Genomic DNA, 72089 nt, shown 5'->3' on the forward strand with positions numbered 1-72089 from the left:
CAACTCCAGCAGGACCACTTGTCTTGATGTTTCTGACACCAGGACCATGTCTGGCCTGAGTGTTGTCACAGTGATGTTCTCTGGAAATTTGAGCTGCCTCCCTAGGTCGACCTTCAGCTGCCAATCACGTGCTGTTGCCAGGAGTCCTCCTGGTGGACTTGGACGCTGTTGTGTTTTCTCCCCTGCTTTAACAAAGGCGATGGATTGCCTTGCTGGATGTTGCTTCCGGCTGTGAGCTATCGCTGCTGTGATCACCTCAGCTATAACCCTCAACACCTGGTCGTGACGCCAGCGATAGCGCCCCTCTCCCAAGGCCTTCGGGCAGCAACTCAGGATATGCTCCAGAGATCCCCTTCTCTGGCACAAGGGACAAGCTGGAGTCTCTGCTAGGCCCCAGCAAAACAGGTTGGATGGGCTAGGGAGGGTGTCATAGACTGACTGGATCAGGAATCTAATCCGGTGTGGTTCAGCCTTCCACAGCTCTGCCCAGGTGATCTTACGGTCCAATGCCTGGTCCCAACGTGTCCAAGCCCCCTGTTGCCGCATGCCTACTGACCTGCAGGAGCGGCCTTCCTCCACGCCAGCCCGGACTTCATCTTGGACTAGCCGGCGCCTTTCTTTCCCTTGGGCCTTGCTGTAGACTGGCCTTGGAGAGCTTCCCAATCCTGCTCGCCCTGATGCCACCGTGCCCACCAGCTCGCCATGTTGCAGCCGCCGTTCAGCCAGCTTGACTGCCTCACATGCTTTCCACTTCCTTCCAGTTCGAACCTCGATGCCAGCTGAGGAGACCTTGGTGTCATTGGAGTCCCTGTACAGCAGCACCTCCCTGGCCCGGGTGACCATAAACTCCTCCGACAGACTGCTGAAAGGAAGTTGCAGCTTGTTCTTACAGCCATAGAGTGCTATGCTGCTGAGGCTTCGAGGCAGCCCCAACCACCTGCGCAGGTGTTGACTTATCCTCCTCTCAAACACCTCAACAGTAGTAAGCGGAACCTCATAGACCAGCAGTGGCCAGAGGAGTCGTGGCAGGATGCCATGCTGGTAAATCCAGGCTTTGAACTTGCCTGGCAGCCCAGACTTGTCCACCGCTGAAAGCCAGGTTCCCAGCTCACTGCTGGTTGCTTGCAGAGCTGCGGTGTCCTTCAGGGTACTGTCAAACATCTTGCCCAGGCTCTTGACAGGCTTCTCTGTAACTGATGGAATTGGGGTGCCTCCCACAGAGAAACGAAACCTGTCAGTCACCTTCCCTTTCCTCACTACCAGTGCCCTAGATTTAGCGGGCTTGAATTCCATCCTTGCCCAGCTGATGAGTTGTTCAAGGACTTTTAAGATCCACCTGCACCCTGGTACTGATGTTGTGGTCACCGTGAGGTCATCCATAAATGCCCTTATAGGGGGCTGACGGGTACCTGACTTTGTGAGGGGTCCTCTGCACTCCACTTCTGCTGACTTCACCAGCATATTCATGGCTAAGGAGAACAGAATCACCGACAATGTGCAACCAGTGATTATGCCCTTTTCCAAACAATGCCATGCAGATGTTAATGCTCCATTGGTGACTCTCAGACTAAAACAACTGTAATAGTCCAAGATGAGGTCCCTGATCTTAGTTGGAACATGATGCAGGTTGAGTGCAGTCTCCACCAGCTTGTGCGGGATAGAGCCATAGGCATTTGCTAGATCCAGCCACAGCACCGCAAGATCTCCTTTGCCCTCTCTTGCTTCTCTGATCAGCTGGGTAACTACACCTGTGTGCTCTATGCAACCAGGCACCCTTGGAACTCCACCCTTCTGCACCGATGTGTCTATGTAGGCATTTCTCAGGAGGAACTCCGTCATGCGTTGGGAGACAATGCTGAAAAAGACCTTGCCCTCCACGCTTAGAAGTGAGATGACCCTGAACTGCTCGATCGAGCGGGAATTCTCCTCCTTGGGGATCCAGATGCCCTCGGCATGTCTCCACTGCTGGGCCACCCTACCTCTTCTCCAGATGGCTTTGATGATCAACCAGAGCCGCTTCAACAGCCTTGGGCATCTCTTGTACACCACATATGGCACTCCGCTGGGACCTGGTGCTGAGCTGGTTCTTGCCGCTCTGATGACCTCTTCAACCTCCTTTAGGGTGGGCTCCTTGATGTTAAACCCTGTGATTGGATCTGGGGGGGTTAGCAGGGTGCTGCAAGGGTTGAGGTCCTTTTCCTTTGCAGCATCACTGTAGGTGGTGCTGAGGTAAGCATCTACCTCCTCCTGTGAGCAGGTAAGTTTGCCACCTCGTTTTTGCCCGAGGATCTTCCTGGTTACCCCAAAGGGGTTTGCGATGAAGGCAGCACGTCTCCTCGCTCTTTCCCTGCCCCTTTTCCTGTGCCACTCTGCCCGTCTGAGAGTGGTAAGTCTTTTCCTCAACATACTGCGAAGTTCTGCCAAGCCTGCCTTCTCCTCCTCCCTTGCCTGCTTGTACTGGCGTCCCAGGCATCTTAACTCCTGTCGTAACTGGCTGATCTTCCCCTCTCGTCGATTTGGACCTCCCTCGCTTCTGCCTGCCCGTGGTTCTTTCGTGCCAAACCTTTCTGCAGCAATGCTGATGATCAAAGTGCACATGAGCCGCAGCTTCTGGTCGGCATCCCCTCTGGCTGTAGCACTGAGGGCTAGGTCCACGTCCTCATCAAATTGGGACCACTGACTGACCTTGTTGGCAGCAGGCCATTTTATCCGGCGATGTTCTGAATGCCTGTTCTGGGGTGTGCGAGTTTGTGCATGGAGGGACTGGGCACTGTGGGGTGACTCCTGGCCTGGCTCCTCCTCCGTCTCACCAGGGACTAGCCCTGCGCGTTGCACCAACTGCTTCCCTGTCAGGCATTTCATTTTGGCCTGGTGGATCTTCAAGCCATGCTGGTTCTTACAGACCTTGCCACAACTGCAGATTGCGCTCGTAGTCATTATTCCGTTAGCCTGGGTCGTTGCCTGGATATCCGTCCTGTTGGGGTGCTCATCCTCCCCCCCTCTCGGGCACCCCTGGGGGTATAATTCTGTAAGGCTTTCCGTAGCGTGTTTTGGGTTCTCCCTCACGAGAGATGCAGATAGGGGTGCTAACCCGCACTGCCCCGGTTACTGTCTTTCCAGTTGTCTGCTGTCTCTCCAGCTGCCACCATACTATTCATGGTCGTCATCCGGCCTATTCCCGGCAGTCACTGGCAGAGCCAGATGATACTGGTTCTTACATACATCTTCTGATGCAACTTGGGCACATCATCAGTGATGTAACCTGGGGTCCTCGGGTGTTTCGGGTCTTTCAACATCAGACACCCTCACCCAGGCGACCCAGCTGGAGGTGATCAGTCCCCAGCTTGTGCCCAAGTAGCTTTGGTTTTCCACGGATCGCCCCGCTTGATCCACAGCCATCTGGATGCCTTTTCTGCGGCATCGGTGATGCTCCTGATGGCTCTCCGCATCTGCAGCCCTCTCACACCCAGGCGCTTCAATACCTGGTACAGGGACTGGCCTGCAAAGCCTCTGCAGCCAACCTCGATGGGGTCACATCGGGTCTTCCATCCGCTGCTTCGACAATCGCCTACCAGTCCCTCATACTTGGCTCTCTTCCTCTCAAAGGCCTCCTCCATACGGTCTTCCCAGGGGACAGTCAACTCCAGCAGGACCACTTGTCTTGATGTTTCTGACACCAGGACCATGTCTGGCCTGAGTGTTGTCACAGTGATGTTCTCTGGAAATTTGAGCTGCCTCCCTAGGTCGACCTTCAGCTGCCAATCACGTGCTGTTGCCAGGAGTCCTCCTGGTGGACTTGGACGCTGTTGTGTTTTCTCCCCTGCTTTAACAAAGGCGATGGATTGCCTTGCTGGATGTTGCTTCCGGCTGTGAGCTATCGCTGCTGTGATCACCTCAGCTATAACCCTCAACACCTGGTCGTGACGCCAGCGATAGCGCCCCTCTCCCAAGGCCTTCGGGCAGCAACTCAGGATATGCTCCAGAGATCCCCTTCTCTGGCACAAGGGACAAGCTGGAGTCTCTGCTAGGCCCCAGCAAAACAGGTTGGATGGGCTAGGGAGGGTGTCATAGACTGACTGGATCAGGAATCTAATCCGGTGTGGTTCAGCCTTCCACAGCTCTGCCCAGGTGATCTTACGGTCCAATGCCTGGTCCCAACGTGTCCAAGCCCCCTGTTGCCGCATGCCTACTGACCTGCAGGAGCAGCCTTCCTCCACGCCAGCCCGGACTTCATCTTGGACTAGCCGGCGCCTTTCTTTCCCTTGGGCCTTGCTGTAGACTGGCCTTGGAGAGCTTCCCAATCCTGCTCGCCCTGATGCCACCGTGCCCACCAGCTCGCCATGTTGCAGCCGCCGTTCAGCCAGCTTGACTGCTTGACTTTAGTTGAAACTGCTTATAAAAGAGAGAAAGCAAAACTGAAGTGAGATAAAAGGAAGCAGTGATTTATCAGAAGGGATCTGTGCAGTGTTTTAATAAATAAAGACAACCTCCCAGCACACTTGTTGTGGATGTTTTCTTCAATATTAATGCATGCTTTATAACAATAAGGTGTTGAAGTAGCAGAAGACAGTCAGTGTTTTCATTCATAAATAGATATATTTGCATCTCTGAGATAATAGCACATAACCTGTTTATATAAGTCTACTATTTCCATCTCATACTAAGAATGGCTACAGCTTAATTGGACATATTAATTTCCCTATATGAATAGGTTAAAAAATTCAATAGATATATAGCCCTCCACAAAGCTAGTGTCAGCTTGCAACAAAACAAACAAACAAACAAACAAACCTAATAGATGTTGAAGACATCCTGCATGTGGAGATAACTCTAACTACCCTCTTCCATGACCTGCTGCTTTTGCTGCCATGATTATGCAAACTCAGTGCTCGGTGTCCATCAGTACTTATGGGGAGCTGCACAACTGTGAGCTGCAGCTGAGTTCACATCAACACCCACAGGATGAAGGACACACTCTCACTGATGCTGCTACTCAGCACCATAGCCTGTGAGTGTCTCTGAATGGCAAACCACTATTTAGATTGGTACTAGAGATGTAGTCTGATAATTTGTCTTCTGTCTTTATTCAGCAGTGGTGAAAAGCCAAAGCATGGAGTCCATTCCCTCCAGTGCAGAGCTGAAGAAACCTGGTGACACTCTCAGCCTCTCCTGTAAAGGAGCTGGGTTTACTTTTGGGAGTTATGGCATGAACTGGATCAGACAGCCTGCTGGCAAAGCACTGGAGTGGATGGGTTACATATATACGGATGGTAGTGACACCAATTATGCCAGCAGTGTCCAGGGACGGATAGAAATCACCAGAGACAACCCCAACAGCATGGTGTATCTGAAACTGTCTGGTCTGAGGGCAGAGGACTCTGCTGTGTATTACTGTGCAAGATCCCACAGTGACAGAAAGGCTCTAGGTGCCGTACAAATACATCCCCTGTAATTCGCAATTCCAGCCTGCAGGTGGCAGTGTGAGGTCACAATATTGAAGTACTTTAGATACATGTTTACAGTAATTCGGAGAGGCTGAGGCCCAAGGACACACTCTCACTGATGCTGCTACTCAGCACTATAGCCTGTGAGTGCATGACACACTGCTGCATCAAATGAATTGTAATTAGAGGAACATTATTTAGATCTAAACTGCCAGAGTCTGGAGTCCATCCCCTCGGCTCCTGTCCAGAAAGTGCCTGGTGAAACTCTCAGCATCTCATGTAAAGCTATTGGCTATGATTTTGGTAGCTATTCTTTCCACTGGGTTCGCCAACCAGCTGGAGGACCTTTCATTTGGACGCATCTATACAAACACTGGGGGAACAGCATATGCAACAGGAATGAATGGACGTGCTACCATAACAAAGTACATTTCCAAAAGCATGTCATATCTGAAGATATCTGGTCTGAAAGAGGAGGACTCTGCTATGTATTACTGTGCAAGACGTGCACAGTGACCAAAGTGAAGGCGTACAAAGACACCAGATGGTTTCCCCTGTTGCTGTTGTTTTGATGTAGGACATGTTGTCTGGGGGCAGGCTCTACTCTGGTGGTGGACACAATATCACCATCACAGTTTTCTTGCCCAAATTGGAACCTGTACTTTTTGATTTTTGAGCAATGTATTTATTTTTTCTTACTGCACGTGATTGTACGATAAAATAGCTTGACGTTGTATGTGTGAATGAAACTGCTCATCTGAAATCTACATGAGATGAGACACGCATTTCCTTCAAACACAATCGGAGAGTTACATGCAGTAGCCTATATCAAAGCAATTCAATAAAGCTTGTTTTCACAAAAATCCAAAGAACAAAAGATATTCTATGTTATAAATCAGAAGCTGGATGATGTTATCTTCTCATTCACTCTGTTATTAAGAGGGATTTATTCCTTTCAGTCAGTCTCTCATCACTTGAGTCACTTTTAAATGGAAGGAAAGGAAACACAACTTGAGAAAGATGGTTGTTGAGGGTCAGAGTGTATGGGGATGGTTTGCTCTAATACTCCTTACTGATGTGAAATACCCAATGGGAAATTAATACCTTACTAAAGTGAATCGGATTCTTTTACATAAGACAGATAAAAAATGTATTAGTAACACACTTTGTATGCAGTCAAAATAATACGGTATCAAATTAAAATTTGTATTTGTATTGTTTTTTCATACTTTTATATATTATATTTATTTATGGTTATAATTATATATTTCCATGCTTGTGCTTTACCCATTCTATGCATATTTTGTGTTGTTAAATAAAAAACACAACTCTATTAGCCAGCAGGGGGAGGAATAACACAGCAGTAAGTGGTTTCCAGGACCCATGACAACGCTGGCCCTTTTTACAGACAACACAGATGTAACTATGCGGCACATCTGAATGCAAATACTTCCACCCTCCATAAATACTTTGAGTGACTTTCATCTCTTCGTCAGATGATGGAGCACAACCGAGCCATGTCACTCACATCAGCCTCCTCAACACAAACATGCCTCCTGATGCTGATACTGGTGGTGGCTTGTGAGTCTTTAGTAGCTTATTCAGAAGTACTTAGAATGTAACTTCTTGTATTTTTAATGGGTTTTACTTGTAAAATATTGGGTTCTGTTTGTTTTTCAGGGGTAGATTGTGCTATTGAACACACTCAGCCCAGCTCCATCATGGTAAAGCCAGGAGAGTCTCTGACAGTTACGTGCAAAGTGACTGGAGCTTCCATTACAGATCGCAGCTACTATGGAACAGCCTGGATTCGTCAGGCAGCAGGGAAACCTCTAGAGTGGATCAACAGGCTCCGCTACAATGGAGACAAATATGAAAACAATGCCCTGAAGAACAAGTTCAGTGTCTCCAGAGACACGTCCAGTAACACAGTGACTCTACAGGGCCAGAATCTACAGGCTGGAGACACAGCTGTGTATTACTGTGCCCGACGCACTGTGATACAAACAATCGCCGGGACTTACAAAAACTCATCTTAAGTCTGATAACTGGAAAAACAAAGCAGACAATACTGGGATATTCAAGGCAGACTTCTAATGATTTGACCCGTGACATTTCGGAATCTAACAAAGCAACTCTTACTTGTTGGTGGGCAAGTGCATGAGCAACACACATGCCCACCAAATTTGGTTAATTTTCATCAATGTGTCAACCACAACAGACAATAGGCTAGGAGGCGCTATAGAGTCCCTAAGCCACACCCTAGGCCAGAGCTATGTTTCTGTCTAGCGGCAGCAATAACACACAAGCCTATACCTAATTGTCGTGAATGTATGTGTCAACCATAATAGACAATGTGCTAGGTGGCGCTGTAGAGTCCCTAAGCCACACCCTAGGCCAGAGCTCTATCCCTGACTAGCGGTAGCAATAACAAACATGCCCACCAAATGTGATTAATTTTCGTGAATGTGTCAACCACAACAGACAATGCGCTAGGTGGCGTTATAGAGTCCCTAAGCCACACCCTAGGCCAGAGCTCTGTTTCTGACTAGCGGCAGTAATAACACACAAGCTCATCAAATTTGATTGATTTTCGTGAATGTATATGTCAACCACAACAGGTAACACACTATGTGGCGCTATAGAGTCCCTAAGCCACACCCTCGGCAAGAGCTCTGTCTCTAAATAGCTATAGCAAAACACTTGCCCTCCAAATTTGGTTCATTTTCGTGAATGTACGTGTCAGCCACAACAGACAATGTGCTAGGTGGCGCTATAGAGTCCCTAAGCCACACCCGAGGCCAGAGCTCTGTCTTTGACTAGCGATAGCAAAAACACACAAGTCCACCAAATTTGGTTCATTTTCGTGAATGTTTGTGTCAACCACAACAGATTACGTGCTGCCTGGTGGCGCTATAGAGTTCCGAAGCCACACCTTAGGCCAGAGCTCTGTCTCTCACTAGCAGAAGCAATTCCACATTTAGCTGCCAAATTTATTCATTGATTTTTCATCTGATTTACATGAACACATACAAATAGCGGTTTTGTACAGTAGATATGAGAATATAAATGAGTGAAAAAGTCGCCCATGATTTATGAGGAGGAAAAAGTCAAAATGGAAAATGTTGTAACTGGAGATAAGAAAAATAAAAAAAAATCATACTCTTACTAGCACAAACATAACTGCACTGACTGACTGTTTGTGACACATTGTGGGGTCTGTCAAATATGCAAATATCCCCTCCCTGTTCTCTATTTAAGGGTGGATGCATTTCATGGTGTGATGTGGGGGTTAAGAAGAGCGGTGTACCATGTTTCCTGTGTCACTGGTGTTGTATCTGCTCTCGTTTCTTTTCGGTGAGTTCTCAGAAATGGATATTTTTGCCATGGGTGAAGATCATTAAAGGGCAGTTTTGTTTCATATCTGATATTCTTTCATTTTCAGTGGTGGATGGCATTGAGCACACCCAGCCCAGCTCAATGGCAGTAAAGCCAGGAGAAAACATACGGATTACATGCCAAGTATCTGGGATGTCAATCACGACTCACAGCTACTTTAGAACAGGTTGGATTCGGCAGCCAGCAGGACAATCTCTGGAGTGGATCAATGCCATAGATTATGATGGCGAGGAGCACCATAGTGATAAGCTGAAAAACAAGTTCAGTGTCTCCAGAGACACGTCCAGTAACACAGTGACTCTACAGGGCCAGAATCTACAGGCTGGAGACACAGCTGTGTATTACTGTGCCCGAGACTCACTGTGAGATCAAACACACGCTGATGCATACAAAAACTAGAGCTTGATTGGCCATGTTGACTAGATACAGAACTGCAGTACTGCTCAGTTAAAAGTACATTGATACAGTTATGATCATTTCCACATCTACACTACTTCAACACATTTACAACATGCCCAACATTTTCCATGGACCTGCCCACACAAGGACATTCTATATGTCACAATTGTGATGTTAACGACTACAGATAATTGTCATCTCTGAGATGATGACATGCCATGTAGAGGGGCTCACTATTGAACATCATCCGACATTATTCTGTGTCAGGACTTATTGGGCCCAAATCCTTAGAACGTTGGTCCTTATTTGGCTCAAAGCCTACTGTTCTGCCAGTAGCTCATGCACTGTGGAGAGTTAGAGTTTTATTTTTCTTATCTCATTGGTGGGCAATCACTTTGACACAACACCACCTTTGGAAAATAAATGTATGCAGTTGTCATATTTGCCACATTTGAACAATTATGTGATTCCAGATACATGAGCTCCATTTATGGGAATGCAGGTGTCTGTTCTGTGGGTGACAGAGAAGATAACTTTCTGTTTTTGTCAGTTATTCAGTTGAGTTAAAGTAAGATTAGATGCTTTGTTCTTCTGCATACGCCCTTGTTGACTGCCTTACCCACAAATAATAATGTAGATACTGAGCAGACAATTAAAAACACTCCGATATCTCACATCATCAAATGTGGTTAAACGGCTGCACTTTCCTTCCAGTAAGTGGTGGCTTAGTGTCTCTTGCACATTAACCACATGTTCCTCTCACCGTGCCTGTAGAGCGCCAGCAGCTTCAAAAGCTCTGTGCTCATCTTTGTACCACAATAGAAAAATGCACTGTACAGTAGCCTACAATTTATGCACAATGCACAAGGGTAAGATAGTCTTTGAACCTTGTGCCTACAAGTTGTTAATTTATTTTTTTGGGGGACTGGGAGTTAAAATTTAGCAAAACTCTGCTCTGCAAAAAAATGAAGAGTCAAATACCAACAATACAAAGTAGAAATAATGGATTAAATGCCTGAAAATGCATTTTACAAATGTTAACTGTTTACAATTGATATATGCAGTAGTAATACTGTACATCTGAATGACCTATTATGATGTTTTACGTATAGTTCATACAATCTAGGCCTATAGCCTAGATTAGAGCACATTTTTTTTATTTTCTAATCAGACTTTAGTTGAGCTTCAAAAACATGATTTTATAACACAGGTTAGAGGTCTTGAGAGAACCCCTTGACTGAGAGAGACATGGCTGAGGGACCCGTATTCGCCTGTTGCTTAACCATGATGAACATATGTAGGGTACGATTATAAAAGTCATTACAATTGCAATTATTGAAAAATAATATTAATCATACATTATTTTAGACACTATGACATTCAATTAATTTCTCCTTTTGCCAGATTTCTTTACAAGAAAGTTAGTGATGTGAAGTCTTGGAAATATGCTGTTTATTCAAAAGTGTTGCATTTGATCATACAAGTTTACGTAGCCTACAAATTATGTAGTCTATGTTACAGTTAGTATTAGTTAAAACAAGGTGAAAAAATAATTGAGATAGAAAATATACATATGTTTTAAAGAGAATATAGTAATGAAATAACACAGGACGAAATCAACTTTAAGATGCTATATGTGTGCTCATCAAAACAAAGCAATTACGCAGAAACATATACATCAGGAAAATAAAGAGGATATAATGTGCACAGACACTGATGTTCAGAGAGTTCTATTAAAAATATTGTTTGTTGAAGGGGAAAATATGGCAAACAAAAATCAATAGTTTTTACACCAGCAACATAGAAAGACATTAAAAAGTATGCTGTTCATGAAGAATAAGCACATTTCTCGGCTCCACATGGCATCATGGAGCTTTCCTGGCGCAGGAGGGTTTCCTTCCCACATTTGTGCACAGGAAGTAGGAGATGGCGCAGAAGTACACCATGCTTTTAAAAATCATAAACGTGTACATCCATGTTGCCAGATACAGACTGCGTGCAGCTCCAAAGTACGCTGTCAAAGCACAAACACATGCGTTTGAATTTGCAAGGAGACATTAATGTCAGTAGATAAATTATAATTATAATCATTATTAATATTATTACCGTCTGGTATAACTGTGTCATCGACAGATGGGCAGGATATTGCCAGTGAGTTTGAAGTTAAAAGTTGAAGATGAAATGCAATGTACAATTAAAGAGTATAAAATTCAGTTATTTGAATAACATTATATACAACATGGATGGAGAGTTAGACTGGCTTTAAATTGTTGCTTATTCATCTTTTATAGAACATTATGTACACTATTTATAAAACATTACGTTTAATAAAGTTGGTAGTTGAGGAAATCAGGACAATTATAACATTCATTACAACACCCAGAGGAGCAAACAGCAGCGGTACCTCTCTCTATCTCCAGTGGCTCACTCTCTTTTCCTTCCCTGTTGGGCTCGACTGAGCAGGCATAGCGGTTGGTATTGGCTTTGTCAATAATCATCATACTGGTCCTTGTCTCATTGGAGAAGCTCGACTCCAGCACCTCACCATCACTCTTCTCCACATTGACCCAGTTATCGTCTTTAAACACCTTCCAGTGGAATCTGAACATGTCCGAGGACATATTACTGGCATGGCACAGAAAGGTGTACGTCCCTTGTTGAGGTTTGATGGTAGAATAGACAGACACTTCAGGTTCATTGATGGGTTGGTCTGAAATTGTACGAGAAATGATAAAACACATAATAAAAACATGCATCCTTCCAGCTCCACGTGGTCTCAGTCTCACATTATATGTAATAGACACATAATATTGCCACATGCTATTTCCACTGTCACTAATGTAATTTAACATTTAACTTATGACACAATCATTTGTCCATCAAAATAAATTATTTATATAATGTGAGCCATTCACACATGAGATTATTTACTCAGTATACACATGGTGATATGGTTGACGGACATAAAATCCATCCAAATTTATACACCTCTTGCTCACAGACTGCGTGCCACACAGATATCACATGCATATCACTTGAAAGTGCACAACATATCCTTTTCAATAGTGCATGAGAAAATGAATGTTGAATAAATAAAATTCAATCATTTTGATTTTCAATCATCAGTATGTCTTCACTACATAAACCAGACTTACCAAACACAAAGATGCAAAACACTCCTCTGTACAATTAGCTGTTCCAGGGTAATCCAGTTTCGAAATTTTAGAAAATGTCTATGGTCTCCAACTTTGAACTGAAATTCTAGTTTTTAATATATATAATATCATAAATTAAGAAATTTGCTTTCCATATCAAAGAATCAAAAGTTTGTCCTATCAGCCCAGATCAACTGTGCCTTGCTTGGACTTAAACAAATAAAACAATTCATAATGAGTGAAATATTTATGTCTAAATATGTTTGTAAATTACTAAACAATATTGGCTTGGCTATATTATTATTATTATTATTATTATTATATTATTTGGCTGTTATTACGTTATCGGCTGCTACAGTACACACCATCTTGGTTTTTGCATGGCCAGATTCCAGACAATCCCAACTAGGCTACACAAATATTCCTACTGAAATGCTTCATGGTGACATGAATGCAAAATATGATTTTTCATTGATAAAAAAGCTGACAAAAGACATATGCAAGTATTATCATATTGTATTTTCCCAGATATGGATAGGCCATAATGTGCTGAAAAGGTTTAGCATGCATACAATGGCCCTTACAATGACCAAGATAAGAGCTTAAAAGTAAAGATAGAAACAATACACAGAAAACAGCCTATCAAATGTTAAAATGATTACCAATGCCTAGAGGAAAGGAAAATCTCTTCTTTGTCCAATACACCGTATCTTAGACACAACTGAGTCAATTTCTTCAATGTAGAATTCTGACCTACGGTGTGTCTTGCATTCATTCATTTCAGACTTCAATTATTCAGTTCAATTTAAATCCTTTGGTGTACTTTCCCCCTTGAGCAGCAATGTTTTAACCTATATAGTTCCTCCTGGCTCAATATGTTCGATATGCACACTCTTTCAATCCAATACAATTTAGTTGTTTTCAACTCTCAAACTAAGCTAACAAACACTTTGTTATTTAACATTTTCAATGTAACACAAATTAAAAGACAATTGCGTGTAAGATTTTTCTTTTGTGTCAAAATGTCAAGGTACATTTTATGAGATGATTCTTACCTGTCACATAGACTCTTGTGCCTGATCCAAAAAGAGTCCACCACACAGTGAAGTACTCTAATACAATAACTCAACAATGCATCAGTCGCTTCATTAACAACCTCATTTTCACTTTTCCATTAAATAAATATATTGATGCCATAACCTAAAATGCTGTTTTATGATTATTCACATTTTTTCTGGAAAGATATAAATAATAATTAAAAGGCTCATTTGCCTCTACAGTAGCAAAGTAAAGTGTACTGCCATCACTACTATTTCCCTCTTGTATAGATTTATCGTCAAATTCAGCGATGGCAAAGTAAAAATAGCAATAATATAAATGGTTTATATGTTTCATACCTGTAACAGCCGAATGCCTGATCCAAACATATGCTTCCACCCACAGTGAAATCACAAGACCTAGGGAGTTGTTTGAATCATTATTAATAATGATTACTGAGTTAAGCAAAACATTTGGTGCATCGTCAGTTACTTACTGGATGTTATATTGTTGCTTTCAATTTTCAATTCATTTATGTGTTGAACATGATTCATTTTTTAAAACATTCAACCAACAGCTATAGGCTTAGCCATTTTCTCAGAAAAATCTTGAGGCTTGAACCAATTCAACCATATGTAATAAGCATTAAATCGGAATTTAAAATCTTGTTTCTGTTGATAAATCAGATTTGTTCTTTCCTCATTCATGATATTTCAGGTACAAGTTTCTGTCTTGATTCCTTTCAGTTTCGCCGATCACAGTTTAGGACACAACAGCAACAGATATATGGGGCTAACATATGGGGTCAGATACGTAGGACATTATATAATGTAACACTTTTATATTCTCTAGTTACTAGGAATGAGGCTCAGAAGTAGATGGAGATGGAGTTGAGGCTACAATAAACAACTGTTTGCATCTCTGAGACATTACTTTATATAGACCCCACAAAGGCAAGAGCAGTCTGAGTTTTCCCAGAGGTTACATGTCAGTGTCTTGCAGTACCTCTGACTGTACTGTACGTGACCTCCTGTTTGCTGCCATGATTATGCAAACTCAGTGCTGGGTGTCCATCAGTACTTATGGGGAGTTGCACAACTGTGAGCTGCAGCTGAGTTCACATCAACACCCACAGGATGAAGGACACACTCTCACTGATACTGCTACTCAGCACCATAGCATGTGAGTGTCTCTGAATGACAAACCACTAGGCTATAGATTGGTACTAGAAATGTGGTCTGACTAATTTGTCTCCTGTCTTTATTTAGCAGTGGTGAAAAGCCAAAGCATGGAGTCCATTCCCTCCAGTGCAGTGCTGAAGAAACCTGGTGACACTCTCAGTCTCTCCTGTAAAGGAGCTGGGTTTAACTTTGGAAGCTACAGTATGCACTGGATCAGACAGCCTGCTGGGAAAGCACTGGAGTGGATGGGTTTTATCTATACGGATGGTAGTAAGACTGTCTATTCCAGCAGCATCCAAGGCCACATAGAAATCACCAGAAACAACCCCAACAGCATGGTGTATCTGAAACTGTCTGGTATGAGGGCAGAGGACTCTGCTCTGTATTACTGTGCAGCAGCACACAGTTACAGAAAGGCTTCGTGTGCCGTACAAATACAGCCCCTGTATTTCTCAATTTTTAGACAACAGGGGGTAGTGTGAGGCCACCATATTGATATACTGTAGCAGCTGCATGTTTCATTTGGGGAGGCTGAGTTTTGTTGTGAACCACGCCAAAAGCATGCCCACTCCCAGTGATGTATAAAGTACTAGAGATCCAGACTTGAGTAGAAGTACAAGTGCTCTATCAAAAAAGTGACTTGAGTAGAAGTAGAAGTGCTCTTTAAAAACCGTACTTAAGTGGAAGTACTAAAGTATTAAACATGTTTTGTACTTAAGTATTGCAAGTAGTTTATTTTTTAAAATACTACTCAAGTACTGGAAGTAAAAGTAGAAGTATTGTGTAATTAGCTGATTTGCGAACGAGATGGGTGCAAAAGGTATCAGCACAATCGTTCAGTGCAGGCCCCTTGGCAGACACACGGGGGCCATAGCCTAGGCCAGACTAGGCTATAAACATGTGGTAGTTAAACAAGGTGAATAAATATAACTGTATGGGTTTCCCAATGTCATTTGTAGGGGTGTATGATACAACTCACTTTTAATACAATAATAGGTATACAGAATCATTGATCATCTGTAGCCATCTATCTATCTATCTATCTAATTATCTATCTAATGCATCAGTCAGTAGCCATAGCATGAAAAATACATGATAAGACTATAGTGTCACAATTGTTTTAACATAAGTTAAGAATTTTGATACTGATTTGATATGGGAGCCCCACCACACCAGTGGAGACCAGACATTACAAGGCATACTTCCCCACACTCAGTGAAAAGGTGGCTTCATATCATATGTTTGTATTTCAAACATTTTGAAATTCATATGAAGTTTACATTAGGCCTATTTATGATCTGCACAATTAGTTAAAATACATAGTATGTTGAGTATTTGATATTGATTTTTTATTTTGACTCACATTTTACACGATTGTCATATTGACTTACATTTATCTTTAATGTCAATTGTCTAATTGAGTGCCTGTCACTTTAAAAGAACATGAAAGTAATTAGGCCTCAGTCGTGGTAGGTTATCCAGCTAGTCTAGAATAGGCATAATGCATAGGAATATGTGGAGGTGATGCTTATGTTTTCTATGTAATCTATGTAGTTTAAATAAATGTTCTAAAACCAAACAAGTGGAAGAACACAATATTCAAGTAGTAGGCTAGTTATTGTGGGGTGCTACACAGACTGAAGTCGGAGACCAAGAAGAAATGTTGCAATTTAAAAACGGGATTACTCGAGAATGATTTATTGTACAAATGAATGCTTCTCATGTAGCCTAACTTCACCTTGATTTTCTCGCGAACCCTTAATTACAGCAACTATTTACTCCCATTGGAAAGCTAAGATCGTGCTGTCAACAAGTGACACACATCAGTGTGACTAGGACTTTGTGAGCAATCCGGAACGGATTTGTTCGTGACCGACACACCAGTAACGAGTAACGATGGAGCACATAAAAATGTATCGGAGTAAAAGTACTATACTCATCAAAAATATGTAGTGAAGTAAAAGTAGAAGTAGGAGAAAAAAATAATACTCCAGTAAAGTACAGATACTGCATTTCAGTACTTAAGTAGAGTACTTAAGTAGTTCTACTTCGTTACTATACATCTCTGCCCACTCCTGTACAACCGGCCTCTTGGCCCAGGTCCTTCTATCTCCAGCCAGAAGTTACAGGGTATGGTGGCTGTAGTAGCTCTATATGTATGTTTATAGACATGGCGTCACCGTGCCATGTGATGGTGCCTTCCCACTCAGTATGAAAGCTCTCGCTGTCTAGAGGAGCAGCAGCTTTTTTCATAGGGAGCACCACTAGGTAGCGTGTCATGTTGTGTGGCAGTGATAACTGTACCCATGCCATGGTGAGGGAGAAGCACAGGCCTCTGATCTGATTCCCCCAAGGCCCTCCACAGGGGCCTGTCTGTCTTTGAGTGATATGACTGAATGTCTGGGTTGCCACTGGTCTGGATTAGGATAGGTTTGGTCTCAAGGAACTACTGTAGTGTTACATTTGTAAGTCAGATCAGATGTGACATCACTGACTGAAGTCAAACATTAATAAATCTGAAAAGACCAAGTTTTGTTATACCTTGTCTTGTATGAGTAATCCAATTATTTAAATCATGTTGAAATAACTACAACTGACTTGTTGACCAGGCAATTGATGTATTACAGACATGACATGACGTAATGATTGAACTCATCCCTGCCTACCTACCTATCTACCATGCTTATGCAAACTCAGTGCTGGGTGTCCATCAGTACTTATGGGGAGCTGCACAACTGTGAGCTGCAGCTGAGTTCACATCAACACCCACAGGATGAAGGACACACTCTCACTGATGCTGCTACTCAGCACCATAGCATGTGAGTGTCTTTGAATGGCAAACCACTTTTTATATTGGTACTAATGATGTACTCTGATCATGACTCTTGTCTTTTTTAAGCAGTGGTGAAAGGTGAAAGCATGGAGTCCATTCCCTCCGGTGCTGTGTTGAAGAAACCTGGTGACACTCTCAGTCTCTCCTGTAAAGGATCTGGGTTTACTTTTGGAAGCTACCACATGCACTGGATCAGACAGCCTGCTGGGAAAGCACTGGAGTGGATGGGTGCTATTTGGAGCGATGCTAGTGGCACCAGCTATGCCAACAGTGTCCAAGGACGCATAGAAATAACCAGAAACAACCCTAACAGCATGGTGTATCTGAAACTGTCTGGTCTGAGGACAGAGGACTCTGCTGTGTATTACTGTGCAAGACAGGCACAGTGACACAAACACAGAGTGGAGATGTACAAAAACATTGTTACAATGACCCAGTTGCAATTAACCATCAGGGGACAGTGATGACACATAGTAACACAGCTGCTCGTTCAGAAACAGTAAGGACCTTATGGCCATATAGTGTCAAAACAGTCTCTGTTGCATTACAAACCACAGCGTTACTGCCTAACTAGTCTAACTCTGGAAGTAATCGCAGTGCCCATGTGTATGTGTTATGCAGTAGGGATTTCCATGGATGGTTCAGCATCCTGATGACTTGGGGGTAGAAACTATCCCTGTATCTGCTTGCACGGGTCCTTATGCTCTTGTATCGTCTGCCTCAAGGCAGGAGGGTGAAAAGACAGGGATTGGGATGACTGGGGTCAGAAACTATACGCTTGGCTTTTCTTCTGCAGCACTGACTGTAGAGGTCCTGGATGGATGGATGGATGGTAACTCAGTCCTTGTAATGCGCTGTGCTGATCTGATAACTATGATGAAAAGCAAATATGAAAACAATGCCCTGAAGAACAAGTTAAGTGTCTCCAGAGACACGTCCAGTAACACAGTGACTCTACAGGGCCAGAATCTACAGGCTGGAGACACAGCTGTGAATTACTGTGCCTGATACAGTCACTGTGACACAAACAACCACTGATGTAAAAACTAGCTTGTTTGTCTATCTTCACTATAGATACAGTTAAAACCACATTAATAGTCAGTTATGATGATTTTTGCATCTACACAAAGTCAACACATTCTATTTACAAAAATGGTTCATATCAACAATTGTGTGATTCCAGTTTGTGCTTTTGATACACACATTACAGAAGTTGTGTCTCCCATATATTATTTCAGTAGTAGAACATGGCATATGAATTCAACAGTTAAAAAATAAATGTTTTTTATTATTGTTTTGTATCAAGGCTATATGCCATGGAAGACCTGAGTCTATAAACATCTATTTACCCACATACAGTATAATAATATGGACTCCATTCATGCACAGGTGTTCTTTCTGTGGGTGACGGAGAGGAGAATAGCAGATATTAAAATGATAGATGTGTTTCCAACTTTCAGCTTTTATCAGTTATTCAGTTTGACTTCAAGTAAAATTAGGCGCTCATGTTTTGCTCTTAGGTGATACGCCCTTGTAGACCACTTTATCCATAAATAATTACGCAGATGCAAAGCAAACTGTGCTGTGCAAAGCAGACTGTTCTTGTGCTATCTCACGAGCATGCAAGCCATCAACCGTGGTTAATCTGATACTCTTATCTTCCAGTAAGTGCTGGCTTAGTGTCTCTTGCACATTAACCACATGTTCCTCTCACCGTGCCTGTAGAGCGCCAGCAGCTTCAAAAGCTCTGTGCTCATTTTTGTACCACATTAGAAAAAATGCACTGTACAATTTATGCACAATGCACAAGAGCATGGTCTTTGAAAAGTAAAATAACAAAGAAACAAGAACAGCAAAAAATATGGGTACTATGCTACTGTTTTTCCCAGGTCAAGCATTCGTGATTTAAGTGATTGACTAAATGCATACTTTATGAGTACTGTATGTGTCTAAATAGCTTATAAATAGCTTCAGATACAAGCATAATATTAACAGATTATTGTAAGAGCACTTAACTTTTTGATTGATTAAGCAAGCTTTAATTGAGCTTCACATTGAGATTCACATATAGATCATTTTCACTGCAGGTCAGAGGTCTTGAGGGACCCTTATTCACCTGTTGCTTATTAACTATTTAGATAAATAACGCAGGGGCATTTATAAAATTAATTGACAATTGACAATGAACAATTATTGACAAATAAAATTGATTATGTGTTATTTTAGGCTGTATGACAAATGCTGGGTATTTATTTATTTTTCCTTTTGACACGTTTACAACAAAGTCAGTGAAGTGAGGACTTTAGAATATACTGTTTATTCAAAAGTTTTTCATTTGACCATCTAAAACAATACATAAGAACGTTGGAATTTACATTACAATTACATTATTAGTTATATCAGATGATAAAATTATTTCATGTGGTAAAACAATTTGATAAGAGAATCATTTGCCTTTGTAATACAATGACATAACAGCAGAATGACTTTCTAAAACTGATGGTTATGATTGTGCAAATTGAAGAATAAAAGTTAAACACAGTACAGTCAATCATGTTTTAGAGGGGATATGGTGATAGAATGCAAAGGCAAGCGAAATCAGCTCTAAGGTGCTTTGGATGGACATCAAAACACAAAGTCATTTAGCAGAGAAAAAAACATGGGAGAAATTAAAGAAGAAATAATGTGCACAAACACTGAGTGTGCAGAGATACTGTAAGTGTCTATTGACTATACACTAGCAACACAAAAAAGACAATCAAAAGAACCAAATCTATCAGCTCCAAGCCTTGGTGTCATGGACTCATGGAGCTTTCCTGTTGCAGGAGGATTTCCTTCCCACATTCTTTGTGCACAGGAAGAAGGAGATGGCGCAGAAGTACACCATGCTTTTAAAAATCATAAACGTGTACATCCATGACGCCAGATATAGACTGCGTGCAGCCCCAGAGTACGCTGTCAAAGCACAAACACATGCGTTTTGAAGCAGAGCATGACATCACAAGCGTATACAGTGAATCTTTACATCACATTGATTTGCAAGGGGATATTAATGCCAGAAGATCTATTATTATTGTTATTGTTATTATTATTATTATTATTATTGTTATTATTTACCATCTGGTATGAGTGGCTGGGACATAGCTGTGGCAGGTGCGCAGGTTATTGCAAGTGAGCTTGTAGTTGGACCAGGTTCAGTGTACACTTCTGTTGCTTCATCCAAAAATGCTAGAATGAAATACAATTCAAATGCAACATACAGTTAAATAGTATACAATTCAGTGAATTGAAAAACACATATAAAACATGAATGGAAAGTTGGCTTGCTTTAAATGGCTGCTTTTCAATATTTTCTAGAACTCACGCCACATTTAAAGAGGCCAAAGAGGACATGTACAACATTTATTCCATTAGCCAGAGTAGCAAACACAGCCGTACCTTTCTCTATCTCCAGTGGCTCACTCTCTTTTCCTTCCCTGTTGGGCTCAACGGAACAGGCGTAGCGGTTAGCATCTGCCTTCTGCTTGTCAATAATCATCATACTGGTCCTTGTCTTATCTGAGAAGCTCGACTCCAGCACCTCACCATCGCTCTTCTTCACATCGACCCAGTTATCATCTTTAAACACCTTCCAGTGGAATCTGACCATATCCAGGAAAATATCACTGGCATGGCACAGAAAGGTGTTCTTCCCTTGTTGAGGTTTGGTGGTAGAATAAACAGACACTTTAGGTTCACTGATGGATTGGTCTGAAAGACAAATGGCATTTGATTAAATAAACTAGAGTGTGCATATGCAACAGAACATTCTGGATAGAATAATTTACTGAAATGTATAAAGAACTTGAAATGAAACAAAAAAATAAATAAAATAAATAAATAAAAAACATACGTCCTTCCAACTCCATGTTGTCTCAGTTACATAGACACATTATACACTATTGTCATATTTTCACTGTCACTGTCATCAATGTCATTTAACATTTAACTCTTGAGTCAATAATTTGTCCATCAAATTACATCAGGTTTCAAATGCGGAGGAGTTTATTCATCACCCAGTGGTTCAGTGACAATAATTCAGCGAACAATACAATTCATAAAATATTTATGTCTGCAAATAGCCTATGTGTTTGTAAAAGTGTTTTGCAATAGTATCCCACCATCATGATTCTTATATTGTCAGATTGCAGACAATCCCAACTACACAAATATTCATATTCCTATGGCATGCTTCATGTTGCCATGAATGCAAAAAATCAGATTAAACAATCATTCGTTCATATAAAGGCTGACAGAAGACATATGCAAGTATTATCATATCATATTTTCCCAGATATGGATAGTCCATATTGTCATGAAAAAGAAATGTATAGACACAAAATTACCCTTACAATGACCAAGACAAGAGCTTATAAAGTAAAGTTAATGATACTGACAATAGCCTATTGTTAAAACAATTGCCATTGAGGAAAGGAAACATCTCTTTGTCTAATATACTTTTCCTAGACACATCTGAGGTTAACATCAACAGAATTCTGACCTTCAGTAATGCTTGAATTTATTATTTCCAGCCTTCCTCTTCTCTCTATTCTTCAGTTCAACTTAAATCCTTATCCGTGCTCTTTGAATGAAACAGTTAGAGTTAATCTCTAAATAAGAGCTGATTTTTCCCTTTGAGTTTTTAACCTTGGTGGTTTCTCCTGGCTCAACATGTTTATGCACACTCTTTCAATCCAAACACAACTGAGTTTTTTTTTTTTTCAATTCTGATAATTGTCTTGACTATTCATTTTAGCCTTCATCTTGTCTCAATGCTTCAGTTCAATGTATTTATATATTTTACAGGAGAAACATTTAGAGTTATTGATCCTTAAATAACAGCTGATTTCTTTCCTTGAGCAAGGATACTTTTGCAATGGTTTCTGGCCCAAAATGTTTAATATTTTATTCGTATATATATTATTTGAATCCAATGCAATTATGTTTACTCTTTGTTTCTGCATACAATTCACATATGAAACTCAAATATCAGATATTTCTTGATTACCATAATTTCACAACTATTAGCCGTGGCTTATTTGTTGATTTTGCTAAATTTCTTCAGCTATGAGGTTAATACTTGGAGGCAGTTAATATGGTTCATATGTTTTTGTTTCTTTTAACTTTAACTGTATTTATCTCTTTATCATTTTCAGTGTTACATGAATTAATACAAATAATAATTGTCTATCAGATTTGCTCTATTAAAATAGAGCAGGTAATTGTTATGACGCAATTCTCACCTGTCACATAGAGTCTTGTTCCTGATCCAAAGAGATCCCAGGTATAATCCACAGTGGAATATTCTATTACAATAACTCACTCAACCTTCAGCAACTTCATTTAACTTTTCCACAAACTAAGTTGTACTGTAGCTGCTGTTGCCACAACCAGCAATGCTGTTTTATGATTATTCATATGTTTTCAGATGATATTTTGAACAGTGTAATAATTGAAGGCTAATTTGCGAAGCCTATAAGTAAAGCACACTGCCATCACTATCATTATACCCCCCTTGTCGATTTAATTTGTACAATTCAGCAATGGCAAACTGAAGATAATAATAGGCTAGTGGTTTTGTTTTATTCCTGTAACAGCTGAGTACCTGATCCAAATGGTTCCACCCACCGTGAATCATAAAAGCACCATACCTAAGGAGTTGTGTGCATAATTATTGAACTTATCAAAACATTTGGTGCATTCAGAGGATACTGCAATTGTGGGGATGGGCATTCTGGATCACAATTATCAATCTACAGTACATTCATGTGCATGTTTATCTTTAGCATATTTTACTGTTCTTTTCAAGATCTATCTACAGTATGTATCTGTCTAGGCCCTATCTATTTATCTATCTACTGTAAGTATCTATCCTTTCTACATGCACATTGTTACATTATTGCTTTCAAAATTCATCGATGTGTTGGACATGGTGGTTGGTTGCGGACATGATTTGTCTTTAGAACAGACAACCAACAAGACTTGTGGTCAGATAACACTTTTATTAACACTTTTATATTCCATATCTGTTAGGAATGAGGCTCAGAGGTACACTGGATGGAGATAATGGAGAGATAACACATAGACCTACACAAGATCAATAACAGTCTGGGTTTTCCCAGAGGTTACATGGCCAGTCTTCTACCTCTTACGTGACTTCCTGTTTGCTGCCATGATTATGCAAGCTCAGTGCTGGGTGTCCATCAGTACTTATGGGGAGCTGCACAACTGTGAGCTGCAGCTGAGTTCACATCAACACCCACAGGATGAAGGACACACTCTCACTGATGCTGCTACTCAGCACCATAGCCTGTGAGTGTATCTGAATGGCAAACCACTATTTAGATTGGTACTAGAAATGTAGTCTGATAATTTGACTCTTGACTTTATTCAGCAGTGGTGAAAGGTGAAAGCCTGGAGTCCATTCCCTCCAGTGCAGTGCTGAAGAAACCTGGTGACACTCTCAGTCTCTCCTGTAAAGGATCTGGGTTTGACTTGGAAGATTATGACATGCACTGGATCAGACAGCCTGCTGGGAAAGCACTGGAGTGGTTGGGTGCTATTTGGTACGATACAAGTAAAACTGTTTATGCCCAAATGGTTGAGGGGCACATAGAAATCACCATAGACAACCCCAACAGCATGATGTATCTGAAACTGTCTGGTATGAGGGCAGAGGACTCGGCTGTGTATTACTGTGCAAGATACCACAGTGACACAAACACTGAGTGGAGACGTACAAAAACATTCAGCCGTGCAATGAGCATTTATAAAGATTACCATCAGGGGGGCAGTGATGATCCATAGTAATGTTGCAGTAAAGTCAATACTACGTTCTCCACCCGTGATATCTGAATAGGGTGACCCAGCCCAACATCCTACCCAATTGCTGGCGTGATGGTAGGAGATATGGAGGATGTCGGTTGAAATTGGATCCAGTGGACATGTAGTAGGACAACTATGTTAGGCGCCTAGACAGTTAAGGCCAGTTCAAACACAAGATCCGTGACGAGACGAGCTGCAACATTCTAAAAACCAGCAACTTTCTGCAACAATGTGTTCTAAAACTGGGGCGTTCAGACCACTGCAACCATAGATATATATTGATTAATTTGGCTGGATATTTTCGAAATGAATCCACATGCACATTGTTTTTGTACAGCTGCTTCACCAGCTCCAGTCACTGTGGCTGTCGAGCGCAGTAGTAAACAGCAGTGTCCTCTGCTCTCAGACTCTTGGCCTCTAAGTACTGTGTGCTGCTGGAGACGTCCTCAGTCAGGGTGAACTGGCCTTTCAGAGACTCTGCATAAATAACAGCTCCTGATCCAGAGTTCAGTCTCCCAATCCACTCCAGGGGTCCTCCTGCTTTCTGTCTGATCCAGTGTATCAAGTAGTCTGTCATGTCAAACCCAAATATTCTACAGGAGATCTTGACTGTTTCTCCTAATTTCTTCACCTGAGCAGGAGACTGGTCCATTCTCTCTTTGCATTTCATTTCTAGAAGTTGACGAGATACAGAACAAGTATTTCTTCATGATGCCAGCAGATATACATAAAGTGCTAAAATACTATTACATACAATTAATGCTAATAGTATCACACACAGTAATATCAAATTCATCATTGTGTTACCAACATCAATTAAAAAAGTAAAATAGCTAAATATGCAACATGCATTGTTACCTTGTGCACACAACAGCATGAAAAGAAAATGACAAGTCCATGCTGCCATGGTGAAGTGGAAGTGTGTTAATGTAGTGATGATCAAGGTATTCAGCATCCGCATTCATAACGAGCAATAGAGAGTGTGTGATTAGATGAAGGCATGTACAATTCTGACTTTACCTAGACCGCCCCTTTAGATTGACTGTGTGTTTAACTTTGCTCATCATTCCATAATTCTATTGTAAGGATAATTTTTCATTAACTAGTTTTGTTTATTGAAGTGTTATTATTTTTTAAAGTGTTATATTTTACATGTATATTTATTTAGGTGTTATTGTAATAAGTACTGTGTCATGGCAAACTGAAGTGAAATGATTTGCCAAGCTGTGATGCAAGTATGAATGTACAGTAGTGTAGATATGATTGTGATAATGATGCTAACAAAACACAGATTTCTTCTTAATGAAGTGCTGGACTGCAGGAGGGCTTTACAGAACCTCACCTCTGACAGTCTTAAAACAGTGAAACAAATGCTTTCTGTTACAGTTCGTAACCTTGAGCTATCGGTTGCCGTCCCCTCCTTGTGCACCCATCCTTTCTAATCACTGGTGCCCCCTATAGGTAGCCAGATGAAGTCACAGCGATGCAGTACTATGGCTGTGTCCAGAAGTCAAGCGTGCACACTGGATAGTACCTTCTTTCCAGTAGCGTCTTAGTTAGCTTGCTCCTCAGTATGCGTCCCTACCTACATTTGGACAGCACTAACTAGTTGGCGTCACCTGACTCGGGGAGGGGGGTGTGTTGACGATTTGCATGACGTGTGGAGCTTGACCTGCGCTGCGCAATGGATTATGGGATACCTGAGGGCAAAAAAGATGCATCGATGCACGCTTGGAAATCACGCCAAACGAAGTACCCAACTAGTGAGCGCGCTTGACTTTCGGACAGTCTATTCTGACGTAACTTCCGGAAAATGCACACTGCCCAGCGTGCGTACTGATGTTTCAGACAAAGCCTATGTGTTATATGAATCAGGGGTGTCAAACATGCAGTAAGGCCCACCAAGAGGTTTCGTACCTGCTAGATGTAATACATACAGTACACAACTCTTATCGACGCTTTTTTCTTTCTTAATACAAGTAAAACCATCAAAAAAAGCAGTCACTACCCAAGTGTACTTATCCTGATCCTAGGAACAGGGGAAATATTTCATGGCATGCTGGACCGTGCCACCATGATGCTCCTGCCAATGACTGAAAAAAGAATGGATGCATGAATGAATGAATGAATGAATGAATATATTTGTCATATCTGCATGAAAATTATCTTTGGTTTCAGAGTAGTATAAAACACGTAGGAGATATAGTGCAGACCCATTCCTGCCATTACACATAGATATCCACAAGACACAGCACATCACATGTGCCCCCCTTAGTGCGCACACACACATGCATACACTACACATCAGATGCAACGGACGCAGGAGCTCCTTCTCCCAGCCTTCCCGGATTTTGCTTAGGAAATCTGACGCTCCTGGGAAGTGGGTGCCAGTGCAGGGCTACTTAGCTTTCTCTTCGCTGGAGTACTCATCCCTGCCCCGTGTTGAGGAGGCGATGGCTGCCTACCTCACCCCACTGGGGTCGTCGACCGGCAGGCAGAGCCTCGCTGCCCACAAAGCCCTGCTGCGTCACGGCTTCTCTGACAGTGCAGAGCTCTGAACACCACGACACTACTGCAAGTGTGCAAGTACACCGGTGGGATCCTCCACTACCCGGACGCCTCGGTGACCTCAGCCAAGCTCCATTGAGCTGCGGATTGAACTCTTCATGCTATGACTGATGAAGTGCTCTGAGATGCCCTGAGATGGCCATGTGGGCCCTGCTCTGGGTTTCCTATAGCCCATTCCTTGTGCCTGTGTGTCTCACGCTGTCCGACCTACCAGATAGAGAGCGGCATTTCCTCCTTGATGCCCTGATGTCACCTGAAGGCAGAGAGATCTCAGTGCTCCGGGAGTGATAAGAGGCCACCCAGAAGGATGCAGCGGCTCCAGACTCTGCTCCCATGCAGAACCTCCACCTGCATGTGCGGGACTGCTGGGGCCCCTGATGACTGCGCCTCCATTGTCCCATATATACGGTGTGCTGCATTGAGAGCTCCAACCCCTCCTGCCCACTCTCATCTGAAGTCACCACCTCCATCTCTTCTCCCCCAGGCAACAAGTGATGGTCCAGACGGAGTTGACCCGGGCTCTGTGCGAAGGGCTCCGCGGAATCTTGTCCCTGACTAGCATGAGAAGTCGCCCGCTCCAGCTTCCTGGAGCACGACACTCCTCTTCCCTCCACACAATGGTGGCCTTGGCCTGGCTCCACGTATTATTCACTGGTGCATGATGTGCCCCCCCCTCCCACTCTCTTGATAAAAAACACACACTTCCCCTTACTCATATAAACCCACACGTGGCCATGCTGGCCCCTGTGGATCCCCTTCTGCCTCTGGTGCCGACATGCATATCATTTCTGCCAGCATCTTGCTTTGCTGCTCACTTGTTGGTGCATGCTGTATCAGTTTTGTGCACGGTGTCAAAGGGATACAATTTGCACACCCTCCACCACACTTCACAGTAGTGCTGCTGACCATACTACACTAACTAAAACATACCCATACACTCACACACACCACCAATAGCACCAGAACCAGTACCAGTTTTTGTGTCTGAGCAATCGCCAGAAACTATAAACTCAGGCATTGTTTCATGCCTGAGTTTATTGTTTAATTGTTTCATTGTCATTGTTTCATTGTTTCACCAATTAGCATGTAGTTAACAACGCATCTACAGGGGCGCACCTTGCCGACAGGCATGGCAAGCAACTGCTTGGAGCCCCGAGCCGTTAGGGGGCCCCGAGACCTCAGAGCGTTTACTGGTGCGACAAGCGATAATTTCGTCAATAGAGATTGAATGGTGGGTTACGTGATTTTGTGTGCTCCTGTCCTGTCCTGTCTTACAAATAGTAGCCTACATGTATGCTATCGGCTTATAAACAGTGGATCTGTGTCCAAAAGAGTGCAAACAATCCACACATATTGAGCCCGACTAGCGCAAAGTGCATCAAAAAAACACACCCATTCTTCACTGTTACATTGCTCCGCAATTATTAGTCGTATATCGAGATGAGACCGGTATTGCACGAACGAGCAGAAGCGGGGCTTTCCAACGAGACTAGGCACTTGTCTGTAGCCTACGATCAAGTATGAAAGTCATGAAGTTAAATCAAAGTATATCATATTTACAGTCTATATTGCTCTGCATACACCCGCACATCCAGTCTCGCTTGAATTACTGGCAAACCCGGCATCGCACAGAGATGCTACGCATATCAGATGAAAGAGGGGAAACAGAGCTTTCCATTGATACCAAATACATCGATCCTTTTGTGTTATAAAAACAGACGAAGTACAAATAATAATGTGTCATATACTAGCTCTCGTTTGATTTACTCGTGAAATCGCGATCAGAAAGATGACACGCATGTCAGATGAAAGAGGAGAGCTAGAGCTATCCACACAGATACTAAATGCAACCTTTTAAGTTATAAAACAGACCAAGTGACAGCAAAATAATAACTTCATTTAGCTCCACTTACCCTATGTTTTTGTGTGCGATAATAGCTGTTCATAATCCAACGTTATCATGTGTTTCTCTATGGCAAGGCACGTTCATAATAGCATACGGTTTTGAGATCCTATAGGCTATAGCAAACTCCTGTATGGTATCCAAATCAAGACTCATATTGCATCCAAATTTGTTTGACAAATAAACACTTTTTTTGCCTTTACTTTGTTCATTGCAATGCAGTAAAATAAATATTATAGAGAATCATCATGTGTGCACGTCATGTGTGCTACAACGCAAACAAGTCAGGTCAGATCAGCTTATTTCTGGAAGGTAGGCCTACACACCACATATTTCTGTAAATTGCTCAGACCCGTATTCCTCCATCATGGTTCTTGCCATTTACAGAGCAGTCAGGCCTATACAACCAAGTCATGTCGAGCTGCTTGCTGTGGTGAGATACATGTCAAAATGTAAGAATTTGTATAGTAGCCTGCTTTTTGAATTTGTATTATTTAAAAATCTAAAATAAATCAATGCAAGTATTTATGCATGCCGGGGGTGGGGGGGGGGGGGTGGGGGGTTGTGTAAGTAGGGTCCCCTAGGATTTTTTGCTTAGGGCCCCCACAGACTCTAGAATCGCCTCTGCGCATCTACAAAAGAGACAGATCAGGGGCGGATCTATGCATCAGTGTAAGGACAGTCCTTGCAGCATAATCACGAGCTTACCTCTCACCCTCATCCTTCTGCTCTATGTGCCATGTAAGTGTAGCCAGCCCAGTGGGAGCCCTATAGGGCAACACCGAACTTACATGTCATCCTTCTGAGTGCAGTTCTGGCCCGTGCTTGACGCTTGACTGTGGTGGCTGGGCCATAATGAACGTTTTTGTTTTCTTCTTCAGATCTCCATGGTATTACCCTGACCTCGTCTCCAAATCAGGTCAAGGTTCCTGGTGACTCGGTGAGAATATCCTGCAAGGTGTCTGGCTATGCCCTCACAGCTCACGGCACAGACTGGATCCGGCATCCTCCAGCCAAAGCCATGCAGTGGATTGGAATCATGTGGGGTGGCGGCTCCACTGCCTATTCAGACTCCTTCAAGAGCCGCTTCACCATCAACAGAGACAGCGCCAACAACGTGCTCTACGTGGACATCAGCAGCCTGCAGACCCAGGACTCAGCTGTGTACTAATGCGCCCGCAGGGCACCGTGCTGCAGCTCAATGGGAGGCCTGCACAAAAACACCAGGTGGATACACTTACATTATGAGCAATACAGTATAAATATATATATTTAGTGTAAGTAATATACTTTTATATTTTGATAATATACATCAGGTCCATTTATTTTATTTTTAATGTCCGCTCTGTCAGTCAGCTGTTATATCCAAAAGTTTGCAGATAGGTCAAACAATATTCAAGTTCTTTAGAACTTGTTTGAAGGATCTGTGAATTTAGAATTGTTAGAATTTGTCTAGAATGTGCTGTTGCGCAGTTAGAATTAGCACAGGCTAAGTTAGAATAGCATGTTCCCCCAGAAAGGAGCAAGACTAGACAACAGTGTTTTCTATTCCCAGAGGGGGGCAGTATAACGTATAATAATGTTGATAATACTGTAAGTTGATTTAAAAAGTAAATATTTATCATACACTGTGTAATGTAGATGCAATGCATACTTTATAGAGGAAGGATATACTTAAATATCCATACCAAAACATTCTTCTGCAGGCATACAGTAATCATGTCAATCATTATGTCAAATTGTGGGGTTCATGAAAACCGTTTAAAGTCCAAAAAGTATCAAAAGTTATACCTTTGGAAAATACATTATAAACATCCAGAATTCCTTTCTTAGAATCATGAAAACTTTGCATTAGCAATAGACTTATTTTGACTAGCTCAGTTGTTTTCTTTTGGTCCACAACAATGTCTATGTGCGTGTTGGACTGTTAATTTGCATGGTTTCCATATGCAAATGAGTAGTCCAACAGTTAATCAGTAACAACACACACACACACACACACACACACACACACACACACACACACACACACACACACACACACACACGAATTTCATATCGACCACAATAATAATAAAGATAGATGTTTCATTTGTTGAGTATGTGAAAACTCAGAAGTGTTTGGCCAAATGTTTTTTCCAGATGTCCACATGCTTCCCAGAATATCCAGCCCGGTCATCTGTCAAATGTACAGTGTGTCGTATTCGGTGACTGGCTATGGTTCAAATTGGTGGACAGTCATCAGGGAAAACTCTAAAGTGGATCAATATTGTCTACTGGGATTGTAGAATTTTTTGTCGGAAATGGAAAAAGAAAAGATTATGATTTTTCTAGACTTACAGTAATAACTAATTAATAATGTATTTATCACTTGTGGTCTGAACAGAGAATGGCAATGTTAGTCTGGTCAGTTGTTTGCATTCACTTGTTTAATTTAGGACATTTCCCTTGAAACTAGAGACTGTTTTCAAAAGATTTTGGAAAGTTGTGGATGTACAGAAGAACAGGCTTAACATTAATGCTGCAGGAAGGGCTAGTTTCACTCGTAATGCACACATGTTTTTCATATTCTCATATATTAATTTAGTGAATACCTGCCAGTGTCTTCCTTTCCAGTTAAAAGAGAGCATAGATGATCTCCTATGCAAACTATTATCACCTCAGTCAACATACAGCATGGGTCATATACAGTGTACTGTGCACCAGTCAGACCTGATACCATGTCATACTGACTTAGCAGCACAGAAGCTATCAGCTCAGGTATGTTTTCATGTTGCTTTACCGGTTGATACAGTACATTGTCTTGTATGATTGCTAGTTGAGCTGGGAAAGTCTTCTGTGCAGTTAGGCCAACTATTTGGAACTCTCTTCAGGACAGTTTGAATTTGAAAAGGCAAATCCAGTGGGATAAACTACCGTTTTAAAGTTAAAAAAATATCTGGAAAGATTCGATTTTTTTTTACAACTAGGGTCACCTGTGACATTTAATCTGTTTAACACTATTTTTCCTTAACTTTTAGGGGATAAGTGTTTCCGTCTTTACCATGAAGTGGAGTGCTATTCATCTGCTGGCTCTCATTGGTGAGTCAACACAAATCTCTGCCCTTTTCCACAACGGTCTATAGACGTAGGGCCTACCATAACGTTGCAAAAATGAATCCAGCCCGTCAATTTTACTTTATCACCTACTGTACTTCATCCCTGACTCTTGGCCCCTAGGGACCAAGTGCTTTTTAAATGCAACTTGCCATTAAGATAGTTAGCAAGTTAACTCTGGGGTAGCAAAAACCAAAGTTTGCCGCCTTCACGTAGGCTACTAGAGATCACAGCATCCACTCGAAGGCAAATCGGCAGATACCGGATCTCAAAGATGGCAGTTTTTGGCCGCGTGCAAATATTCCATAACTATGCACGCACGTGCATACCATAAAATATTTAATATATATACAGACTATTCCTTTTGCACCCATTTCTTGTTGCCCTGCCAAATTAGCCAAATGCCCACCCAAAGATCACATCCTGGTAACCCCTCTGGTGACAGTCCTATCTTTTATAGTTGCAGAGAGTATATTTAAACATTCACATCTCAATTTCTCAACATCCCCTACCCTCAACCCTTTGCTCAACACTCTACAAGTTGTGATGTGTACAGTATACGATGCCTCCGTGCAAATGAATTTATAGCCATCTCAAGGATGAAATTCCATGAATGCTTGTAAGTTTAGTAATACCTTGTAAATGGTTTATTAACGCACCTCATTATACAGCAGTACCATAGAGAGAGAGAGAGAGAGTGAGAGAGAGAGAGAGAGAGAGGGAGAGATGAACTGCCAACACTGTTGTATCTAGCCTCGGATGCATTTGTGATATTTTTACCACTTACAGTACTTCATTTCACAATATCTCCAAATAACAATAGCCAGCCAGGAGCTAAAGGCAGGGATTACACTAAAAATAACAAAGTGGCAGCAGGAAGCGTAGCACAAGTCTCAGACCATAATAGTTCTTATCTTGTTCCTAAGTAACACAGACGGTTTGTCTAAACTGACAATACACTCACGTTAGGCTTTGAAAGTTGAACCCAGTTCAATGCTCAGCTTGTGCAACTGTTCTGCTGTAGCCTGACGAGCCAGACCCACATCAAGATGTAGGGTCTGGACACTCACCGTAGACAGGGCTAAATCGGAGGGGTGGGATAAACAGTTGTCTTTCAAATTCCCTCCCCGCAATAGGATAACGCTAAACGAATCATCTTCTTGTTTTCAAGTAGCAGGATGCGTAACCTTCCCTCTCCACGCAATAGGATAACGCTAAACGAATCATCTTCTTGTTTTCAAATAACAGGATGCGTTACCGTCGCAACTTCTGGTCGCATGTCAGTCACCATTATGTTAAGCCCACCCACTGACTCTATACACGCTGTGATTGGCCCGCTTTTATTTTCCATTTCTCAGCTCCTTAGCTCTACGGAGCGTTGCTAGACTACCCCGCCAGCCAAATTACATTTGCTGCCGCTAGGGGTGTCTAGATTTCTAGGCTAGTTCTGCTGTTGAACCATGAGAACAACAGGAAACCTTCCACTTAACTGGTCAGTCTGATCCCTGCCTAAAGGACTAACTTGTAAGGAAGCATGTAATATCTGGACAGTACTAATAGAGTGAATAGGCCTACTGCCTTGCAAATTATTAGTGTTGAAATGGAATCGAAATACAAACATACATTTAAAAGATATACAAAACACAAGTTATCCAGCCAATGTAAGACGGTTTATAGTTTGAAATAAACTAAGTGGTACATTTTATTATTTTGAAGTTAAAAACTAAAAAGTTGAAAATAACTGTTAATTGCTAGCCTGGGTGTTCCCTTGCTGCCTTGCATGCAATTTGATTCGCGCTGCTATAAGGCAGCCTGGAAACTACTGCCCTTTTTGCTTCAGATAGAGGACCAATCACAGAACAGGGGGGAAAGCAAGACGACGATGAGCTATGCACAGACACATTTGATAGACATCTGTGGCGCCCAATAAATGGATACTGGGCATTTTTTCAAATACGAGAAGTGGTGGCACTAGCCAGGCTAGTTAATTGCCGTCCTTAGCTCAAAACGTTATTGTTGGGACAATTCAGCGTCAAGTCAAGTCAAGTCAAGTCAAGTCCAGTCCAGTCAACTTTATTGTGTAACTTTTTTCCATTTCATGAATTGTAGCAGATAAATATCTCATTCAAATATTAAATATGAATGACACATGTACAGTACCTCACATTCCTACATCTGCAACCATATCCTTTTCTATAGGGCTGACCTCTTGTGCTACATCTGAACTCACAGGCCAAGGTAGGAGTTTGTACATACTCATCATCATATCAATAGACTGTGAACTTCTATATCTAGGCTACAGTATTATATCTAAAAAGTATGTAAGGATTTCATAATATATCTATCAGAGAAGTCATCACGGCCAAGGGTACTACTTTATTTATATTTATGTTTATGTTTTGTTTAGGGGTGTGCATATACATCATCTACTATGATAATGATAATTTTGATGATGTGTGAGTTGACATTATCGAGTAGAATTTTTAAAACTATGGCCAGTTTGGAAACGGCTGGTTCCGCAACTGTCACAACTAAAGTAGGGTTGAGTGTCAGTTGAGTGATAATACTGTATGTGACATACAGTAGCAACAGAAAAGACTAAAATACAGTAAGTGGTCTGGTAGTTGCGCTTAGAAAATTGATAATGTGCAGACAGAGTGATCCGAGTTCGAATGTAGCTTTAGGTAGGTGATTTGTTCCGACGTAGGCCTATAGCCTAGTGCCAACAAAATTTTGCCTAATTGGTTCGAACAGATGTTAGAAAGTTACATAGCGTTTAGGTGGGTTATGTCAGAGCCATAGAAAGAGAAAGTTGCGACACTCTTTGATGTTGCCATCGCACGATCGAAAGTTCCAAAAAAGCTGCGCGCGCTGAATGGCTGAATCGCAGGAGGGTGGAATGTACTTCTGGATGCTGGAGGGTGTAATGAATTAACTGACCAAGAGATTGGCTGTTAATAGTTTCAAAACTCCCATAACGCGGACGTAGCCTGGAAAAAGCGCTGCCACTTTTTCCTATGTAGGTCTATGGGAGTGTCGCCACTCTGTTTTATCTACTGCTCTGGGTTATGTCAGTGTGGTTGCCATATTGCCGGGGGTAACACCTTACTGTCTGGGCAACACTACTGTCTCTTTCCAATCCGAGACACCCGTTTCTCCAATGACCTCCAGTGATTTAACAGTGATTGCCTTAACCGATATGGTGGCACTATTTACGTTCTGAATCTGGAGCCCAATGTGGTATAGCTTTCTATATGGTTGTGGCAATATTGTATTACTTCATGGTTGCTGAACATTTGATTGATTTTAATGTTGTTGCCTGTTTTACTCCAATAAAAATGAATTGAATTTTCGCTATTCCCCTCCACACCTCAATATACAGGTCTGGAAAAATTAAGAGACCGCTGCACATTTTCTGATGTCATCCTACGGTTGCTGAGTGACATTGGAATGCGTTGATTTATTTTAAAAAATGAATATGAAAAAAAAAATCTGTAAAATGTTCCCTCCTCAGCAGCCATAGGCCTAGATATTGCCTTCCTGATGGATGGATCTGGGAGTGTGAAGGCAGACAACTTCATTGTCATGAAAACGTTTGTAAAAGATTTGACTGCAAGTCTCCTGGAGTTTAATACCTCTGTGAGTCTGACTCCTTCCTGATTCAATACAATTGCTGGCACAGCTGTGATAACATGATTACTGTAATAAACAGTCCAGATATTCATTTATGTTTCCAGAGGACATTGCACTGTATACTGATTTGATTTCATTATGCAGTTTGCCTTTGTACAGTACTCCTCTAAAACCATCGTCCACGTGAACTTTCATCAGTTTCAGAGAACAGGATGGGAAAATCAGGTGGACATCATCCGTCAGATAGGAGGAGGGACAAATACTGCAGGTGCTATTCAGACAGTTGTGTAAGTCTTACACTTACATAAACCACTTTCATCTTTTTTAACTGCTCATTATGGTCCTGTATTCGACGTTTACCATGTATCCACTCTGAACATTTTTCATCAAAACTGGAAAGGTTTATTTGCATTGTTTTTTATAACTCAGGCTGATGTGAGCTAATTAATGAATCTCTATTATTTATGGGGAGCTGATAATATTATGTGATCATTTGAGGTATATATCATGAATCTATACTCATTCACAACACAGGAACGACCTATTTAATTCTTCTGCCGGAGCGAGACCTGATGCTCGTAGAATTCTCATTGTCCTCACAGATGGGGAATCCTCGGATGCGTCAGACTATCCCAGTGTCACAGAACTGGCTGATAGAAAAAATGTGTCTAGATATGCTATTGGGGTATGTACAGTAGAGCTATCTCTATATGTTTACTTTCACTCCACTGCACCTTAAAGCAAAGCACAGATAAAGCACAATAATTGTGCTCCCAGTTGATTCTGGGATCTCGGTGTTTGATAGCACCTTGAACGACAAGTTGACTATACGGTAGGGGTGCAACGGATCGAAAAAGTCAAGGTTCGGATCGTTCCTCGGATCAAGAGTCACGGATCGGATCATTTTTCGGATCAGCAAAAAAAAAAAAAAAGACAAGACAAGACAAATAAATATAGTTTTGTCTTTGGCGGGATGTTGTAACGTGGCTCAAACACTTTCAGAATGTGTTTAAAGTAGGCTAGTGTTGTCACGATACCAAAATTATTGTTTCGATACCGATAAGTCAAGAATGACTTTTTCGATGCTTTTTTACAATTTTAGTTGATTTGGTGTTCTTATATTGAATATTGTGTGATCATTCACACCAGTGGCCATCCAAGATTCTGCTTGACCCTCCACACACAATCTGCATAATTACTAGTAGCTACAAATGTTTAGTCATTTGTGTAGGCCTACTGATTTAGCTATCTTTAATGTGGTGTGGAGGAGTGCGCATAGGAGGTGTGTGTAATTGAGTCCCTGTCGCTTTAAGAAATACGTGAGGGTAATTAGGCTTCAGTCTCACGGTTTTATTCTTGAGAAAATAAGTTGGATATAGTGCATGATGACAAGGATATTTCATTAGATAAAATACATGTTAATAAAACTAACAAGTCGAAGATCCCTTTCTGGGATCATCTGGGAAAAGAGATCAGTGTCTTGCAATGCTCCTTTATGATTTTAGTGAGCACAAGCTATCTCCAGATGTACAAGTTAGCCAATGTTGCGTAGCTTATTGCTGACATTGAACCCAACAGTAGGCTATTCCTGACCTGTCCTCATCTCAAACACATCAGGTGATCTGGACTCACATCACCACATGCAAACTAGGGCTGACACATCAACACAGATACACTACCGTATATTGTCAAAAGTATTGGGTCACCTGCCTTGACTATGAACTTCAGTCACGTCCCATTCTTAATGCATAGGGTTTAATATGACGTTGGTCCACCCTTTGCAGCTATAACAGCTACAACTCTTCTGGGAAGGCTTTCCACAAGGTTTAGGAGTGTGTCTATGAGAATTTTGACCCATTCTTTCAGAAGCGCATTAGTGAGGTCACACACTGATGTTGGATGAGACGACTAGCACTCAAATTACTATATCATAGCATAGGTAGGTGCGCAACAAACTTGAGATGTAAGTGTGCACAAACGAACTTGATATTAGGCTATTATTGTGTTGCTGCTATGCAGCCACATCAGCACTTAAACTAGCAGCCATGTAGGCCTATTGCTGGTTATGGCATGACCGCTAATAACGTGTGTGAGAGCAGAAAAGACGCGCAGGCAGGCTAGGGGAGCAGAGCAGGGAGGGACTAGAAGCTAGCCTGATTACCATCGACTTTCAAAGGCTCTGCGAGACTTTAGTCTGACCAACAGCCTGTACTAACACGGTTTCTTGCAAGCGCTGGTTGACCCGCCTCCTTTAAGTGCCTCGATTTGCTACTGGTATGTCAGAAAGCGGTTTGCCGAGTTTAAACCAATAACAACACTCTTTCCTCTGCCTTGAACACGCCTCTACCCAGAGCCGTTGGAGCTGCTCAAAGTTGATTGGTTCTCGACCAAAGGGGGCAGTTCCGCAGATTTCGGGAACTCAGAAATCGTTCTCAATGAGCAGTTGGCCAGACCAGCAGCAAAAGCCTGAAGGCGTTGCGTCACTGGGAGGGCGTGCCAGGCTAACTAGAAGCATGCCTTGTGGACACGCATGTTACTTCAAAAGAACACACGGACATTATTATTAATAATTATTATAAATCAATCCGCGGATCATGTGTGTGCCGAACCGAAGATACTGATCCGAACGGATCACGGATCAATGATGATCCGTTGCACCCCTACTATACGGTTGACATTTTTCCATTAATTCACAAAATCAAATAATGGACTTGGGTGTGATGCGCAAAATGCTGCCAGAGAATTTCCCCTTACTGTATGTGAGATGCTCATTTTCTTCCTTATGTGGCAGATTGGAAATGCCTTTGACAGTCTGTCAACAAAAAATGAGTTGAGGAGTATTGCATCTTCACCAGAATCAGACTACATGTTTAAAGTGGACAGCTTTGAGGCACTGGACAACATCACCAGCAGTCTGGTCAACAGCATTACGGTCATAGAAGGTCTGTACAAATTTGCATGCATTAGCACTTGCACATAGGCTTGGCTAGCCACCAAAAAATGAAACATCTTTGTCTGGCAAGGGGTTGCTGTGGAACTTTTTTGGAACTATGATTTTTAACCTAATGGTCTCTCGATGTAGATTAACTATATACAGCTCTGGAAAAAATAGGATATCACTGCAAAATGATCAGTTTCTCTGATGTTACTAGTATTTGTTTGAGTAACAGTCATGTTTTATTCTATCAACTGCTGGCAATATTTCTCCCAAATACAAATATTGTCATTTTGCTACCTACGCCGATTTGTGTACACATATCGTAGCCGACCTTGAAGTGTTAGTGGCAGACTTTTGTAGCCTATACATCTCAATAGATGTTTGCCATAATATAACCTAACTGACGGTTCATCTCCATCTCATGTTGTAGTTCTATCATACTGTGTCGTCCATTCCAACACGTTGTCAATTTGGCCAAACCGATAAATGAAATGAATACACTGGTAAACTGGCGTCTTTCCTCGCCTGCCATTAACTGAGAGGGGGTAGGGCCAAGTAGTAGCCTAGAAGTAGACGTCATTCTGTAAACATTTGTATTTGGAATAGTTTTGCATTCCAGTGTGTATGGATATATGTTTTAATCGAATGCCGTGTAAACGCGATTACAAAAACAAGCGCATAACAAAATATCCGCAAACGCATAACAAAATAAACTCTAGATACGTAAACAAGGCCTTAGAGTTGGTGTAATAACCCTGATGGTCAATCATAGCTTTCATGTATCTTGGCATGTTTCACATGTTTTTCACAGTGCTGTTCACATTGCTGTGACTTTATGCTTGACCTGGCACAAACATTCAATCAGCTCAGCTTTGGTTGTTGGTTCATGAACATCCATCTTCCTCTTGACCATATTCCAGAGATTTTCAATGGAGTTCAGTTCTGGAGATTGGACTGGCCATGACAGGGTTTTGATCTGGTGGTCCTTCATCCACACCTTGATTGACTTATTTGTGTGGCATGGAGCATTGTCATGCTGGAAAAAAAATATCCTCAGAGTACATTGTCAGATCAGAAGGAGGCAAGTTTTCTTCTACGTGGCTTGATTCACGCGTCACAACAAGACAAATCTGCCCAGTTCCAGCCTTGATGAAGCACCACCAGATCATCTCCGATCCTCCACCTAATTTCTCAGTGGTGTATCGTATCGTATCGTATCGTATCGTATCGTATCGTATCGTATCGTATTGTATCGTATCGTTATCGGCATCGTATCATATTGTATCATATACGAGAGCTCTTAGACTCAAGATACTGTCAGGGCCACGTCCGGTACCTCGTGGACTGTGAGGAGCATGGTCCAGAGGAGCGATGTTGGGTGCCACGATCCAGCACACTGGACCTCAACCTCATGGCAGAATTCCATTGAACTGGTGATTTTTCCAGTTAGCCTATTAGCCTGGTTGATGCTCATTGAGCTCAATGCAAATCAAACAGGCTATAGGCTAACTGGAAAAAAACACTGTGCCAATCTCTAGCTATAGTGAAGGGTATGTGATGATGTGGAGCTATTTTAATTCCAAAGGCCATGGGAACTTTATCGGGATGCATAGTATCCTGGATCCATCAAATAGCTGGCCTTTAAAAGTAAAAACATATAAAAAAAATCCTCCTGCTCCTATGGGAATTTAATTTAAGTATTCAAATAGCCTACTTATGCCCCCTGAACATTTATTTATTTACGATACATTCTTCAATCACATAGAAAATTGGTGTTCTAAGCGGTTGAATTTGGACTCATTTTTTGGAATTAAGGCATTAAAGCTGCCGTCGGCAGCATTTTTTTTTTAGTAATATTAGCTTGAACTGTCATGGGATTCTGGAGGTAGAATATTAAATAGGCTGTTTAGGAAAAATTCTGAATTCACTAGCTCCCTCTAAAGCCTGTAATCGTGCTCGCAAAAATCGAGTGCTCCCTATTTTGTTTAAAGGGATATTCCGCCATTTTTGGAAATACGCTCATTTTCCACCTCCCCTCGAGCAAAACAATCGATATTTACCTTGTTCCCGTTCATCCAGCCATTCTTTGAGTCTGGCGATACAACTTTTAGCTTCAGCCTAGCATAGATCATTGAATCGGATTAGACCATTAGCTTCTCGCCTGCTAGCTTCATGTTTAAAAGTGACTAAGATTTCTGGTAATTTTCCCATTTAAAACGTGTCTCCTCTCAAGTTAGAAAGTGCAATAAGACCAACTGAAAATGAAACCTGGCGTTTTTCTAGGCTGATTTGACATGGAACTACACTCTCATCTGGCGTAATAATCAAGGCAACTTGCAAACGTACCATAGGCGCAGTGATATCTTACGCAGCATCTGAAAATAGTCCCCATAGACAACAAGCAGTAGTAGTGCCAGTAGCTGCAAGTTGCCTTGATTATTACGCCAGATGAGAGTATAGTTCCATGTCAAATCAGCCTAGAAAAACGCCAGGTTTCATTTTCAGTTGGTCTTATTGCACTTTCTAACTTGAGAGGAGACACGTTTTAAATGGGAAAATTACCAGAAATCTTAGTCACTTTTAAACATGAAGCTAGCAGGCAAGAAGCTAATGGTCTAATCCGATTCAATGATCTATGCTAGGCTGAAGCTAAAAGTTGTATCGCCAGACTCACAGAATGGCTGGATGAACGGGAGCAAGGTAAATATCGATTGTTTTGCTCGAGGGAAGGTGGAAAATGAGCGTATTTCCAAAAATGGCGGAATATCCCTTTAAGCAATCACGTTAGGGGGGAGGAATCGCTACTGTCAGTCACAGCTTGCGCACGCTGCTATCCAACCGCTGCTACTCTGCTGCTCACGTAAACAACCTCGTCTACAGAGGGGGAGGGGTTTGAGGGGCAGTTTGGAGCTTGGAGAGGTTGGGGGAGGGACCTGAAAGTTGAATCAGTTTGAATTTTCCGACTTTAGACTCGGAATTTTGAAGGCTTGCCGACGGCAGCTCCTGAGACCCTGCGTCCTCGTACAAGGACATTACATAGGCTCTATTTTACCTTATGCTTAATTTTTCTGAATAAAAACCTGTTGTCCTCATATGTGGACACTTCATTTTACCCTCTAGTGTTATCAAACACTCAATACAATGTTTTGGGAAAAAGCAATATGGCGTCGATATCCACCTCCACGTTTTACCGGCATACGCGTGAGAACTATCGTCATGGTAACGTACCAATGAATGTTATGACCAAAGATTCTAGAACAGAGCTCTGTTCTAGAATCTTTGGTTATGACATTGAAACTTGTTTGTATATGTTTGTGAACAGTTTAAGTATGATATGGCAACAAGTTTCCCTCATTTTGATCATTGCAAACAGACCAGGACGCGTTTAACTTTATTGTCCTCATACGAGGACATCGGGATTGAATGTATGCATAATTTCATTTTTAGGCTACATATTACATTGAAAATTGTCGTTCATTGGCCATATCAAACTACTGTAAAACAATAATGAAGTGTGAACATAGACATAAGAGAGTAGCCTGAATAAATAAATCCATTTAAGGAATTACAAAATTAAATTAATAAACAAATAAGAAACAAATACAGCAGAACTGTTTTGCTTCAATTCATTGTGGATAGACTTCTCTCCACATGGGTGTGACCCACACACACAACTAACATTTACAAATAAACACTAAACTTAACCAAATTAATAACAGGTCATTTATGTTCAATAAAACCATTGTTTTCTTAATAGTTGAATATTAGGCACTTGTAGTACAGACATGAATATTCACATTCTTTCTGGACTGGCAATCTCATTGTTTTTTTTATGGTAATAGAGACCCAATGTCCTCAAACGAGGACATTGTTTTTCTCAAAAACTACTTGCTGTAGAGAGATGATTTTTTTTTTTTTTTGTATGTTTATGAAGCCCTAATAAGGCAAAATAATGGAGTGAAATTAAAAATGCATTCAAATTTACACCCCGGGTCTCAGGAGGTTAAGATCATTTGTCAAAAGATGATTTTATATTCCTCTTTTTAGTCAACTTTAGCATGGGGTCAAATACTTATTCTCCCCACTGTATCTGGACCACTCAGAAACATAGAAGGAAGGCAGTCCAACAAAATGGATATAGGCATAAAAAGTAATATGCTAACATTATATAATTAATATGAATAGCTAGCTAACCCTTTAGTATACCTTGTAAAAGGTTTGTTAACCCATCTTATTAAGAGGTACCATTTTGTTTGTTTGAATTAGGTTACCATATATATTTTAACATTTCATGAATTATAAAGATGTAAAGATGCCTCAAGAGATAGGTATACTGTATCAACATGTACAACACACTACAACTTGTCCACAGGAAAGACCACCACAACTTCACCTACTACTACATCTGAAGTCAAAATTCCTACAAGCCAAGGTAGCAAGTAAAGGATTTAGAGCTTTGCAATGAACTAAATGATATTGTGTCCATCCAAACCTTCATTTGGAGGAGGTTAAGGGATAGTAATGCAATATTGGTTGTTTGAAATATCATATCTGTTGTTTGAAATAATGAATGATAATAATTGGGATTAATAACATTAAAGGAATAGTTCGGAATTTTGGAGGACCTCATTTCCAACTTTACCGAAGTGATATAGGTCGGTGTAGTGCCCTATATGTGGACATATAGGGCACTAGGTCGGTGGAGACCGTTTTTATCGCGTTTACCCCCTTCCTTCAGTTGCAGCGTCCCCCTTTGCTAACGCTGGTTCTTAGCTAACACATTTCTACGGTAACATCAGTCTGACATCAACAACAGTCTTACTCACTCCACCGCACACCCGAGACAAGTCAATTAAAACGTCAGACTATCGATATACGTGTCCGTGTTGATAGAATAATTTTAGAAATAAAACTAACCTTGCAACTCAATGATTTATTACATTTTGAGGGACTAGTTTCTCAATATCAATCCGCCACTGCCATACAAGGAACAGAGTAGGCTATTGCAATGCGATGCAAGGTTCGTTTTATTTCTAACATTGTTCTATCAACACAGGCATGTGCATCGATAGTCTGACGTTATAATTTATTTGTTTCGGAAGTTCTGTGGAGTGTTTTCAGTGGCAGGCTGGATGTTACCGTTGACTTGCGTTATCTCGGCACCCGGTTAGCACCAGATGAACGCTGCAACTCAAGGAAGGGCAGAAATTCACTGAAAATGGTCTTCACCGACCTATATCACCCCGACTAAGTTGGAAATGAGTAGCCTGACGACGTCATACTCAATTCTTATCAGAATATGAGTCTGAAACTGCTCCATTCAGCTGCGATTATGGGGCGTGATTCAACCGATACAGTGCGGATGGGATAGCTCTGCAGTCATTGGATAGACCAAACCAAACAGAACAAGTTATTGGCTGTCAGTATCTGCGAAATCTAAGACAGAAATATGTAGCAGGGTAGGCTATGGAAAACATCCTCCTTCGTTTTTAAAAATAATTCCTTCAAACTGTATGCAATGAACAGCTGGGGAAGTGTGTCGTTAACCCAACGAGCAAACAGACATTTTTAAACAAACGGGAACAACATCACCCAAACATGCTGTTTTAACCATAGACAGTAAAAGATATGGACAGAGCTATCACGTAGACGGCAGCAGAGACCGAGGAAGCAAATTTCAACGGTTTTTTTAGGTCTTCTTATTCCGTCATAGGTCTCCTGCGCAGGCTCAGTTGTCGTACATGTGACGTAGGCACGTAGTCTGACCGAGTCTGACCTATGGCGACGCTTTACTCTCGCTAGACGCATGCGCCTTTAACACTTTAGCATTGACTTCGGAAAAACGTTAATTACTCAGCCGATACGACAGTTACGAGATTATTATGTCAATTTCACAATGTAGTATGTACCCCGACAATAGAAAATGTTCATATAAAGGCTTAAAACGCTTCAGCTCTAACGTAATTTGATGTCAAAGTGGCGCTTACGCCCCATAGGATTCAATGGAATGGCCAGCTAGCCACGGTCTTCTCGTTAGCATGGCGGCCGCCATACTGTCTACACTCTCAGAACGTTCGCTGCCCCCTTGGTTTTAACTGGGTGGAAGTGAAACTGAAGTTTTCCCACATATCCTCGTTGGTCTAAGTGTTCAGAAATAGTTGTGCGAATCCGTAATAAAACCTCCGTTTCAATAGCTAAGATAAACGAAAGGCCAAACTGCATGAACAAATTATGCATTCATAGCCATAGCGTTTCTGTTGCAATCAAAATCAACCTAAGCGAACATGGTCTCGCACACCCAACTCGTTGAACGAGGACGCATGCAGCCGTGAACGTCACTGCTGTTCATATGTCAATCATCACGTAAAGCCCGCCCTGTGAAATGTGATTGGTCCGGGCCGAAGTGTATCTCGAATAGTAGCAGCTGAACGGAGCAATGCCAGACCGAAGTTCCCTGCAGAAAAAGAATGGAGGCGGGGCTAAACTTCGGTCTGGCATCCAGGCTAGGAAATGAGGTCCTATGTCCAAAATTCCGAATTGCTTTAAGCATGGATTTTGTTGCGTGAATGTAGATGTGTGCATATACTGAGAGAGAGAGAGAGATGTTTGGATTTGATATATATATATATATATATATATATATATATATATATATATTTGCCAATGAGATGTAAAGATACCTCAAGAGATATTATGTTGTGTCAGCATATACAATACACTACTAGGCCTATAACTTTGTCCTCAGGAAAAACAACAACTTCACCAACTACATCTGGAGTCACAATCCCTACAAGCCACGGTAAGATAATGTGGATGTAAAGAAACCTCAAGAGATATTAAGGTATGTTAACATGTACAACACACTACTATTACTTTGTCCACAGGACAGACAAGTACAACTTTACCCACTACCACATCTGGAGTCACTATTCCTACAAGCCAAGGTAACAGAAGTAAAGGATTTTGAGCTTTGCAATTAACTGAATTATATTGTGTCAATCCAAACTTTTATTTGGAAGAGATTAGGGAATATTAATTCATATTGGTTGTTTGAAATGATGAAGGCTTAAAAGGTTTAACCATGAATAAATGTGGCCAAATTAACAGTTTTTCGCTCATGTGCGGCACGATTTTAATTTACAACATTAACGTGTGAACAGGAAAAAATCCGATTCCGATTTTTTTCAGGTTGGTTTCAGGCCTCACATAGATATGGGGCACATGCACATACACTACATTGCCAAAATTGGCTCATTTTTTTTGAGTAATTTTGAGTAATTTTGAGGGGCAGTTGCTCAGACCTTAAAAAAGGGCACCCCCCCACCCCCCTAAAAAAAAAACAAAAGAAACCCCAACTCATCTCTTGGCTACGACGGCGTATTAGGGCCACGTATATATATTTTTTTCAGAGGTTGGGGGGCAATATTCAGAGAAAAAAGTGGCAAATTTACGAGAAAAAAGTGGCAAAATTGCCACTTCATGAATATTCACATTCTTTCTGGACTGGCAATCTCATTGTTTTTTATGGTAATAGAGACCCAATGTCCTCAAACGAGGACATCGTTTTTCTCAAAAACTACTTGCTGTAGAGAGATGATTTTTTTTTCTGTATGTTTATGAAGCCCTAATAAGGCAAAATCATGGAGTAAAAATTAAAAATGCATTCAAATTTACTCCCCGGGTCTCAGGAGGTTAAGATCATTTGTCAAAAGATGATTTTATATTCCTCTTTTTAGTCAACTTTAGCATGGGGTCAAATACTTATTCTCCCCACTGTATCTGATATGGACCACTCAGAAATATACTGTAGAAGGAAGGCAGTCCAACAAAATGGATATAGGCATAAAAAGTAATCTGCTAACATTATATAATTAATATGAATATAGCTAGCTAACCCTTTAGTAATACCTTGTAAAAGGTTTGTTAACACATCTTATTAAGAGGTACCATTTTGTTTGTTTGAATTAGGTTACCATATATATTTTAACATTTCATGAATTATAAAGATGTAAAGATGCCTCAAGAGATATTAAGGTATACTGTATCAACATGTACAACACACTACAACTTGTCCACAGGAAAGACCACCACAACTTCACCTACTACTACATCTGAAGTCACAATTCCTACAAGCCAAGGTAGCAAGTAAAGGATTTAGAGCTTTGCAATGAACTAAATGATATTGTGTCCATCCAAACCTTCATTTGGAGGAGGTTAAGGGATAGAAATGCAATATTTGAAATATCATATCTGTTGTTTGAAATAATGAATGATAATAATTGGGATTAATAACATTAAAGGAATAGTTCGGAATTTTGGAGGACCTCATTTCCAACTTTACCGAAGTGATATAGGTCGGTGGAGACCGTTTTTATCGCGTTTACCCCCTTCCTTCAGTTGCAGCGTCCCCCTTTGCTAACGCTGGTTCTTAGCTAACACATTTCTACGGTAACATCAGTCTGACATCAACAACAGTCTTACTCACTCCACCGCACACCAGAGACAAGTCAATTAAAACGTCAGACTATCGATACGTGTCCGTGTTGATAGAATGATTTTAGAAATAAAACTAACCTTGCAACTCAATGATTTATTACATTTTGAGGGACTAGTTTCTCAATATCAATCCGCCACTGCCATACACGGAACAAAGTAGGCTATTGCAATGCGATGCAAGGTTAGTTTTATTTCTAACATTGTTCTATCAACACAGGCATGTGCATCGATAGTCTGACGTTATAATTTATTTGTTTCGGGTCTTCTGTGGAGTGTTTTCAGTGGCAGGCTGGATGTTACCGTTGACTTGCGTTATCTCGGCACCCGGTTAGCACGAGATGAACGCTGCAACTCAAGGAAGGGCAGAAATTCACTGAAAATGGTCTTCACCGACCTATATCACCCCGACTAAGTTGGAAATGAGGTCCTATGTCCAAAATTCCGAACTATTGCTTTAAGCATGGATTTTGTTGCGTGAATGTAGATGTGTGCATATACTGAGAGAGAGAGAGAGAGAGAGATGTTTGGATTTGATATATATATATATATATATATAAATTTGCCAATGAGATGTAAAGATACCTCAAGAGATATTATGTTGTGTCAGCATACATGTATACAATACACTACTAGGCCTATAACTTTGTCCTCAGGAAAAACAACAACTTCACCAACTACATCTGGAGTCACAATCCCTACAAGCCACGGTAAGATAATGTGGATGTAAAGAAACCTCAAGAGATATTAAGGTATGTTAACATGTACAACACACTACTATTACTTTGTCCACAGGACAGACCAGTACAACTTTACCCACTACCACATCTGGAGTCACTATTCCTACAAGCCAAGGTAACAGAAGTAAAGGATTTTGAGCTTTGCAATTAACTGAATTATATTGTGTCAATCCAAACCTTTATTTGGAAGAGATTAGGGAATATTAATTCATATTGGTTGTTTGAAATGATGAATTAGGCTTAAAAGGTTTAACCATGAATAAATGTGGCCAAATTAACAGTTTTTCGCTCATGTGCGGCACGATTTTAATTTACAACATTAACGTGTGAACAGGAAAAAATCCGATTCCGATTTTTTTCAGGTTGGTTTCAGGCCTCACATAGATATGGGGCACATATGACAAAAGTATTGGCTCATTTGTCTAGACATGCATATGAACTTAAGTGGTTCTTCTGGGAAGCCTTTCCACAAGGTTTAGGAGTGTGTTTATGGGATTTTTTGACCATTCTTCCAGAAGTGTATTTGTCAGGTCACATACTGATATTGGACGAGGAGATGGCTCTAAGATAGCTCTCAGATTCGGCTCTAACTTATCCCAAAGGTGTTCTATTGGGTTTAGATCAAGACTCTGTGTAGGCCAGTCAGGGACGCGCACAGGAATTTTGAGGGGCAGTTGCTCGGACCTGAAAAAAGGGCACCCCCCCCCCCCCCCCCCACCCCCCTAAAAAAAAACAAAAAAAAACCCAACTCATCTCTTGGCTACGACGGCGTATTAGGGCCACGTATATATATTTTTTTCAGAGGTGGGGGGGCAATATTCCGAGAAAAAAGTGGCAAATTTACGAGAAAAAAGTGGCAAAATTGGCACTTCATGAAGTGGCAAATTTGCCACTTTAGAAAGTGCCAAATTTGCGGATCAAATGGGAAGCTAGGCTATAAGCCAGGCAGGGTTTTTGTGTTTAATTGGTCGAATTCATCTCGAATCTTAGCGAATTGTATACTTCTAATGTATTTGTTCGGGGTTAATTTCTTCTTTTTATTGTGTGCTCAAAATTACCCTGGGAAGAGGAGTTGGGAAGGAGACTCAAACCCAGCTGTGTGTCACTCGTTTGTGTAGCGCTGAGGCTGTAGGCTAGCCCCCTTGTTGGACTACTCTGTCTGTTTCCGCTGTGTCTCCTGAGTCCTGTCGTGTGTGTGTGTGTGTGTGTGTGTGTGTGCGCGCGAGAGAGTTGTGTGATTGACGAGTGGACGAGTGATTGACTGTTTTAGCAGTGAGTTTATTGTTTTTCGAGTGGACACCTCCTGCTGCCCCGTGTAGCATGTACAACATCAGGAAAATAAATGACCCGAGTTTGGAATGACATGTCAGCCTCCCCATATCCTATAACCTCCCATCCCTACAATATTTTCCAGTAGCCTAAACTATCAAAAAGAGAATACCATCAGCTGTGACGGCGTCACGCTTTCTAAGGCTAGCCTACTCTATCAAGCGAGAAATCAACGCAGGGCAGAAACCACCGGTTACACTGTTACACACAGACTTTATAATGTGGCAAATCTTCGACCTTATAAAGTGGCAAATTTGCGTCCTTACAGAGTGGCAAATTTGCGACTTTATAATATTGCCCCCCCACCTCTGAAAAAAAAAAATATACATGGCCCTAATACGCCGTCGAACTTGGCCTAGCTATCTGCCCTATATGCCTCATCCTGGTCCACATTTTCCAGGGTCTGGGGGCTTGTGGCTGCTCCTCATCTTAGATGTAACGTAGCCTATGAAAAATTGTCATTACTAGGCTAAAATATGAGTCTGATTAATTAATCAATTCGACTACACAGTGTCATCTTTATCACAGTGTATAGTCTCTGTCTCACCTGCTGGTTGGCTTTTTTGTAGCCAACCCTGCATTGATGTGCTGCCCTTTGCTGCCTACTTAAGTTGTCTCTCCCTCTCCTGAATTTTTTCAGTGATCATTTTTACTTCAATACCCCAAATAGTGATAGGATTTAGGCATTCAACCATTTTGAATGAAATAATGAATGTGATGCATTAGGCTACTTCCATCATTCATTCTTCTTGCTAAAACGAAATGTGAGAAACAAACTATTATGCCTATAGATACCAAAAAAATAGTATGGGACAACGGGCTGCTTGTCTGCTTGCAGGCTGTCTGATTATTTAGGCTAAACGTAGCAAACTCAGCCTGGATTTATGGAGATTGTAATTCATATCATACAACTTCATGATGATTATTGTTTGTTTGTTATACATCACAAACTAACCTTTTCTGACAACGTTGAGGAGGCAGTCGGTCTCACCAGACAACCGCAACAATATCTTTCGTCTAGGGCCGCGATAGACTGTCATGCAGGCTCAACTCAGGTGCCGGTGTTATCAGAGACACTTATATATGAGCTTTAAAAAGACTTTGGTGTTATGTGGTAACTGGCTTCCTATGTCAACTGGCTTCCTTGATGACGTTCCACGATTGATGACGTTTCTTCGACAGATGTGGCACCTTGATTTGTCAACTTTCTGATATAAACGGGAGACGAACTAATACAAATATGCATGACATCTTTAAATGTCAAAATTGGTTGTAGTAGGCTACGTGCACTGGATCATGAATAGGCCTATGCCATCGAAAAATGAATACCTATAAAGTAATTATAACTCCACGTGGGATTCGAACCAGCAATACACTAGGCTGCAAGATTGACAGTCTGTTACTCATCTATTCACACCACGAACTATCTGTAGGATAATTTTGACGTGTAGGCTACTTGACTTATTCCATGTATATCATGATTGTAGCAAGTTAACACGGCTGATCATGTTATCTGGCGACCGAGTTATTTTGCTACCACATCTGTCGAAGAAACGTCATCAATCGTGGAACGTCATCAAGGAAGCCAGTTGACATAGGAAGCCAGTTACCACATAACACCGGTCGCGTGCAGCGCTGCAACTACAGCCTACGTAAACAGAATTTGCTTTGTAAACTGACTTTCGCTCTCGGTGCCCCAATGGAAGTGAATGAGGCTACTTTTACTTTGCAATCTTTTAAAAATCTAGGCCCACGTGAAATTCTGCATCCATTGTAGCCTACGATTTATTATTCGTTTTTGCCCTCGGAAGGGCAACATGAGTCGAGAAGGGCATATGGGCAGTTGCCCGAGCAACCTGAGCAACCCCCCTGTGCACGTCCCTGAGGCCAGTCAAATTTATCCACGCCAAACTCTGTCTTCATGTCAATGTCTTCGTGGACCTTACTTTGTGCACTTGTGCAGTCATGTTGGAATAGGAAGTGGCCAACCCAAATTGTTCACTTGTTTTTTTCCAAAAGAAGTGTCACTGACAAATGATGCCATGATACACACTAGCTAGCTACTGTAGGCTGCTAATGATACAGATTTCATTTTAACCTGGTTGAATCAAGACAACAATTTTCAATAATCTGTGCAGTGTTATTTTATTTAAACACGCCATGTTAATTGCCCTGAAAGATCAGATGAATGTAATGTACATGTAGGTCTGTAACTAGTTGAAGTTGACCAATTAACTACTGTAGGCCTACTAGGCACTGCAAGATAAAATGTTAGCCTATACAAACAATGCTAATGCTATAAGAATTGGTTCCATAATCATAACTAATGAGGTGCCCTCAACACACTACAGATTCAGCCTCAGGAATGGGACCCCAGCCCTCAACCCAAATCCCAGTTGAAGGAGAAGGAGGTGAGCAATACAATCCAATAACCAGTTATTAATCAAGGAATACATTTAATCACAAGTCAATAAAGGAAATAATTGGAATACATGATTGAGTGATGCATGTAAGTTCTCTCAACACAACCATTTGTCTTGAATAATCTCCATAGTAAGCGGCCTAGCAATGTTGGCTCATTAAAGAAAACCAATATGTTCCATAATATGTACCATGGCATTTTCATTTTAAAGCAACAGTGATTCAGACAGTAGTGCATTCATTATTATTTATTTTGTTTTGGTGTGTGTGTGTGTGTGTGTGTGTGTGTGGGGGGGGGGGTTGGGGACATGCAGGCGGGGGGATGTACATGTAGAACTACAAACAAACCTGAGTGTGAGTGGAGTGTCTTTGCTAGCTTAATCATGCGTACAGTATGCAGAGACAGAGAGATGGAGTGATGGAGTGCAGACGTATACTGTACTGTATATGAATGGTTTTACTCTTGTGTGTACTAGTGATGAGGAGGCAGATTGTGAGAGTGGAACTGCAAGTTGACACCGCCTTTGATCTAAACAGCACTGTGGTTCAGGATAAAATCCTAGATCAGGTGAGTCTCTCCTGCCGACAATAGACACAATCAAAAAAGCATTGCATGTCATGTCACTGACAACATTTTATAATGCTTTTCTTAATGTTGCTAGATGCAATATGAATGAATGACTGAATGAATGAATTAGAATGGGATAATGAATGAGCAGATGACTGCATGAATGAGTACGTGAATGTTTTTTTTTATTGATAGGATTAAGAGCATTACGTGAAAATAGAGGGTGTTAATGGTGGAGTCAAAACACGGCTGTGTTCTACTCCACAGATAAAACTAAAACTGCAGGAGCAGGGGCTGCCATCACACACCAAACTGAGCTGGATGAAACATCCTGACGGACAGATTTTCCACAAAAAGTGGAATGAGAAGAGAGTGAAAGAACAGAAGAAGAGCAACGTTTTGAACAGCTCTGCAAGAGAGTGGAAAGTGGAGAGTAGAAATATTACACATTTGTAGATGATAATTGCAGATGGTAATTCATTAATGTATCAAAATATATTCATTCAATGCACTAAAAATATTTGGTTTTGAGAAATAGCACCAAATTATTGTAGGTGTTTTGTGTATATAAACTGTATAAGGAAGGTGAAATATATTTCAAAGATGAGCATCTTTGCACTGCAGAAATGTGATACAGTGTAACAGGCGGCCCTGGGTATGAAACGTCAATGTCAAACGTAAAACTGATGTGAAACTGAGACAGTTTGAGATTCATATTATGGCTCATGTCCATAGACTTTGTAGGCCTAAGTGGATAACTGGAATTTCTTCTGAATAGCATTCGGGTGTGGTTGCTTGATGGCTGTTTTATTTACAGTTTATAGTTTATAGGAAAATATAGAACACACAAAGCATTATTTGGGCAATATGGAAACTAGCCCATCCTGCAGAGTTAATGTTTGGCTATTCTGTACTTCAGTGAATGCAAACAACTGACCAGAGTATATTGTAATTCTATGTTTAGATCGGGTCAGTTAGACTAGCACTAGCTCTTTCTTGATCCATATTTTTGAGTTAACAGACTTTCCACAAAAAGTGGAATGAGAAGAGAGTGAAAGAACAGAAGAAGAGCAATGTTTTGAACAACTCTGCAAGAGAGTGGAAAGTGGAGAGTAGAAATATTACACGTTTGTAGATAATCGTTGCAGATGGTAATTCATTAATCAGATGTATCAATATATACTCATTCAATAAACTAAAAATATTTGGTTTTGAGAAATAGCGCCAAATTATTGTAGGTGTTTTGTGTATATAAACTGTATAAGGAAGGTGAAATATGCTTCATATAAAGATGAGCATCTTTGCACTGCAGAAATGTAATACAGTGTAAAAGGCGCCCCTGGGTATGAAACGTCAATGTCAAACGTAAAAAACTGATGTGAAACTGAGACAGTTTGAGATTCATATTATGGCTCATGTCCATAGATTTTGTAGGCCTAAGTGGATAACTGGAATTTCTTCTGAATAGAATTCGAGTGTGGTTGCATGATGGCTGTTTTGTTTACAGTTTATAGGTTTTTTTTTTAATGTTTCATGAGATCATTTGAGAAACTAGATGACCACCACTCAGTTCTGAACATTCTCTCCACAAAAATAAATGACTCTTTCCGACTTGTCTGCATCTCCTATTTGTGCAATTTATATGCACATAGGCCTATCTCCTACTCTTGCAGCTCATGTGTAAATAAATGAGTGTGTGCATGAGTTTTCTTTTGTGTATTCGAGTATGTGTGTGTGTTTGTGTGTGTGTGTGTGTGTGTGTGTGTTTGTGTGTGTGTGTGTGTGTGTGTGTGTGACCGTATCATCCTAAACCAGCAACTCTTTGCTCAACACCACCATCTACAGGCCGATGGGTGTACAGTCACAAAATATACACATAAATGATTGTATTTTATAGCCCCCATGGATGAAACTCCACAAAACGTGGCATACTCCCAGAGGATGTCAGGATAATCATACACATGACATTTGGTGCAGTTCATAACATCTCATCTGAAGATCAAACACTTTTTTGTTGTATTTTAAAACATAAACAGTTGGCTAATGATAAAGATAGCCATGGCTTAATTTTGCTCTTGCCAAATAATCCAAAACAGGATAACTCAATTATTGGTATTCTTGCCCATGATATGAAATTCTTTCACCTGTGTGTACTGTATATGTAGTTGAATAACTAGTTCAATTTACATTAGACATTCAGACAAGATGGCAACCACATCTCAGGCAAAGATCATTAAGGGCGGAGCAAGATACTTCATGAGAAGCCACTTCCTGGAACCCGAATCGCAAGAGGGAGGGGGGCAAAATCCCCCTTTATGCAGAGCTGTTTCCGCCTCTTTTCCATTGAAGTCTATGGGCATGACATCGTGACATTACGACGACGTATCTTGCTCCGCCTTAAGGATCTTTGTCTCAGGCAACACATTCATTTACATTGCGCTTTCCAGGGTACCCAAAACATGAAGGGGGAGCCTCACTAACCACCACCAATGTGTAACACCTACCTAGGTGATGCAAGGCAGCCATAATACCATGTTCACTGAGCTCCACTAGCTTCCCTTAGTTGTTCGCATGAAACTCAAATCACTAATGCTTTCATTCAAAGAGATGGGTCTTCTTCCACTTACTTAGGCCAGGAAGACTGTAGGGCAATACATTTAATGGGATTTATTCCTTTCCATTGCAAGGGCACTCCCCAGTGCCATTGTGCTATCTAAGTGGGGACTTCATGTTTTTTTTTCACCAGGAAGGTACAGTAGGGAACCTCAAATCGGTTTACCAGTGGTGCTGAGGAGATGTACAGTAAGGTCTAGAATGATTTATGGTTTGTTGTTTTGTGGGTTGGCTACAGAAAGAGATTAAACTTAACACTAATTTTAATTGGATGACCCTCCCATCACCCCCCCCCCCCCCATGGTTTTCTCAGTGAAATCTGGAAATCACACAATGCACACAACCTCTTCGCCTTCATCACATTATTACTATGTAGTAGTTATTTGAGTATCTACTCATTTGGCTCATGCTTTTATCCAAAGCAACCAATACACTGAAACACCATTGAGTTGGAAACTCTGACTGATTCCAGAGCAGAATAAACAAAGCTCTCTGTTATGCTGTAGGCCCTCTAAAATGTCATGGTTCATTATATGGTGTACATTTTCATAAACTAGCGATAAGATCTTTCACTTCCTCTTTCTAATTACCTCACTATTTGTCTAGTGCCACAATGGAATATGGAAAGTAGCAGAGTACTAGTGATTCATTTAGTCACATTCAGTAACTAATCTAACAATCTTTAGCCCCTGTTTTCTTGGTGTGTGTATCTGTGATGAAACGCAGTGAAAGGCCATTTTAAAACGGCTCTAAATGGCCTATAGTCACCAATTTGCATGAGATCTAGTGTTTTTCAGTAACATATTTGATTGTTTATAGAGTCTGTTTTCTACTACAAGTTCACCCTTTCCAGAGACACTTCCAGTAAAACACTGACACTCAAGGGCCAGAATCTATAGGCTGAAGACACACACAGCTGTGTATTACTGTGCACGGAACTCACTGCGACACAAAGCAATGTGATGGCGGTACAAAATGTTGGCCTGATTTAAATTGTGAAGGGAAATGGTGTGACTTTTTTGCATAGATCTGCCTTAATGCAGCTGTTAAGTTTAAAGCCCTATTGGTTTTTAGACTTGCATTTCATGGAGACTGAACAGAAAAAAATCTGTAAATTAACTGATTGGTTTGAAACTATGCTTTAGTTTATCCCAAAGTAGTAGGGAATTACTTAGAAAGGTGGATTCGGAACTTATTCAGCTTGCAAGACAATCGTGAGTGGTCAAATTGGCGCGGCGCAGCACCTTCTGGCATCTGCCCAAATGCCAGACTGCCCAGTCCGTCCCTGTATGAAATGCTGATACAATCTTGATTCAACAGTCCCGCACATGCATGCGCGCTGCATCGAGAGTTCCAGCCACGTCCACCTCATCTAGCCATCACTTCCTTCTCCTCCCCCCAGGCAGAGGTGTTGGTCCAGAGGGAGCTGACTGGGCTCCGCATAACCTTGTTCCTGACTGGTCGGAGCACGCGGCACTCCACTTCCCCCATGCTCCACACTGTGCCATTGCCTGGCTCCATTTGTTCAGTGGTGCATGGCAGGCCCTCCCATGAAAAAAAGCCAACATACCTTCTCTTCTCCATATACTGTATAATAAGCCCACATACTGTAGCTCGGGGTGTGATTTACCTCAGCACCTCGCCTCGCTGCTCACTTTTTGGTGCATGACGCGCATACAGTAGACTCCATATCAGTTCTGCGCACAGTGTCAAAGGGCTGCACACTACAATTTGCACGCTATCCACCCAGTGATTAAACTGGGTTTTGGCAGGTGGAACCCTCAAATCCAGTGTCGGTGCAACAGGGAAAAATGACACTGTGGGACAACATTGTGGTGTAGAAATACTGTTTGGGACGAGCATTGCTATTATCCTGGATATCTCTATGACTGTTCTTACATTCAGTCAAAACACCTCCCATATTGTATATTTGAACGTTTAAATGCATCAATCTGATGTAGGCTACTTTGAAAAGAAGTTCAGAGGTTAGACTTCGCCATTTGTATCCATGGATGATAATACAGTTACCTCCATGAGTATTGGAACACATGCTAAAGTTGACTATGAAGAGGAATATAAAACCATCTTTTGAAAATTGATCTTAATGCTTTAAATGAAAAAAGAGAGGAAATATCCAACCTTTAAGGACATACATTTTCTTTGTGAATTATAATACAGTATTGGAAATAAATACATTTCACACACACACACACACACACACACACACACACACACACACACAGGTATACAAAAGCAAACTCATGCACACACTAATTTATTTACACATGAGCTGCAAGAGTAGGAGATAAGTGCATATAAATTGCACAATGAGATACAGACAAGTTGGCAAGCGTCATTTATTTTTGTGGAGAGAATGTGCAGAACTGAGTGGTGGTCATCTAGTTTCTCAAATGATCTCATGAAACGGTAACCCCCCCCCCCCCCCTATAAACTGTAAACAAAACAGCCATCATGCAACCACACCCTAATTCTATTCAGAAGAAATTCCAGTTATCCACTTAGGCCTACAAAGTCTATGGACATGAGCCATAATATGAATCTCAAACTGTCTCAGTTTCACATCAGTTTTACGTTGGACATTGCAATGACGTTTCATAGCCAGGGGCGCCTTTTACACTGTATATATTATGAAACATATTTCACCTTCCTTATACAGTTTATATCAAAACACCTACAATAATTTGGCACTATTTCCCAAAACCAAATATTTTTAGTTTATTGAATGAGTATATATTGATATGATTAATGAATTACCATCTGCAATTATTATCTACAAACGTGTAATATTTATATATTGGATAACTCTCCACTTTCCACTCTCTTGCAGAGCTGTTCAAAACGTTGCTCTTCTTCTGTTCTTTCACTCACTTCTCATTCCACTTTTTGTGGAAAATCTGTTAACATAAAAATATGGATCAAGAAAGAGCTAGTCTAACTGGCCCGATCTAAACAGAGAATAACAATGTTACTCTGGTCAGTTGTTTGCATTCACTGAAGTATAGAATAGCCAAACATTAACTCTGCAGGATGGGCTAGTTTCCATATGGCCCAAATAATGCTTTGTGTGTTCTATCTTTTCCTAAACCCCTTTAGGTGAATATTTAACTGACATTGCGTCACCCTTTGCTGTGAAAAGAAAACCATAGATTATAAACATGCAAAATAATATCATCTCGTGCAACAGGGTTATATACAGACCTGGTCCCATGTCATATTGCCATACACTTAGCAGCAAAGCTCAGGTACAGTATGTTTTCATGTTGCTTCAGTGGTTAAATACATTGTATCACATGACAGCTTGTTGGACTGGGATTGAATTATTGTTCTGTGCAATTTGACCAACTATTTAACTATTTACAGATTTGAAAGGCAAAACCCATGGGAAAACCACTAAATCTAAAGTTTTAAAGACAATCCTTTTTCATCACTTATTTTTTTTTACTTGGACCCTGTGACATTTAATCTGTTTAACTCTGTTTTTTTCTTAACTTATAGGGAATAAGTGTTTCCGTCTTTTGCCATGAAGTTGAGTGCTATTTATCTCCTGCCTCTCATTGGTGAGTCAATACAACTATCAGCCCTTTTCTGTGACTACATCTGTAATATGCATAAACTATATATACACAGTATTTTGGCCCTCTTGTAACACTAATGTATACTGTAGGCTGCACACTGGATTCTCTGGTTTCTCAAGGAAAATGTTGCATTGTGTTTTAGTTCTAATGTCTGTATTGCAGATGGTCTCTCAATATTGATGATTGGATCAGGATCAGTGATTAGATGAGTTATTTTGGATGGTAAAATAATGAATAACAGAACTCTGTGAGTTATCAAACTGAAATGCTAAACGTTACCATGCAACAACAACCAATTACAGAAACACAGAAATACTGTCTTATTTGGGCCTGAGCTTGTTTAAAATGGACTGAGGCACAAGGCACAATCGATTCTGAATGATGCATATTACAGGTTTTGAGGAACATACTATACTGCCACCCAGGCAATGTCTTTTCCATGAAAGACCTGAATATTTCAGGAAAAGAATGTAAAAATTAACTCTGTGTGATGCACTGTGTAAACAGTGTGGTTCCAAGGAAGAAGAGTGCAGGTGTTAAACTGGCCTGTCTGTGGTCCAGAGACTCCAGACCTCTCAAATTAGGTGCATCATGGAATGAAAAATATGATTAGGAATACCTCATACTGTTAGCAACTGAAATCCTACATTGGGCAGGAATATGACATTTCATTTTCAAAACTGGTCTCCTCAGTTCCTAAACATTTACAGCGTTTTGTTAAATAAAGAGTTAAACACCCAACTTGTTTTGAAACGTGGATCAACTTCAAAATGAACGTATATTTTCCATGAAATAGTAAACATTTTAACTTTCAACATTTGAAGTTGTCTACAGTATGTCCTTTTTGCAGCCATGTTTTTATGAGATTTGTATGTTATCACATTCTGTTTTTATTTGCCTTTTACACAACGTCCCAATGTTTTCTGGTATACTGTATGATATAGTATGAGTGATTAGGTGAGACAGCATCAGGGGAGGAGAGATCTTTCCCAGAGATCCATTTAGTCTTATTACGCTGTTGTTGTAGCGGGTAAAAGTTAGCAGCGGGTTTGATATTCGCTGGATATTCGTTTTTGAAAGACATTTTCTCATTCTGATTGCTGACATTTTCTCATTCTGATTGCTGTAGTAGTTGCCAATGGTAGTCTGCTACTTACTACAGGTAGTTTTGCTGATATCTGACATTATGGTGAAACAGTACACATTTAAAGTTTTATAATAGGCACCAAAAATTAGCAAAAATATATTTTCTCATTCTGATTGCTGTAGTAGTTGCCAATGGTAGTCTGCTACTTACTACAGGTGAGGTTTTGCTGATATCTGACATTATGGTGACACAATACGCATTTAAATGTTTAAAATAAGCACCAAAAATCAATACATATATATTTTCTCATTCTGATTGTTGTAGTCGTTGCCAATGGTAGTCTGCTACTTACTACAGGTGAGGTTTTACTGATACCTGCCATTGTGGTGACACAGTACACATTTAAATGTTTAAAATATGCACCAAAATCAAGAAATATAAAAAATGCACCAAAAATCTATGAATATATATTTTCTCATTCTGATTGCTGTAGTAGTTGCCAATGGTAGTCTGCTACTTACTACAGGTCAAGTTTTGCTGATATCTGACATTATGGTGAAACAGTACACATTTAAAGTTTTATAATAGGCACCAAACATTTGCAAAAATATATTTTCTCATTCTGATTGCTGTAGTAGTTGCCATTGGTAGTCTGCTACTTACTACAGGTCAAGTTTTGATGATATCTGACATTATGGTGAAACAGTATGCATTTAAATGATGAAAATATTCATCATAAATCAACAAAAAGCTATTTTCCCCATTCTGATTGCTGTAGTAGTTGCCAGTGGTAGTCTGCTACTTACTACAGGTCAAGTTTTGCTGATATCTGACATTATGGTGAAACAGTACGCATTTAAATGTTTAAAATATGCACCAAAATCAATAAATATATATTTTCTCATTCTGATTGCTGTAGTAGTTGCCAATGGTAGTCTGCTACTTACTACAGGTCAAGTTTTGCTGATATCTGACATTATGGTGAAACAGTACACATTTAAAGTTTTATAATAGGCACCAAAAATGTGCAAAAATACATTTTCTCATTCTGATTGCTGTAGTAGTTGCCATTGGTAGTCTGCTACTTACTACAGGTCAAGTTTTGATGATATCTGACATTATGGTGAAACAGTACGCATTTAAATGTTTCAAATATGCACCAAAACTCAATGAAAATATATTTGCTCATTCTAATTGCTGTAGTAGTTGCCATTGGTAGTCTGCTACTTACTACAGGTGAGGTTTTGCTGATACCTGCCATTGTGGTGACACAGTATGCATTTAAATGTTTAAAATATTCACCATAAATCAACAAAAAGCTATTTTCTCATTCTGATTGCTGTAGTAGTTGCCAATGGCAGCCTGCTACTTACTACAGGTAAAGTTTTGCTGATATCTGACATTATGGTGAAACAGTACGCATTTAAATGTTTAAAATATGCACCAAAAATCAACAGAAAGCTATTTTCTCATTCTGATTGCTGTAGTGTGCTACTTACTACTACTATCAAAGAGTAATACGTGTGTACCAACACAGTTGCATGTAAGAGCTGCACTGCTACACGTTTGTAACTCTTTGATGGTATAAACCTGTTAAGTGTACCAGTTAATAACGTTCACGCACATATGACATGTATGTTGTGTCTTTGATGTCTTGGAACATGTCTGCAATTACCCTACGTAGCACATGTATCAACTGTGTTGGTACACTCTTATTACTCTTTGATACAGTGGCATAAACCCGTAACAAGGTTGTAGCAGCACAGTTGTTACATGTACACTGAAGACAATAAGGCCTTGACTGGAGCTAAAAATGGTTTGTATATCAAATCTATCATCACCAGATTTACCCCATCCAGCAGGTCTCAGGTCAGCCCTTTGCCTCTGATGAAAAATGTAGACAAATTGGTAAAGTTTTGTAAAAGCACTCAGTATTACAATGTAACAACTATATGTAGGAACCCACAAATACTTAATGATAGAATTATAGTACCTGACAGTGTATTACACAGGTTACCTAATTAGGTAGGTACACTGTAACATTAAAATAAAGTGTTACCAAATGTGTAAGATATACACCAAAAATCAATGAATATATATTTTCTCATTCAAATTGCTGTAGTAGGTGCCAATGGTAGACTGCTATCCGTCTATGCATGAATTGTGAATTCTGCATCTTATTTATTATTATGGTATTCATATTTTTCATTTAAGTGTCACTGTTTATTACTTTATTTATATCTTTATTTAGGTGTCTCTTGTTATTATAGATATCATCCTTCTTTAATATTCTGTAATAAAAAATGACTCGTTGACAATGCCATTAGTGTGTTTTTCAGAATTGTTCTTACCCTGTTTCATTGAAAGTCTCCCTAAGTAGAAGCCTACCATTGGCCACAGGCCAACTACAGCAAACAGACGATGAATATGCAATTTTGTTAAATAGCAGCCTACCACTGGCAACTACTACAGCAATCAGAATGAGAAAATATATTTTTGCAAATTTTTGGTGCCTATTATAAAACATACTGTTTCACCATAATGTCAGATATCAGCAAAACTTTACCTGTAGTAAGTAGCAGACTACCATTGGCAACTACTACAGCAATCAGAATGAGCAAATATATATTTATTGATTTTTGGTGCATATTTTAAACATTTAAATGCGTACTGTTTCACCATAATGTCAGATATCAGCAAAACGTGACCTGTAGTAAGTAGCAGACTACCATTGGCAACGACTACAGCAATCAGAATGAGAAAATATATATGTATTGAATTTTGGTGCTTATTTTAAAAATTTAAATGCGTATTGTGTCACCATAATGTCAGATATCAGCAAAACCTCACCTGTAGTAAGTAGCAGACTACCATTGGCAACTACTACAGCAATCAGAATGAGAAAATATATTTTTGCTAATTTTTGGTGCCTATTATAAAACTTTAAATGTGTACTGTTTCACCATAATGTCAGATATCAGCAAAACTTTACCTGTAGTAAGTAGCAGACTACCATTGGCAACTACTACAGCAATCAGAATGAGAAAATGTCAGCAATCAGAATGAGAAAATGTATTTCAAAAACGAATATCCAGCGAATATCAAACCCGCTGCTAACTGTTACCCGCTTGCTGTTGTGTAGGTTAGTGCTGGCATGTTAATATGTGCTATGTATGACTCCTGCTCTAAGGATCCCTCTCTTCCCCACCCTGTAGCTTTCGAGTTGGCCTCTTGTCAGTACCACTATGTAGCTGACCCCAAGACATGGACCGAAGCCCAGACCTACTGTAGAGAGGAGTACACTGACCTGGCCATCATCAGAGACATTGGAGAGATGCAGAGCTTAGATGAACTCAGCGTAAATCTCAGCATCAGCGGCCGGGTCTGGATAGGCCTGTACAACAAATTGCAGAACTGGAGTAGTGAATTTGAGAACATCAGTGGTGCTTTGACAGATTGTTCCTGTTTTGAAAATGATCATGGAAGTTGGGGACTATGTCCTTGTTATGCTCTGTTCGCATCTGCCTGCCGACGTAAGAACCAATGCCTTTCAATACCTGAAAAAAAGTTTGGTCTATATACCAAATATTAATTTCACATACGGTATAAGGCTTCAACATGAAATCATACACAATCATACACACACTACAAATAAACTTCCACCCTGCTGCAGTCACACATGATAATAACAGAAGGTCTTACCAATATTTGGCAACATGAGTATATCCATCACTAGCGTCATTTGTAGCATTCTGTGTGTGTGTGTGTGTGTGTGTGTGTGTGTGTGTGTGTGTGTGTGTGTGTGTGTGTGTGTGTGTGTGTGTGTGTGTGTGTGTGTGTGTGTGTGTGTGGCACTCAATCTTACCTTTCTGATAAAGGAACATTATCCTTGTGTATTTACCAGTTTCAGACCAGGGTTTGACCCTTTGGGCAAATGATCAGACATGGTCAGATGCTCAGATGAACTGTGAAGTGCGGTGTGACCATTTGGCCAGTTTTAGGACACAGGCCGAGAAACACAGTCTAGGTGTACACTCATCATACTCTCCGTTGTGGATAAACCCATATGGGGAGGACTGGACATGGTCTGATGAAAGCAAGCCCTTCTTCTTCAACTGGTCGGAACCCCAGCTGAAGCACCTAAACTCCAGCAAGAGGTGTGCTGCGTCCTTGCAGACTCCTGGCAGTCAGAGTGGATGGGAGACACAGAGCTGCACCGAGAAACTCCCCTTCTTCTGCTATGGTGGTGAGTTTCAGTGTCTGGCTGACAACCTCACCTGTGGGTTAACTATGTTTTGGACCTGGCAAGTCACTGTAGTGAAAGCTCTGTGATGTTTAAGGGTCTTGCACGAGACAAGGGACAGTACATGTTATCCTTGGCTGTAGAGCATTAGTGGACTGTTTGGATGGCAGGGTCATTTATATATATATATATATAAATGGTTTATATATTTTAGTATATAAAAATGGTTTATTTATATCATGAATTGGAGAATAATGAAAGCATGTTTAAATAACAATGATTGTGGTTTGAAATCAACTGTGAGTTTGATTGTCTTCACTTTTGAACAAAACGGGTGAATGAATAAATGGCATAATATCGATCAATCAATCAATATTGAGACATAGCAGCGTTGGGAGCGCAGACTGGATGCTGGAGCGATGGTTGCCTTCTGGGTGTGGGTGATTAATTCGTAAATCCTGAAAGTATTTGTAACCATTCCTCGACTGTTCATAAACATTAAACCCTTTACTCATTTAAGTACTCCCGTACTATGGCCTCCAAACAAAACAGTTGGACGCTGCTCCACCTCATCAACTAAAACTTCCACTTCACAGTCTGTGAAGTTGCGCTTCTTACTCTTTCCCTCTGTTTTTGGCATGTTGTTCACGCGAGTGTGTGCACGAGTTTTGTGCGCTTGCTATCTTCTGGCGTAAATCCTGCGCAAAGTTTTATAAATGAAGCCCCTGGCCCTGAGTGTTTTCACAGCTTTTCACAGCCCGATTGATGCAAAATGCACTCATTCTTCTGTATTACGTTGCACCGCAACTATTAGTTGCAGCGAGATGTGATTGCATGAAAGAGCAGAAGTGGGGCTTTCCATTGAGACTATGTACTTGTCTGTACGATCAAGTACAGAGCTTTCCATTGATACCAAGTACATCAATCCTTCGGGGTTATAAAAATAGAGGAAGAGGCAGAAAAAATAAAAAATGTCATATAGCTCAACCGACCAGCATGCACCCATTACTCTCATTTGAATTACTCACGAACCAAGATGAAAGAGGAGACACAGAGCTATACACTAATCCAGCGCGAACTTTATGGGCGCTGCCATCTTGAATATCGCCATTACTGCGTGCCTGCGAGTGTGACGAGTGACACTTGCCTGTGCTTTTCAATGAAAGCATCCTGTCAGAGAATGTCTAACAAGAGATCCCGCTCATGAAAGAAAATGTCAGGTGAAAGGGAACATTGGATCAATGATGTCAGACTGTGCCAAAACTTACCAATGAAGGTAATTTATTAACAACATAAGGTATTAAGACGTGTATTAATGACAGCTAACCTCTGCAACAGCCGCCTATGGAACCAACGGGCTAATTTCTTAGCAGCCAGTCACGCAGTAATGGCGGTTTTGTGTTACTTCCGTGTTTCGCTGGATTAGTGTATAAGTAAATAGCAAAATAATAACTTAGCTCGACTTACAATATCTCGACTTATTTCTTCATAGCTCGGCTTATCCAAAATTTGATTAGAACCTTGTTATATTTTGACAAATATAAAAAAAATTGTATGCTTCTGTATTATTTAAAAATCCAAATCAAATCAATGCAAGTATTAATACATGACATTGTGGTAGATCTGAGTAGCCTAAACTCTGCTGACCCCTTCCCCCCCACCTTCTTAAGGGGAAACTTTGCATTTTGTCCAATTTCTTTGCTGTTCTCTTAAGTTTCACTCACAGGTTTCTCTGCAGAGCTCCCCCTACTACAGCTTCAGCATATGTTTTACGACACTCCTCAATTGGTTTCAGTCTGCCGTTTCCTCTTTGAGAAACACCATTGCTACTTTGTTCTAGCCAGTGCTAGCCATGTACTGTATGGGTGTAGTGCAGTGCTTAAAAAAACACTGCGCAGTTCCCCTTTAAGCTTACAATGCTTTAGGGAAACTGGGCCCAGGTCTCGGGGATTTACCTAACAATAACTATCTTTACAGTGTCACAGTTTGGTTGAATTCTATTTAATCTATTACTGTTATAGACATTTTCTATTTTTTTTTTATTTAGGCTGTATGTCTTTACTTTAACCTGTTCATTTCAATATTAATGTTTATGTCATTGAAGTTGTTTTGGATAAAAGCATCTGCTAGGAATAATTAACATAAACAAAAATGTAAACATCAAGATTTTGTCACATGTACAAAACACAACTATAACTTTGTCCACAGGAAAGACCACTACAACTTCACATACTACTACACCTGGAGTCACAAGTCCTACAAGCCAAGGTAAGTATTTAATGACTTTGAATTTAGCAATACTAAATGATACCTTGTGCCCATCCAGATATTGATTAGCCTGATTTCACAAGACTCATTCACTTTGTGAATAGACAAAATTTTTGCACTACCCGCTTACTAATTTTTTGCTCTTCAGTTAAAGCAACACTACAGCACTTTTCCTCTGTCGGACACACGCAATTTGTTTATCTAGCAAATAACGATGTTCATAGACATGGTAGAGGATGTTACATGGTTTTAGTATGATATATTGTACACTGTAAGTCAAATATGTAGTTTATATCCAGTTCCATTGAACTACAGATCCTCTACCCAATCTGGTCAATTTACATAGTGCAGTTATACCCAATAGAAGCCTGCGAAGCGAATCCAGAAGTGCTGTTCACCCTGTTACGAGTTGATGAACCACTGAAATTATTTTTGGAAACATTATTTAAGGTACGAAAAACTTTTTAGTGTTGCTTTAAAGTGTAGAAGATAATGTTGTTCACAAAATTAAATGTGACATTTAGAAGGACATTTAGAGTGAGATGAACAACTTCATTTTCCTTATTTTTTTGCAATGCCTTTAAATAATATGGGAGACATGAGTTGTAATATATCACAGAATCGAATAAATGTCAAGTTGAACACATGCATTGCTTTCGGGAGCCATTTTCAAAAGCATTCACCCGTGACAGTCAATTGAAACCCTTTCATGTATCATAACCAAACTTAGCACATACTGTAGACTCATGACCCCATTAGGAGGATGCTCAAAAATGGGTGACCTTTTGACCTTAAAAAAAACAAAAAAAAGACAATACAATGTCTTGGTTTCAACAGATAATATATCGTCTTTGAACCATTCTTGAAGTATAGGGCTAACATGATTTCTAAATCCTAGCATTCTGTTTTAATTCACACCTTACACAACATCCCAATTTTTTTGGAATTGGGGTTGCATTTATCTCTTTGTCTCTGTCACGTAAGGTGCTGTGAGGTTGGTGAATGGAGGCAGTCGATGCGCTGGGAGAGTGGAGGTCTATCATGCAGGAGAGTGGGGCACCGTGTGTGATGATAACTGGGATATGCCTGATGCTGCTGTGGTGTGTAGAGAGTTGGGCTGTGGTAATGCTGTAAAGGCTCTGGATAGGGCTCACTTTGGAGAGGGATCAGGGAAAAGCTGGATGGCTCAAGTGAGGTGTGAGGGATCAGAATCCACGCTGAAGAACTGTGAACATTTGGGATGGATAGACCACAGTACAACAGGGTGTCCTCATGTTGAAGATGCTGGAGTCATTTGTTCAGGTACGGTATTCAGGATCACTCAGTTTTGATATTTAGTTTGTTTGTTCATTAAATAATATCAAATTGATTTTAAAAAAGATGATATTTCCGTGCAATCTATTAAACCATTATAACTACAATGACAAGAGTAAAGCTTTATGTGGCTGCACATCAGAATTCCAATTGATAATTTTTAACTTGCAATGCAAAACTGTGGTGCTACAATTTCCAATATTTTGTGACAGGAAGTTGCTAACCTCAATATGTTATGTTTCTATTAAATTTCATGCAATTCTGTGTATGTAATGCATTGCAATAAATGTATATCATAATACCTGCCTAAGCGGGTACTGGCCTTTGAAAATAAAAATCTGCCTACCTCTATGTTAATTTAACATACAGTAGGGATGGCAATACTTCAGTGTTTTTTCATATTAAATTACGTTAATCCCTTAACTAAGACGAGTTGATACATACAGTACCTCTCACGTTTCAATGCGTGCACTGCACTCACTGGCTCTGGCGCGCGGCGCAACTTTGATAGCACATAGCTAGCCCAGTTCATTCAGAGTAAGAAGCGACCAAACACCTCCATGTTTTCCCTATTAAAATACAGTTACATGAGTATTCACACGACCAAGTATGGCGAGACAAAATAAAACGTGGTGCATTTCTAAGCTTCACTTAAGGCATTAAGATCAATTTCCAAAAGATTTTATATTCCTCTTTTTAGTCAACTTTAGCATGGGTGTACACACACACACACAAACACACACACACGTATGCACATGCCTGTGTATGTACACCCCCCGTATGCACCCACAAACACAGAAATACAGACACACACATGCATACATTCAGTTTTCACAAGTTTCTAGAGTCACACTCAATTAGCCCCCCCCCCCCCCCCCCCCCACACACACACACACTTACACACACATAGGCCTACACACAAATATAATTTTGATGTAAGTGTTTTGTTAGAGTTAAAGGGGTCCATCAGAAATGACCTGGAGATTACATGACATTCTCCATAAGATCTCAGACTGTTGAGCACACAAACACACACACACACACACACACACACACACACACACACACACACACACACACACACAATGCTGATGTGGCGCCCCCTAACTGTCCTGCTGTTAATTATTTAATTCTTTATATAAGGGTTAACTAATGCTGTATTGTAAATAGGTAATTACTACTATTTTAAGGGTCATAAACAGATAATAAAACGTATTTTAACATGGCTCTTCAGAGTGCTGCAGAAAGTTCCGTTCACATGAATGGGCCTTCCCAACGTTCGGAGGTCTGTTAAATCCTTATAATGACCTCGGCAAAGTAATGACCACTGTCCGTGGCAACGGGTTTTGTGCTTTTAATTCACGTCTTTCACGTCAATCCGCAAGAAATCCGTTCGCTTATTGCTATGGAATTTCATTGAAAGTGAAACTCAGCTAGTAAGACGTTGCCATGCAACACCTTCAACTGTGAAGTTCTATCTGTGTGGCAAACTATTTATTTTGTTAGCGGCGGAAGCCACGAAACTGTAGCCAAGTCATTGCTAAAGACACATTGTGTTAAATTAAGGGTTCTGCTCATCCTGTCGGGACTTATTTTCCGATAATTACCGGCGGACAATACAATATCCCTAACATACTCTTCACCTAGTACACTATAGTATGCAAGAGTGTCTAAATACAAGCGTATATTCAAATAGGACTAATCAAACACTTTGAAGAAAGGAAAAGAAGGACCGTTACTAAGAGGTTGGGGGAAGGAGTTCCAGAGCTTGAGGGCTAAGGCACTGAAGGACCTGCCACCCATGATGGAAAGTCTGTTGCGGGGGATTAATCCTGAGTATACTTATATACAGTACCAGAGAGATGAAGTGCAGGAGTTGTACTATTGTAATATGAATGGTTTTACTCTTGTGTGTACTAGCATCATTGATGAGGAGGCAGATTGTCAGAGTGGAACTGCAAGTTAACTCGACCTTTGACCTAAACAGCACTGTGGTTCAGGATGAAATCCTAGATCAGGTAAGGATCTCTTACCGACAATACACAAGCAAAAGGCAGTGCACATTTTGTAAAGAATTTCTGAGTGTTTTAAGATGCCAATGAATTAACATTTGACTGCATGAATGAGTGAATGTGTTTTTATTGATAAGATTAAGACCATTAGGGTGTTGATGGTGGAGTTAAAACACAGATGTGTTCTACTCCACAGATAAAACTAAAACTGCAAAGGCAGGGTATACCATCAAACACCACCAAGCTCAGCTGGATGAAGCAGCCTGATGGACAGATTTTCCATGCAAAGAAGAACAAGAATAGAGTGAAAGAAGAGAAGAAGAGCAATGATAAGTTTTGAACAGCTCTGCACATTTCAGAGAGCAGGAGAGAGTGGAACGTGAAGAGCAGAATTATGAAACGTATATTTAAACAAAATGTTAATTTTTTCATTTCCTTAATCAGTTATATTTTGGTGTGTATGGACCAGCATATTTTCCCCTGTAGAAAATGGTTTTGGTGATGATACACACGGGTAGATTCTGCATTGAAATAGAAATATGGATTTTGTGTTCTGCAGGAAATAGTTGCTGACATTTGTAGATAATATTACAAGGCGTAATCAATTAATCATATTTATCAATATATTTTATATTTCATTTTATGCACAGATTTTGTTGAGGTTGCGGTGAGAATTCTCGCCAAAATATTGATACTGTTTTATTGCAAATATAGTTGGTATAACCTCTGAACAGTTTTTGTGAGTGCTACTTTGTTAATATTCAATTATAAAAACTGCGAGTATGGGGCTGCGACCGCACAGCCCATATTTAAGCTCACCATATTCAGACCGGCCCAAAATGTTAGTGACCCACCGGGAATCTGCCTGAAGGTCCAGATTAACCACTCCAGGCCTGACTGAATTTAGTTTTTTTTTTTAAATTTAACTCATTTGATTTAATTCAATGTTTTTGTGTGTTTTGTGGCATAGTATGTTCATAATCAAACGCTATCATGTGTTTCTCTATGGCAAGGCATGTTTATAATCCGGTTTTGAGATCTTTGCAAATTACTGCATGGTATCCAATTCAAGGCTTATGTTGCATCCCAATTTGTTTGACAAATAAACCATTTTTACCTTTACTTTATTCATTGCAATACAGTAAAAAGTTGTTGTAGAGAACCATCATGAGTGCACGCACAGGCTGACATGCAAACTCGGGTCAAGGCAGGTCAGCTGAGGTCAAGTCAGGTCATGTCACAGATATGGAGCACAGAAAGGTCATTTTTAATCACTTACTGTAATAAAAATTGCCATTGATTTATTTAAGGCACACACCATATAGCATATTTCTGTAAATTGGTCAGCCAGACAGTCCCCCTTCACCGGTATGGTGAGACACATGTCAAAATGTAAGATTTTTTATGATACGCTTTTTGTATTTTTAGTATTTAGAAATCAAAATCAATGCAAATATTAATACATTAAAAGATCTGGACAAACTAAACTCAGCCTAAACTCTGCTGAAAAAAACAGGAGCAATATAGCATGTGTGAATGGCACTTACAGTACAATGACCAGGATAAATGATCCTACTGTAACTAAAGATAGTGAAAATGACCTTAAAACAACCTAGAGAACATAAGGGCTAAACTGACATCGAACTTTCCATGAAATAATAAAGAAATACAGACAATAATATAAATATAAAATGAAACATTAAATATGATAAATCAGAAATGAATAACTCATTTTCTATGGCTCTGCAAAGACTTAGAGGTTCTCATAGTTATTTCCATTTACCTTGCTCTTGCCAAATAATCAAAAACAGGATAACTCAATTATTGCTACTCTTGCCAATGATGTGAAAGGGAAGGTATTGTAATTTCTTCTGTCTCTGTGTGTGTGTGTGTATGTGTGTGTGTGTGTGTGTGTGTGTGTGTGTGTGTGTGTGTGTTTATGTGTCCACTTTAATAACTTATACTATGGGCTCAATTTACGTTAGACATTCTGACAAGATAGAGGTCCAGATAGAGGTATCTCAGCCAACACAACTCATTGAATTGATGAAGCGCTTTTTAAGGCGCCCAAAACACTTTAAAGTGTTTACACTTTCCACCTAGGTGATACATGGCAGCCATTGAGTGCCTCTCATTCATCTTTTTATCTGTCCTCCCTTCCTTCCTCTGTCCTCGCTCCCACTGATCTAGAATAAAGAATGATGGGGCGGCAACAATGGGGTAGTCCATCCAGTTTTATTTATCGATCAGTGGGAACGAGCCTAATTAAAGGACCGAGCATCGAGGATCGAGGAGGGATGTTGAGTGAGCCCCATTATGTCAGAATGCTCACCACTCACCAGCTTGAGATGGGGAGTAAATTAACTAATTACACCGGGGGTAATTTAGGGAGCCAGATTGAATGGTTGGGAATAAGGTAGGAGTAAGTAGGATCTGTAATGACCGCATTGAGTTAGGGCCTTGGTTTAACATATCAGCATTCCTACAACACAGTGTCCCTGTCACCACTGGGCCATTAGGATCGAGTCCTCCTACATGATCATTTGGATACAGATCAGGACACTGATTTGGAAATTTGGTTTCACTTTCTGCACCATTGTGAGAAAGGAGTGAGATGATATGTTATGCCCTTCACTCACCACTAGAGGTCATATTTGACTTTGTTCCTTCTTGTGAACAACATACTGCAATATTCTGACAATCTCAAAGTGAAATGTTTCTTACTCAGTTCACCCACATCTCAAATGACCATATATATCTTTGTCTCCTTCATGTAATTGTTTGATTCAGGACATCTTTCTCTCTCTCTCTCTCTCAATTCAATTTTCAATTCTTAGAGCTTTATTGGCATGACTGTAAGTGTTATAATGTTGCCAAAGCAGTAGTTACATCAAATAATTGGACATTAGTATTAATAATAACAAGACATGGACTATGGAGAATAATAATGATAA

At 40.6% G+C, this 72089-nt stretch overlaps 1 protein-coding gene, 1 long non-coding RNA gene, 1 pseudogene and 6 gene segments (V, D, J or C); 8 read left to right on the forward strand and 1 right to left on the reverse strand.

The window, feature by feature from the left end:
* The window catches only part of LOC134076569 (uncharacterized), a 3367-nt gene extending 412 nt beyond the window's left edge, over nucleotides 1-2955 (reverse strand). The window contains exon 1 of the mRNA XM_062531692.1: nucleotides 1-2955. This exon is cut by the window's left edge and continues 412 nt beyond it. Coding sequence (XP_062387676.1) covers nucleotides 1-2937 — 2937 coding nt within the window. The 5' untranslated portion in view covers nucleotides 2938-2955.
* A 2000-nt stretch (nucleotides 2956-4955) lies between these two features.
* LOC134075844 (Ig heavy chain V region 914-like) lies at nucleotides 4956-5452 on the forward strand. The segment is given in 2 exon segments: nucleotides 4956-5008; nucleotides 5091-5452. Coding segments are annotated over 2 exon segments (408 nt in total).
* Nucleotides 5453-6940: 1488 nt separating this feature from the next.
* On the forward strand, nucleotides 6941-7483 carry LOC134075845 (immunoglobulin heavy variable 4-30-4-like). The segment is given in 2 exon segments: nucleotides 6941-7025; nucleotides 7125-7483. Coding segments are annotated over 2 exon segments (444 nt in total).
* Nucleotides 7484-8703: 1220 nt separating this feature from the next.
* Nucleotides 8704-9209, forward strand: LOC134075846 (immunoglobulin heavy variable 4-39-like). The segment is given in 2 exon segments: nucleotides 8704-8801; nucleotides 8890-9209. Coding segments are annotated over 2 exon segments (366 nt in total).
* Nucleotides 9210-14551: 5342 nt separating this feature from the next.
* On the forward strand, nucleotides 14552-15098 carry LOC134075848 (Ig heavy chain V region 914-like). The segment is given in 2 exon segments: nucleotides 14552-14617; nucleotides 14704-15098. Coding segments are annotated over 2 exon segments (441 nt in total).
* A 2276-nt stretch (nucleotides 15099-17374) lies between these two features.
* LOC134076580 (Ig heavy chain V region 3-like) lies at nucleotides 17375-17838 on the forward strand. The segment is given in 2 exon segments: nucleotides 17375-17435; nucleotides 17519-17838. Coding segments are annotated over 2 exon segments (366 nt in total).
* A 5685-nt stretch (nucleotides 17839-23523) lies between these two features.
* Nucleotides 23524-24295, forward strand: LOC134075849 (immunoglobulin heavy variable 3-33-like). The segment is given in 2 exon segments: nucleotides 23524-23536; nucleotides 23886-24295. Coding segments are annotated over 2 exon segments (423 nt in total).
* Nucleotides 24296-29446: 5151 nt separating this feature from the next.
* LOC134075850 (Ig heavy chain V region 3-like) lies at nucleotides 29447-47803 on the forward strand (annotated as a pseudogene).
* A 15689-nt stretch (nucleotides 47804-63492) lies between these two features.
* Nucleotides 63493-66831, forward strand: LOC134076581 (uncharacterized). The gene is made up of 3 exons (XR_009938618.1): nucleotides 63493-63544; nucleotides 65750-65809; nucleotides 66794-66831. It is a non-coding gene; the product is annotated as an uncharacterized LOC134076581 (long non-coding RNA).
* The last annotated feature ends 5258 nt before the right edge of the window (nucleotides 66832-72089 follow it).

The sequence above is a fragment of the Sardina pilchardus genome, chromosome 3, assembly GCF_963854185.1.
Source record: "Sardina pilchardus chromosome 3, fSarPil1.1, whole genome shotgun sequence".
Classification (NCBI taxonomy): domain Eukaryota; kingdom Metazoa; phylum Chordata; class Actinopteri; order Clupeiformes; family Clupeidae; genus Sardina; species Sardina pilchardus.